This window comes from Chrysemys picta, chromosome 7 (genome assembly GCF_011386835.1).
Source record: "Chrysemys picta bellii isolate R12L10 chromosome 7, ASM1138683v2, whole genome shotgun sequence".
Lineage (NCBI taxonomy): Eukaryota > Metazoa > Chordata > Testudines > Emydidae > Chrysemys > Chrysemys picta.
The window spans coordinates 43,327,046-43,398,907 of NC_088797.1; the positions used below are offsets into that span (position 1 = coordinate 43,327,046).

Genomic DNA, 71,862 nt, shown 5'->3' on the forward strand with positions numbered 1-71,862 from the left:
CGATTGACCAGTAGCTGTCTAGCGTTGCAAGCTTCCACAGGACTATCGCCACTCGCTTCTCAACTGTGAGGGCTGCTCTCATCTTGGTATTCTTGCGCTTCAGGGCAGGGGAAAGCAAGTCACAAAGTTCCAAGAAAATGCCCTTACGCATGCGAAAGTTTCGCAGCCACTGGTAATTGTCCCACACCTGCAACACTATGCGGTCCCACCAGTCTGCGCTTGTTTCCTGGGCCCAGAATCGGCGTTCCACGGCTATAACCTGCCCCATTAACAGCATGATCTCCAAAGCATCGGGGCCCGCGGTTTGATAGAATTCCATGTCCCTGTCCTCATCACTCTCGCCGCCGCGCTGCCGTAGCCTACTCCTCGCCGCCTGGTTTTGCAGGTTCTGGTCCAGCATAAACTGCACGATAACGCATGAGGTGTTTACAATGTTCATGACTGCTGTCTTGAGCTGAACGGGCTCCATGCTTGCCGTGGTATGGCATCTGCACTGTTCACCAAGGAAAAAGGTGTGAAACAGTTGTCTGCCGTTGCTTCCCTGGAGAAGGGGGAGGATGTACCCAAAACCACCCACGACAATGTTTTTGGCCCCATCAGGCATTGGGATCTCAACCCAGAATTCCAATGGGCGGAGGAGACTGCGGGAACTATGGGATAGCTATGGGATAGCTACTCACAGTGCAACGCTCCGGAAATCGACGCTAGCCCCAGTACATGGACGCACACCGCCGAATTAACGTGCTTAGTGTGGCCGCATACATTCGACTTTATACAATCTGTTTCCAAAATTCGAATTATATAAATTCGGATTAATCCCGTAGTGTAGACATACCCTTAATGTGCTTAGTGGGGACATACACAATCGACTGTATAAAATCAATTTATAAAAATTGACTTCTATAAAATTGACTTAATTTCATAGTATAGATATACCCTTAGGTTGGTTAAGCTGACAAAGCCTTCTTCAGATCATAGTTCCAATTCAGTATCTTGTCCTAGATTAAATGCTTGATACTGTCTGTTAATGATATTTGAGGCTAAGTCATTGATATCGATTGTATTGGTAAGTAAAGAAGCCTACTCTCCCAAGTTTTCATGAATAAAAGGGAGTTACAAACATGAAGACTTTTGTGCTGCATTTGATCAGCTGTTGTTGTTCCACTGTTCTAGCAAGGCCTGTTCAAGCAGGCTTATTTTAACTGTTGCTGAGACATAGGCATGCAACAGCAACCGTGAGGATGCTAAAGGTCTAAAGTTGTTGATTTTAAATATCACTGTGCCACATACTGCTTTGTGGACTGAACAGTATTCCCTGTTTGCTGCCTTAAGGAGGGCTTGCCATCTAGTGGCTCAGATGCATTAAATCAAAAAAGGGAGCAGGTGGCTGAGATGATTCCAACTAAAACCAGTTGAAGTTACTAATTTCTCTTTCACTAGCTTCTACAGCTTCATATTTATAAGGTGACAAATCAAACTCCCAAGCAAGTCAGCAGCAGCTGTCACTTACTGTTGCTCACAGCACATGTCTGAAAAAGACCAGACAATGGCCCCCAATTAGCACACATTTCTCTCCCTCCTAATTCTAGGCCTCCACTTCATTTACATATGCAAAGAAAAGTGAAGGGCATGTAAATCCTTATTACTCTATTTGTAGATGCTTCTTGTTTGACATTTATTAAGTGCTCTTTTCTTACCCGTTGTGATATACTAGATAATTTGTGGTTTTGTCCATAATGGAAAAGTTCAGATGCATAATTCTCCACCATTGCAGCAAAAGCAGAGGTGGTAGTGTATCCTAGGTGCTTTTATTGCTGTCATCTATAGTATAGCTTCCACCAATCGAGATCTGATGAGTCTGACACGTCTTGACACTTCCGAATGTACTTTCCTTCTAGGACTTGGTTGGAGAGCAGTGGAAGGGGAGAATAGGGCAAAGGGAGACAGCGTGTCTTAGGGGCTCAGAAGACTTATCATAACATAGAAGATTAGAGTTGGCAGAGACCTCATGAGGTCATCTAGTCCAGTCCCCTGTTCACAGTAGGACCAACCCCAACTAAATCATCTGTATTTAGACTTGGATTCTCCTCTAAAGAGAACAACCCAGTAAGGTCCCAAATACTGGCTAATTGCTCAGGAGAAAAGGGGTAACACTGTAGTAGTTTTTAAGGCAATCTTCATGTAGGTTGAATACAGATCTCCAGAAATCAAAGGACATAATTCAAAGCATTAATCAACCCTTCTGTCTCCTCTCATATTGTAGAAGAATAGTACATTACATAACTGTCATTTATTTCACATAATTATCTCATTAGCAGCACCCTGAAAACCCTAATAAGGATCAGAATCATATGCCAGACATCATAGCAATTACTCCTTGATCCTACTATATGTTTAATCAAATTAGGGGCCAATTGTAACTTTAGTAAGAGCTTGATTTACTAGACAATATTAAGATTACTATAAGTTTAAGAGCCACCTGAGAACAGGCAAAGTTGTGAATTGCAAAGTAACTTTTGAACATATCCCTGCTTACAGTAGGGAATGCAAGTCTAGACTATAGAAAATTGGACCATGCAGATAGAGTTTAGGAATTTTTTTAGTTAATAACATACATCACATTTCTTATCCCAGTAATTAATATGCTTTTGAGTTTACACCACAGTCTTTCAAAAACACTCTTCACAAATCTCTGCTGAAAGCCAGGTATCCAAAGGCAACTGATAAATGACAGCAAACTGTATTGGGGTGGTCACAAGGGCATATATGAATCCTTTAGTCTACATAGGTTAAGATTTTACCAGATTTTTGCTTTAAATATTAGCATAAATATATTGATAATGTTGCTCTTCCCTGGCCAAGTACACCTCAAATTCAGCTGTTTAGTTTTCATCCTTATTTGTATTAAATTTATATTTTCTTCTAGCAGTCATCTATGCTTTTAACCAGCCCTGGATCTGACTCATTTCCCTCTGGAACTGTCACTGACTGCATAAAACTTGCTCCTTCCTCACATTAAGTTAATTTTATTAAACGATATCATGCTCAAGAACGATAGGCCATATTTGTCTACCATAATGCCTAACTAACCGTTATGAGAGTGTTAAATGTTCAGCACTGTAGGAGTTATTTCAATATACACTTAAAAAAAAAAAAGGCTTCAGGGCTCTATTTTCATTGCCATGTGCTTGATGTGTGTGAAAAATACCAGAAAATAAGCATGCATGTGCATATGCAGTCTGTTACCCACAAAATTAGATGCAAATATACATCTGTCTATTTCAGCTCTGCAAAGACACTGAATCATAGAATCATGGGACTGGAAGGGACCTCTGGAGGTCATCTAGTCCAGTCCCCTGCTCTCATGGCAGGACTAAGTATTGTCAAGACCAGTGGTCTCCAACCTTTTTACACCCAAGATCATTTTTTGAATTTAAAGGCAACCCAGGATCTACCCTGCCCCTTCCCTGAGGCCCCGCCCCTCCCCCCAAGCCATGCCCCACTCACTCCATCCCACCCCCATCACTCGCTCTCCCACACCCTCGCTCACTTTCACAGGGCTGGGGTAGGAGGTTGGGATTCGGGTGGGGGTATGGGCTCTGGGCTGGGAGGTTTGCAGTGTGGGAGGGGGCTCTGGGCTGAGCCTGGGGCAGGGGGTTGGGATGCAGGAGGAGGTGCAGGGTGTGGGCTATGGGAGGGAGTTTGGATGCAGGAGGGGGCTCTGGACTGGGGCAAAGTGTTGGGGTGCAGGAAGGGGTACAGGGAGGTGGTTTGGGGTGCTGGCTCTGAGAGGGGGCTCAGGGCTGGGGGTTGGGGTGTGGCCTCCTGCTGGGCAGCACTTACCTCCAGCGGCTCCTGGTTGGTGGTGCAGTGTGGCTGCCACTAAGGCAGGCTCCCTACCTACCCCGGCCCCACGCTGCTCCCGGAAGGGGCCAACGTGCCCCTGCGGCCCCTGTGTGTGTGTGTGGGTGGCTCCACGCACTGTCCCTCTCTGCAAGTACCACCCCCAAAGCTCCAATTGGCCACAGCTCCCTGTTCCCAGCCAATGGGAGCTGTGGGGGTGGTGCTTGCAGGCAGAAGCAGCATGCGGAGGGAGACTGCTGCTCCCCAGCCCCTGGGGCCACGGGGCCATGCTGGCTACTTCTGGGAGCGGTGTAGGGCTGGGGTAGGCAGGGAGCCTGTCTTACCGGCAGCCCCGCTGTGCTACTGGAGATCTCGATCGACTGGTCGATGACCACTGTTCTAGACCATTTCTGACAGGTGTTCGTCTAATCTGCTCTTAAAAATCTCCAATGATGGAGATTCCACAACTTCCCTAGGCAATTTATTCCAGTGCTTAACTTTGCTTCAATGTAAGCCCATTGCTTCTTGTCCTATCCTCAGAGGTTAAGAAGAACAATTCTTCTCCCTCCTCCTTGTAACAACCTTTTATGTACTTGAAAACTGTTACCATGTCCCCTCTCAGTCATCTATTTTCCAGACTAAACAAACCAAATTTTTTCAATCTTCCCACATAGGTCATATTTTCTAGACCTTTAATAATTTTTGTTGCTCTTCTCTGGACTTCTCCAATTTGTCCACATCTTTCCTGAAATGTGGTGCCCAGAACTGGACACAATACTCCACCTGAGGCCTAGTCAGTGCAGAGTAGAGCAGAAGAATTACTTCTCGTGTCCTGCTTACAACTCTCCTGCTAATACATTCCAGAATTATGTTCGCTCTTTTTGCAACAGTGTTACACTGTTGACTCATATTTAGCTTGTGGTCCACTATGATCTCCAGATCCCTGTCCACAGTACTCCTTCCGAAGCATTCATTTCCCATTTTGTATGTGTGCAATGGATTGTTCCTTCCTAAATGGAATACTTTGCAGGTGTACTTATTGAATTTCATCCTAATTACTTCAGACCATTTCTCCGGTTTGTCCAGATCATTTTCAATTTTAATCCTATCCTCCAAAGCTCACCGTCCCAGCTTGGTATCATCTGCAAACTTTATAAGTGTACTATCTATACCATTACCTAAATCATTGATGAAGATATTGAACAGAACCAGGCCTAGAACTGATCCCTGCAGGACCCCACTGGTTGTGCCCTTCCAGCATGACTGTGAACCACTGATAACTACTCTCTGGGAATGGTTTTCCAACCAGTTTTGCACCCACCTTATAGTAGCTCCTTCTAGGTTGCATTTCCCTAGTTTGTTTATGAGTAGGTCATGCGAGACAGTATCAGAAGCTTTACTAAAGTCAAGATATACCACGTCTACTGCTTAGAATCGTAGAGTATCAGGGGGTAGCCGTGTTAGTCTGTATCTACAAAAACAACAAGGAGTCTGGTGGCACCTTAAAGACTAACAGATTTATTTGGGCATAAGCTTTCGTGAGTAAAAACCTCCGAAGAAGTGAGGTTTTTACTCACGAAAGCTTATGCCCAAATAAATCTGTTAGTCTTTAAGGTGCCACCAGACTCCTTGTTGTTTTTGTAGAATCGTAGAATATCAGGGTTGGAAAGGACCTCAGGAGGTCATCTAGTCCAACCCCCTGCTCAAAGCAGGACCAATTCCCAACTAAATCATCCCAGCCAGGACTTTGTCAAGCCGGGCCTTAAAAACCTCCAAGGAAGGAGACTCCACCACCTCCCTAGGTAACACATTCCAGTGTTTCACCACCCTCCTAGTGAAATAGTTTTTCCTAATATCCAACCTGGACCTCCCCCACTGCAACTTGAGACCATTGCTCCTTGTTCTGTCATCTGCCACCACTGAGAACAGCCGAGCTCCATCCCCTTTGGAACCCCCCCTCAGGTAGTTGAAAGCAGCTATCAAATCCCCCCTCATTTTTCTCTTCTGGAGACTAAACAGTCCCAGTTCCCTCAGCCTCTCCTCATAAGTCATGTGCTCCAGACCCCTAATCATTTTTGTTGCCCTCCGCCAGACTCTTTCCAATTTTTCCACATCCTTCTTGTAGTGTGGGGCCCAACCCTGTCAAAGAAAGCTATCAGGTTGGTTTGACAATTTGTTTTTGACACATCCATGCTGTTACTTCTCACCTTATTATCTTCTAGATTTTGCAAATTGATTGCTTAATTATTTGCTCCATTATCTTTCCAGGTACAGAAGTTAAGCTGACTGGTCTGTAATTTCCTGGGTTGTCTTTATTTCCCTTTTATAGATTGGCACTATATTTGCCCTTTTCCAGTCTTTGGGAATGTCTCCCATCTTCCATGACTTTTCAAAGATAATGGCTAATGGCTCAGATATCTCCTCAGTCAGCTCCTTGAGTATTCTAGGATGCATTTCATCAGGCCCTGGTGACTTGAAGACATCTAATTTGTCTAAGTATCAGAGGGGTAGCCGTGTTAGTCTGGATCTGTAAAAGCAGCAAAGAGTCCTGTGGCACCCATAGATTAAGACATATTGGAGCATGAGCTATCGAGGGTGAACACGCACTTCGTCGGATGTATTCACCCACGATAGCTCATGCTCCAGTACGTCTGTTGCTAATTTGTCTAAGTAATTTTTAACCTGTTCTTTCCCTATTTTAGCTTTTGATCCTACCTCATTTTCACTGGCATTCACTATGTTAGACGTCCAACCACCACCAATCTTCTTGGTGAAAACCAAAACAAAGAAGTGATTAAGCACCTCTGCCATTTCCACATTTTCTGTTATTTCCCCCCACTTTGAGTAATGGGCCTACCCTGTCCTTGGTCTTCCTCTTGCTTCTCATGTATTTGTAGAATGTTTTCTTGTTACCATTTATGTCTCATTTTGTGCCTTGACCTTTCTAATTTTGTCCCTACATACTTGTGTTATTTGTTTATATTCATCGTTTGTAATTTGACCTAGTTTCCACTTTTTGTAGGACTCTTGATTTTTAGATTATTGAAGATTTCCTGGGTAAGCCAGGGTGGTCTCTTGCCATACTTCCTATCTTTCCTCTGCAGTTGGATAGTTTGCTCTTGTGCCCTTAATAATGTCTCTTTTTGAAAAACTGCCAACTGTCTTCAATTGTTTTTCCCCTTAGACTTGCTTCCCATGGGATCTTACCTACCAACTTCCTGAGTTTGCTAAAGTCTCCCTTCTTGAAATCCATTGTCTTTATTTTGCTTTTCTCCCTCCTACCATTCCTTAAAATCATGAACTTTACCATTTCATGATCACTTTCACCCAAGCTGCCTTCCACTTTCAAATTCTCAACCAGTTCCTCCCTATTTGTCAAAATCAAATCTAGAACAGCTTCCCCCCTAGTAGCTTTCTCCATCTTCTGAAATAAAAAATTGTCTCCAATACATTCCAAGAACTTGTTGGATAATCTGTGCCTTGCTGTGTTATTTTCCCAACAGATGTATGAGTAGCTGAAGTCCCGCATCACCACCAAGTCCTGGGCTTTGGTTGATTTTGTTAGTTATTTAAAAAAGCCTCATTCACCTCTTCTTCCTGGTTAGGTGGGCTGTAGTAGACCCCTACCATGATATCACACTTGTTTTTTACCCCTTTTATCCTTACTCAGAGACTTTCAACAAGTCTGTCTCCTATTTCCATCTCAACCTCAGTCCAAGTGTATACATTTTTAATATATTCCAGTCATGTGTATTATCCCACCAAGTCTCTGTGATGCCAATTATGTCATAGTTGTATTTATTTACTAGCATTTCAAATTCTTCCTGCTTATTCCTCATACTTCTCACATTATGATACAGACATCTAAGATACGGATTTATTTCCCTCCCTTCCCCAGTTAGGTCTTGTCTCTCCTTTATCCCTGCTATAATAGCCCATGCTCCACCCAAATTCTGACGCTTGTCCCAGGTCTCCATGTTTTTGACTTACCTGTGGGCTTTGGTCACCTGCCCTCTTCAAACCTAGTTTAAAACCCTCCTCACTGGGTTAGCCAGTCTGTATCCAAATATGCTCTTCCCCTTCCTCAATAGGTGGACCTCATCTCTGCCTAGCAGTTCTTCTTCCTGGAACAGCATCCCACTGTCAAGGAAGACAAAACCCTCCTGGCGACACCATCCTCACAGCCAGACATTCACCTCCAGGATTCATCTGTCTCTGCCTGGGCCCCTACCCTTGACCGGAAGGATCGAAGAGAACACCACCTGCGCCCCCAACTCCTTCACCCTTACTCCCAGAGTCACTTCGGATCTGCTGAGGGTCATACTTTGCAGTATCATCACTGCCCACGTGGATGAGTAGTATGGGGAAGTAGTGAGAGGGCCGGATTATCCTCAACAATCCCTCCGTAATGTCTCAAATATGGGCCCCTGGCAGGAAGCATACCTCCTGGGATGCCATGTCAGGCGACAGATAAGTACCTCTGTCCCCCCTCAGAAGACAGTCATGAACAACCTCTACCCTACATTTCCTCCTGGGAGTGGTGGCTGCTATCCTCCCAGCCTTGGGGGTACATGGCTTCTCCTCCTCCACTTCTGGGGGTGATTTCGCATCGCTTGTTGCCAGGGCAGCATATCGGTTTTCCATCACCATGGTAGGTGGGTTGTTAGTTGGGATAGAGCACTGCCTGCTGCCAGAAGTAACCAGCAGCCAGTGTTCTCCCTATGAGAGACCCATATCCTACTCCCCCCAGTGTGACAGCAGTCCTCTGTAGCTGGATAGCTTCCTCAGCCTTGGATGTCTCCATATGAATACTCTGGAGGAATTCCTCATGGGCACAGATGCTTCTCAACCTAGCCACCTCTTCCTGTAGCTCTCCCACCTGCTTTCCTGAGAGATTCCACCAGCAGGCACCTTTCACACTGGATGGTCCCCCCAGCCTGGCTTTCTGTGAGTGGGAAATGCAGACCACAGTCTCTGAAAATCCACACCAGGATCTGGGTAGAGGCATCTATGGTTAGGTTGTCTGTCTGGATACAGGCACAGGTGGAGGAGACAGGAGCAGTGTTAGCACTGGTGACGAGGCCCTTTCTAACCATAAAAAGAAGAACAGGAGGACTTGTGGCACCTTAGAGACTAACAAATTTATTAGAGCATAAGCTTTCGTGGACTATAGCCCACTTCTTCGGATGCATATAGAATGGAACATATATTGAGGAGATATATATACACACATACAGAGAGCATAAACAGGTGGGAGTTGTCTGCCTCTCAGAGGTGGTAAGACAACTCCCACCTGTTTATGCTCTCTGTATGTGTGTATATATATCTCCTCAATATATGTTCCATTCTATATGCATCCGAAGAAGTGGGCTATAGTCCACGAAAGCTTATGCTCTAATAAATTTGTTAGTCTCTAAGGTGCCACAAGTCCTCCTGTTCTTCTTTTTGCGGATACAGACTAACACGGCTGCTACTCTGAAACCTTTCTAACCATAGTGATTATATTACATCTCCCTCTCCCAAACTCCCTCCCAAACTCCCCCATTTGCTAGCTCCCCTTGGTTGCTTAGCTTCTGGCATTTAAGGCTTTCTCTCCTAGGTCAGCCCTACCCTCTCGTTAATCACACAGGGGGAGGGTGATCATAAGGCTGATTCAGGCTGATCAAAGATGATCAAGGATGATTCAGGGAACAAAGCTCAAACAGTCCCCAGACACACAATCCCAATTGATTCTGTAACTGAAATAACCTGAAAGAGAAAGAAAAACACAAACAGCCAATCAAACTCACTCATCCCAAGATTAGTACTGGCAGCTTGTTCATTCAGCAGGGGGGATCTCCTTCTCCCCTTCTCAAACTCCCCTGTTTGCTAGCTCCCTTTCAGGCTACAATCATTGTTACCTATTAATAATCTTCATAGGAAGTCTTACAATGTACCAAGTCTACAGGGGTTCTTCAAAGTCTTCTCAATTAGAGTTTGAATAATTCTTTTTTCTCTCAGCTGCAGACATGCACACAGTTCTTAACTAACACAACAACTTAAATCGCAGTAAAAATTATTTCCTGAGTCAGACCTCAGAATTACCCTGTTTACATACAGCTGCTCAGCTTTCATATTCTGTCTGCTGTGTTCCCAGAATGCTCATGCTTAAAAGACTAAGACCCAAAACAGGAATGCTGGATGGTACCTGCCCTTAAAGGGTCAGCATGCTCTTACCAAACTGACTTGCCAATTATTCTGTCTTTTGTGGGGAACAGATACATGAGCTCCAGCCAGTCAGAAAAAACATGAAGAAAGCAGAGTGTGGAGGCAGAGCACATATACAGATGATCCTTTATTCTATGAAGCATTTGAAGTATCTTATGCTCATGACATTTGGCACAATGACACTTGTGGGGAGGGTTAGAATATATAAAATAACTGATTAAAAAGCTGGGGAAATATTGCTTATTTAAAGATATTTGAGTACCGCTACATTTGACATATGTTTGTCCCTCCATAATCCATAAAGTTAACACAGCATAGATGCAACTAGTCTGTAAATAAATATATAATGAATTGTTAGATAAATGTATATTAAATAATGGTAGAGAATTAGATATTATATATTTAATAGTTATAAGAAAATATAAAAGGGATTTTTCTGCTTTCTGTGTGTCGTGTTGACACAGCTCTCAAAACTCTGCTAAAACAGTTTCAAAAGTTGTAAAAAACCAGAAAGCTGTCTTATCTACAGTTGATTCTTGGTCTGTGTAGATAATGGAGTAAAACCAGACAAATGTGTGACTTACTAGCCAGATGCAGCTCTCCCTAGTAAAACCGATTAGGGAGTATGGACACTGACTGGACAGGACTAACCAACCAGCAACTCCAAGGCCAAAAGAAGCAAATAAGTAAGAATAAGACAACTGTTGTAAAAGACAATGGAACACATGAAAGTAATGAAATGACAACTAGAATGAGTAAGGAGGAGGGTAGCAGTGGTTACAAAGGATAGATAAGGAGGTACCAATAGAGTTTTAGCAAGCTAAGTAAAAATGTATTAGAGCTATTATGATGTGTGTTTGAAATTATATTTGGAATATAATGATTATAGATAAGGTAGTTTTAATAATTTGTGCTTGCATGATATTATGAGACAAGGTATAAAGGATGTGTGTTTATAAAAGGGAGGGTAGAGCAATGCAGGACACCCACCAGATCAGACCAGCATGGACCTGATGAAGACAAAAACAGCCTACCTGCACTCCAGGACTTGGTAACTGATTGTTATTCTGTCTCGCGCTGTCTGTTTCACTTATGCTTTATGCTTGATTATGGCATAAAATTTTCGTATTAAAGCTTTAAACTAGTGAAACTTAGTAATTGGTGTGGACTGCTTTTCACTCCACAAACCTTTCATAGGCTTAGGGGCTATACATGTGTATCTGTTTGAAATGGAATCCTAAATACTGTTAAAGATTTTGCTGCTGCCCCTGTGCAATGTTAGAGCACAACATAGTGACGTGCCAGTGTACGGGCGGACACAATCCAGTTAATGTGACAGGAACATGCTATTGGAATACTAGCACTGCAAAGGGAGCATATTCAGTACATGCTTACTGCAGTGATAACAATGAGCCAGAGTCTGGTCTTGCCACGTTCTTATCACATAGCAAAACCCAACTCTTCATGTAAAGATATTCTTGTAGAAAATAACCAAAGCACTCAGATACTGCAATGATGGGTGTAAACAAAATAATTTAATAGGAATGAGTCTGCTCAGAGCGGTTAGAATGAGAGGTAACATGAACATAAAGCTTAGAAATTATGCACACAGGTACATTAAAAATGTAGACACAAATGGCAATATAGGAAGTGCATTTTATGCTAGGAACCCAAGAGAAAACCACCCCAAAGGTTAACTATATCATCTTTGGTGTCATCTTAACAGAAGTAATTCATATAATTTACTGCAAATAACGTCTCTTCAGCAACTTTACAGAAACAGGAGAGTCACAAACAGTATTGATTTGCACGTGGCCATACACATCTCAAATGTCCATCATTTTGAGGAACATGATTTATTTTACTCTCAAAGTTCCCTATGTTCCATACAAATTTCTGTATCTTCAGTTTTGTTGATGAAAATAATTTACATAATAAATAAACACAAAGAGCTATTTACACTAAAGGAATGCACTCCAAGTAATTAATTTTCCTGCATGAATGATTTGTGTGTTCCTCATTTTTTGGATCTTTACGTCACACTGCATTCCACATTTGGGCCTTAGCAGGTGTTGAGTTATAACTATGGCTGTTTGTTGCTTTGGTGAAGTACACAAAAGTTATCTATTTTGACATTATGGGTATCTAAAAACTAAGTGTCTGAGTGAAAGTGACTCAAAAGTCTACACTGGAAACCAGCCTGAGTGATACAGTGACATATTGGTGGTCTGAACTCTTGGATAGTTGCCAGGTGCACCTCTTAACAGAGATAGCTGCATGAAGAAATGTTAGAAATAGTTATCAGTGAGAATGTCTCTCATCAAACAGCCAAATTCTTCACTTCAGGACAGAATCAAAGTACATCTCTAATCTACCCAAAGGGAGAGAAGTGTGTGTGAAAGGTGTCTCCATGCTGCCTTTAAGAGTTGGTGTTTGGGGAGCTGTCTTTCCTTGTCCCATATAAGGGTAGAGTTTGGGGGAGCTGTGTGCCTGTGAAGGATGTCACTCCTGGTCCATTAGAAGGACTGGAAGAGCGCTGGTGGTGTTTGCCTTGACTCCATAGGGGTTGGGGGACGTATATGAATGTTTTCCTTTCCCCCTAAGAGCTCGGGCAAGAGTTCGGTGTGAGTTAGCATCTCTCTTTGAGTGTTGGGAGGTATTTTTACTTGTTCCCTACAAGGGTCATGGGTAAGGGTTGACCCCTTCTCCCGCCTAATGCAGGGGGGCAGTTGTGTGGCTCCCATTTTCCCTTCTCGGGCGGGAGCTTGTCTGCCTGTCCCCTGTAAGGGTGTGGGTGCGGAGGAGGTATGTCTCCTTGTCAGGGTTTGGGCTGGAACGGGGAAGTGGCTCAGCGCCTCGCCTCGCCTCGCCTCGCCTCGGGGTGGGGGAGGCGCTGCGCTCCGGCGGCCTGAGGAAGCGGCCCGGCAGCCAGAGCCCCACGCTCCGCCCCTGCTGACGAGATCGATGCGCGACAATGCGGCACCGCCACCGACTTCCCGATTCTCTGCAGTCCGAGACCGACGCCGGTCTGGGAGCGAGATGGAGCCGGAGTGGAGGCTGAGAGCGGCTCCCACGCGTGGCAGCCGGGGGTCCGGGTGCTGAGCCCCGCCGGCGTGCGGAGATAGCACGTCTCCCCCTGGTGCGTCGGGGGCGCGAGCCATGGGCTCCCAGGATGTGCTGAGCGAGACCACCCGGCTGGCCTCCTCCAGCGCCCTGCTGCAGGTACCCCCCCCCCCCCGCTCCTCTGGTGGGCGTCCCCCACGCCCGCGGGGTCCGGTCCCCCTTCCAGAACAGGCAGACGCGGCTCTTGGCGAGTGAGGCGGCTCCCGATCCCCGCCTTATCGTGAAAGGAGGGAATCTCCTCTCCGGTGTGAGAGCGAACTCCTCCGGGTGTAGGATACCGCTCCGCGTAGTAATGTGCTACCGGTAGCACTTATCGATACGCGTAGATTGTAAGACATTGCTATTGTATTAAACTGCTACCTGATGTAGCAAATGCCTACAGATAACAGGGTCTTGCACTATAGTGTATGTGAAATTGCTAGGTGTAGGAATGTGCTATCTGTAGCAGTTAGCGATATGTATAGATTGTAAGAAACAGCTTTTTAAAAAAATGCTACCTTATTTGTACATCTTGAAAACTGTAATCATGTTTCAGTCTTCCCTCATAGGTCATGTTTTCTATGGACCTTAAATTTTCACAGACTTTATAAGTGTACTCTCTATGCTATTATCTCAATCATTAAGATTTTGAATAGAAACATCTCCAGAACTGATCCCTGGAGAACCCCACTTGTTATGTCCATCTTATTTATCGTTCTGTCCATCTAGGTTTCCTTTCCATAGTTTATGAGAAGGTCATGGGAGACAGTATCAAAAGCCTTACTAGGCTTGTTACACTGTTAAAGAAAGTTGGCAGGGCCGGCTTCAGGCACCAGCGAAGGAAGCAGGTGCTTGGGGCGGCCAATGGAAAGGGGCGGCACGTCTGGGTCTTTGGTGGCAATTTGGCGGCGGGAAGAGGAAGAGAGGGAGTGGAGGACCCGCTGCCGAATTGCCGCCGAAGAATGAAGTGGCACAATTGAGCTGCCGCCGAAGTGCGGCCGATCAGCTTTATTTTTTTTTTCCTTCTTCTTTTTTTCCGCTTCGCTGCCTGGGGGGGCAAAAAAGCTGGAGCCGGCCCTGCAGGTTGGTTTTACATGTGAGACTGCTTGAAATACCCTTTTAGCAAAGTAGGACATGTAGCTGCTGCAGGTAGCAGGGTCCTACAGATAGCATTTTCACACACAGACGTGTATGAAACTGCAAACTATAGGGATGTGCTACCTGTAACACTGCAATGTGATGAAGCTAATTCCTACAGACAGCAGTTTCTCACACCATTGGTATGTGAGACTATCTGTAGGAATTAGCTACATCAGATGGCCTTAGTGAATTCTTACCATTAGAAGCTCCTAAGCGCTGTGAAGGGCCATACCTGTTAGCCTTGTGGTGTTCTGAACAAGAATTATTAGCTATAATGCTAACAGAAAGTGAGATGGGTTGGGTACGAGCTAAAGATATGACAGTTTTAACTCCTCTGCTGACAAAACATGAAAATAACCTTTTCCTTACATATGTTTCTGGATGGTACACAGCTGTGGCAGGCTCAATTAGGGCCCAGCTGGCCCTGATAAGAGGGCTATGGTCCAGAAGCTGGAGAAGTCTGACTCTAGCCCTGGAGTGAGTGGGAAGGGAAGCAAGGTACTTGAAGTGGAGCAGTGCTGGGGAAGGGCAAGGAGAACTGGGGTGCTCCAGCCTGTTAAACCCCCAGGCTGCAGGCCTTGATGAAGGCCTATGAAAAGGTACTGGGGCTGCAGGCGGCAGCCCGGGGATAGGCAAAGGTAGCAGGTCTTAACCCCTTGCCAATGATGAGTGGCCATGACAGACAGCAGTCTGCCCCAGTGAGCAGGTGCTAGATCAGGGGTCTCAAACTCAAATGACCATGAGGGCCACATGAGGACTAGTACATTGGCCCGAGGGCTGCATTACTGACACCTTCTCCCCCCGCCGCCCTCGGCCTTGCCCCCACTCCACCCCTTCCATGACGCCCCGCCTCTTCCCACCCCTTCCCTGCCCTCATTCCAACCCCTTCCCGAAATCCCCACCCCAACTCTGCCCCCTCCCTGTCCCCAGGGAGTGCAGGAGGGGTGTGGGGTGTGGTGGGGGCTCAGGGCAGGGAGTTGGGGTGTGGGGTGCAGGAAGGGTGAGGAGTACAGCAAGGGGTCAGGGTGCAGGGTGCGGCAGGGGGTTGGGTTGCAAGAGGAGTGTGGGGTGCGGCAGGAGGCTCAGGGTAGTGGGTTGGGGTGTAGGGTGCAGCAGGGGGCTCAGGGCAGGGGTCAGGGTGCAGGAGCGGTGCAGGGTACGGTAAGGGGTTGGGGTGCGGCATGGGGCTCAGGGCAGTGGGTTGGGATGCAGGAGGGGTTCAGGGATCAGGATCTGGCCCGGCGCATACCGGGGGCAGGGCAGGATCCCTGTCTGCCCTGCCCCCGCAGAGGCTGGAACCATGGGGAAGGAGGGGCTGTGTGTTTCTGTTGCTTGAGGCACCGCCGCCAGCAGCTCCCATTGGCCGCGGTTCCCCATTCCCAGCCAGTTGGAGCTGCTGGGGGCGCTGCCTGAAGCAACAGCCACACATAGCCCCTCGCCGTCCCCCCCCCCCCCAATGTTCCAGCCTCTTCCCGGAGCTGCGCAGGGCAGGCACGCAGGAAGCATGCCCTGCTCCTGATGCACGTCCGGCCGGAGCCACTCTGGTAAACACTGGGGGAGGGCGGGGGGGCTGCGAGGGGCTTGCGGGCCGCAGAAAATGACCCGCGTGTTTGAGACCCCTGTGCTAGATGATGACTGGCAGTACCCACTGAGGCAAGGTGGGTTTAGAGGATTGAGGGTTCCCCTGGGAGGGGAAATACAGAATAAGGGGTTACTGTGGGGGCAGCACCTCAAGGTAAAGGGCACTCGGGTCCGGCAGGGACATGGATGCCAGCGGCAAGCGAGACACTGGCCAGTAGGAGGCGCTCTGTACACTGGAGAGCTACTTCCCGAGATGACCAGCAGAAGGCACTGTGCTGGTGAGTCTTGACCTCGCTACAGCGCCATTGGATTACAGGAGCTTTTGTGGCAAGTACCACCAGTAGAGCAATGTTTGTGTAATATAATATCATAAGCATATTTTCATAAAGAATGTAGAGTATAATATCACACCCCACATGTATGTTTGCTGCTCTGCAAATAGTAAAGGAGCATGCACCTTTGGGTCTAAATGCTCATGACAATAATGCAGAGCCATGCAAGCTCCATGATTCTGTGTGAGATGGCAGACAGTGAGGAGGGCCAGGCAGGTTAGTGGGTTTAGAAAAAAAGGTGTAATCATTATGTATACATTTATGTATGGGATACTTATAAAATTAGTGGATGGTTAACAATGCATTATAAGAAGTTGGATCCCATGGCCACAACCACCCCGTCTGACCTGTTTGATACCCAGCATATACTGCCAAACCAAAGCTTCCCAAAATACAGTGGGTGGATAGTGGGATATCTATTCATGGTGCATCTCACTCTGAATCTATACAAGTGCTTCTGGTGAGTACCCTGACTGCTGAGGCAAGGAGTCCAGGAGGCATGCACACAAGTGACATAGTAATGGTAGTGACTCTATGGTGACATAACTTGAGTTAACCCAAACTTAAAGTGTACATATGGCCTTAGGTATATTAAATGTTTGGGAGTATGAGGGTAGACTAAGATTCATTCAGGTGTTTAGGCTCAAGGCATTGGAACTGGCCTTACTGCACCATACAGGCTCAGGAACAAAGAGGCACAAAAAAAAGGTATCATTTATTTATTAAAATTTCTTGACTCAAGGGTGTATAACTCCATGATTTTAGAATTCTTGTGATTGTAAAGGTATCTTGGGGTTGTAGATGTGTGTTCGTTATGTTTTGAAAGGAAAAACTAATGAACGGGTTGAACAAAGAATTAGATCAGTCCCTCAGGATAAGTAGATTGGCTATTAACCAAGATAATCAGGCCCATGCTCTGCATGTCCCTAAAACATTCTTTGACTGCCACATATTGGGAGTGGACAATGGGATGGTTCAATGGGTCGTTGCCTGGTCTTGATCATTCCCTTAGAAGTACCTGGCATTGGCCACTGTCACAAGACAGGATACTAGATTAGGCGGACTATTGGTTTGACCACCAATATTTACCCCATTGGTGGATTGACTCAAAACAAAGTTTTGACAATAGGCCAGAAATTCAGAGTGGAAGTCAGATGATCCAACAGAATAAACATCTGCTCTACAAATGAGAAGAAAAAATTAGAATTAAAAATTCAGGGAATTCAGGGAATCCCAGCAGCAGATAAGACAACTTGACTCGGAGACTTTATGCATTCAGATACAGTGATAAGGGATTCTTTGTTTCTGAGGGGATATATGTAAAATATTTCACTGAATTAAGTTTGAGATTATCTATACTGGCAAGTTAAAATGCTCTAACTTGCTAGCTCAGGGGTGTGGAAAAATCACAACCTCCTCTCCCCCCCCCCCCCCCCCGAGCGCAGCAAGTTTGAGCGCTTTAAAGCGCTAGTGTGGACAGGCTCGGCTCCCCGTGCTTGGAGCTAATTCCCTCATCGAGGTGGATTACCAGGAGCACTGGCACCTGTGACATCCCTTTGAACTTTGTAGTGTAGACATAGCCTCAGTAGGTTAGATCAGACAAAGAGGAGATGCATTGACTAGGCATTGGGATGCCTGTGCCTTTAAGAACCCAGCCCTGGGAAGCCGATGCTGAGAGGTGCTGTCTGTGAAAGGGGGAAATAAAAAAGCCCCTTTGCCCCCCCCCCCCCATTTTGGCAAACACTGGTGTCTCAGTCCCACTGGGGTAACTGCTACCTCCTCTGCCCCTGCCTGTGCTGGGTTTTGCCCTCTGCCAGCGCCTCACTCCTGGGCTTAACTCCACCTTCTCCCCCCCCCCATCCCTGATTTTCCCTTTAGCCCCTCTCCTAATCCTGCCTCCAGCTGCTTGACCCCTCTGACCAGTCAATTTCTGCCCCCCTGCTCCGATTCACCCCCTTTGCCACTTTTTAACCCTTGTAAATAGCAGTCAGCAGATTTTTACGGCTAATAAGGGCAGGGTGAAGGGCAGTGGCTTCAGCATCTGTTACTGAGCATGCTCAGTTCGTGTGACCATACAAAAAAGCCACTTTGTTCAAATAAAAAAGCCTCTCGTCCCCCCGCAACAAACTATTTTGGCAAACACTGGTGTCTCAGTCCCACTGGGGTAAGTGCTACCCCCTCTAACCCTGCCTGTGCTGATCATTCTGACGCCCTCTGGCAGTGCCTCACTCCTGGGCTTAACTCTGCCCCCCCATCCCTGATTTTCCCTTTAGCCCCTCTACTAATGCTGCCTCCAGCTGCTTGACCCCTCTGACCAGTCAATTTCCACCCCCTGCTCAGACCCTGGCCACCCCCCTGCTCTGATTCACCCCCTTTGCCACTTTTTAACCCCTGTCAAAAGCAGTTCGCAGAATCTTATGGGTATAAGGGCAGGGTGAAGGGTAGTGGCTTCAGCAGATGAACTGAGCATGCTCAGTACACCGTAAGTAACACATTACTACGCAGCACAATATTGGTGGCTCACGCTCCTGTGTGTTGCCATAGCGTATCGTGACAATGGACGGAGCACGGAGACCAGCTAGGTTAAGTTGTCCTCTCCTATTTCCATCCCTTTCTCTGGCTCAGTTATTTTCGTAACTGAGGTTTGTCTTCAGACACTTGAGTTTTGCAGGTTCTCTCGTGTCATTTGTGCCTGGCTTCCTGCTGTGATCGCTGCCTGCTGTTTTGTGTTCCTACTTGTTTCTGGGTCTGCTACAGATGAAAACAAAGCTATTCTGCAAACAGTGTCAAGGCTTGTACCTTGTCCCATAATAGGTTACTGGTGAGAGAACATAATTAAGCAACATAAGACAAAAGCTAAATAGATAGCATCATGGTCACTGCTCAGGAGTCAGGACAACCACAGACCTGCTGTGACATCTTATGCAATCCACTTCATCTGTGAAGCAGAGAAAATGCTTTCTTCCTTGGTTAGTAAGTTTGTGCTTACAGTATATTTTAGGGGGAACAAAGAGTCCTGTGGCACCTTATAGACTAACAGACGTATTGGAGCATAAGCTTTTGTGAGTGAAAACCCACTTCGTCAGATGTATGACATTGCACCTCCATGTAGTTCTTCCCTATGAGTAATTTTTCCTTTCTAGACTAACAATGCATTTAGCATGTGAGTTGTTTCCAATGTATATTATTTCTAGATAAATTGATGCTGTATGGGTGGTTCTCAACCTTTGCAGACTACTCTATGCCTTTCAGGAGTCTGAGGCCCAAGCCCCGCCACCCAGTGCTGATGCATGTAATTTAGCTTTGCAAGGCCTCCTGTGGCATAAGGCCCTGGGCAGTTGTCCTGCTTGCCACCCTCTAACACTGACCCTGGACTTGTGGTGCCTCTAAACCCGTCCCGTGATCCCACTGGGAGGCGTAACCCCTATGTTGAGAAACAGTGATGTAGATGAGTTGACGTGCCATACCCTGGTTGAGAACTACTGATTTAGATAGCAAATAATAAAAATGATTGTCCATGGGCTTAATCCTGTGAGATACTGGACACCTCATGTGAGCTGAGCACATATCCTCATCAACTTCAGTAGGAGCTGAAAGAATTCAGTACCTTTCAGAAAGTGCTTGGCCCTGCACAGAATCTGGTCCCTTGTTAAGATTGATATTGGCCCATTTTTGAAAGTAACTAATGCAACTTATTCTGTGTGTTTTCTTCACAGATATTGTTTCGGGTGATTACTTTTGGCTTAAATGCATTTACTCTCCGCTATGTATCAAAAGAAATGATTGGCCTTGTGAATGTAAGGTAATGAATAGAATTGAAGGTGAATGATTCCAATATAGAAGTTTGTCACGTTGTTCCTTGTCTAAATACAAATGAAGTACCTGGGCTTTCCCTAATGCAAGATTTTTAAAAAGTGGGTGCATGGTAGCATAATGAAGATGCTGGTGTTAGTACATTTTAAAGGCTTGAAGTAAGATTATATGCCTTGTATTTAAAAACAAATTCTTACCCATTTTGCTAGTAACATTTCAGAAAAAAAAAATCTTAACAAAGTACTTCTTGGTATTTTGTGCTGTTTGCTTGTTGGATTTCTCTAAATCTGAGCAAGGAAAGTATATCAGTCCGTTTCACTTTCTGCCTCATGGACTAGCAGGATGACTAAGTGCATTGTTTAGAGCTGTTTCCAGTGGCATTAGAAACATTTCTGTCTGAATTTTGAACTGTACAATGGTATGCCTTGTGGAAGCAGAGAAAAGAACTGACTGAAGGGAACTGCAATGCATGACGGTTGTTAGCAAGAGTCAGGCTTCGTTAGTAAGAGACAGTCTTTGTTAGCAAGAGTCAAGCTAGCTGTGACCCTGATAATCCTGATAACGCGAGATTTGTAGAAGCGAGGATTGTGTGAGACGGGTGAGAAAGAGCTGTGTAAGAAGTCATTGTGACCTCAGTATAGATAAGGTGTAGAAGACCTTGTGTAGATAAGGTATAGAAACTAATTGTATGTAGGCAAGAGTCAAAACAAGTGAGGAAATGAGATATCAAGATGGCCTATGTATAAACAAAATGCTGCTGTCCCTCATTATTTCTGTAATGAAAGGTATAAATGCTTGCTGTAATTAGTTACCAGAGAGAGACCTGCTTTGCTCTCTCCTCAGCACATGTGAGAGTTAATAAAGCTCTGACTTGCTGTACCTAAACAAAATAGTGAGAACTCAGTTTTTCTCCGACAGCCTGTAATCTTGTGATAAGAGTAGCTTTATAATCAGTTTTGAAGTTATGAATGAGTAACTGTCTAGTAGGTTCTTAATATTCAATATTGAACATACAGGTACCTCGTGTTGGCTCTGGCAAATCTTAAGCAAATTGGGTAGAGTATTCCCTTTCCTCCCAACTTCCCTGGGACTTGCTTAAACCTTACCTGGTAAAGGTTGGAGCAGCCATTTGAAAAACACTGCTGTACTCTTATTCCTCTCCTGCCCTTCAGGAGAACTGTATGTTAACAATGTACCACATGAGGAAAAAAAATACAATTTGCCTATATCTGTATTAAACCTTATATCATGACACCACATCTTCCCCCACTGGGGGCAAGTTGGTCAACCCTCTATTATGCACGATTTTTATTATAAGATCATCAATTAGAAATAAGTTTTTGCTCCATGGTATTTAAACTATGTTTATAGGTAAAGTACCTTTGTCAGTTTAGTTTTTAAACGTCAGTTTAGCCGCTGTAGTGCTGTACATGAAGACAAGCCCTCAAATGAATCACTTTATCTTTTTATCCCCTTTCTTTAGGCTAACATTGCTTTATTCTACAGTTGTTTTCTTAGCCAGAGAGGCGTTCCGTAGGGCTTGTTTGAGTGGCAGCACAAAGCGAAATTGGACCAAAACTATTAATCTTTTGTGGCTACCGTAAGTTTCCTTTTGAGATTCTTATGTATTCCAGTCTGTTTATAAAAGCATTCATTGCCAGATGTCTGAGCACATATAAAGATGAAAATATGTATTTACCTAACTAGACTACTGTTCCAGGATGTAGCACATTATGATCTCCTCAGTTGCAGCCTGAAGACAAAGACTCAAGGCATTAGATTAAATGGGATTAATGATACTTACCTCCCTCTTTAAAAGTGTTTTGAGATCTACTGATGAAAAGTGCTGTATGAGAGTTGAGTTAAGTATTATTGTTTATACTGTGCTCTTAGTATCCATGCCCTTGGCCTCTTTTGGAGCTATACTAGGGAAGTAAATTCTATAGTCAAGATACACACAAGGGAAAATTTGATTATTTAGGAACATGTACTTCAAAAGTATTAGAACTAAATTCCTTAGAGGTTCTTATACATCATTAATCACCATAGTACCTGAACGCCTTCTCATAGCGCCTTAAGCTTTGTGACTAGCATCTGTCGTGTGTGTGTTTGCTTATCTTCTCCCCATGGGGAGAAGTAAAACCGAAAATGAAAGTTTTAATTTATGTGGAGGATCCAAGTTTGGATCTAGAGCTTGATCCCAAATCTCTTTGGGGTTTGGAGCACTGCGAAAGCATTGTGGTTGGTCCCTGAGGGCTCGGCTATCTTTGGTTACTTTAGAGGCTAATTAAGTACTAGAATTGTCTGCTCCTGGAGGAAGCAGAGTACAACTTTTGCTTAGAAGTAATAGTTGGCCCATTACAGGACCCTGGAGTGGAAGTGCGAATAGGAGAATGAGAAATCAGAGAAACACATTGTCCTTCCCTCACCCACAAAACTGCCACATTTAGATAAGATCAGATGTGTGCTTATGTTTTCAAATGTGGAAGAAGCAAAACTAGGTGCCTAGCCAAAATGTCTAGCAGCCAAAATGTAGCGTGTTATTTTCTTATTACTTATCTTCTTCAGGTTTGTCTATGCAAACATTTAGTTCATGGCAAGCTGGGGTGTGACTCTAGCCCATTACTAGCCTGCTGTGCACAAAGTATCCATGTGAACCTTGCTGATGTGCACTGACAGTTTCTTAGTGTACTTTATGTGCCCTGCTTTGAAACGAGAGTAGATCAAAGCACTAAGGAACCGTTAGTGTGTGTCAGCTGGGTCCACATGAACACTTAGTGTGCCCCAGCTTGTTGTGAACTAAGTGTTCCTGTAGACAAGGCATTAATTTTATTATTGTTTAACTTACATTGTGTGGTAGTAGCTGAAACCAGCCAGTCAGGGCCCTGTTGTACGAAGTGATGTAAAAATATTGTTACTGTCCATATTGCTTAAATTGAATTACAAATAGTTATTTCAGATATGGTAAAGCAGATAAATAAAAAGGCCTATTTGTATTAAATAAATAGTGTTGTCATCCATAATTGAAATTGTGCTAGTAATGATAATTTGCTATGGCTGTAATTATTAATGCTAAATCTCCAAGAGAAAGCAGTTTTTCCTACCTATTTGTGTGTTCCAGGGGCTTTTGCTATGGCTTAGTTTCCAGTCTGGGTTATCATAGGGTAAGATAAATTGTACAGTAATTCCTATTTCTATACTGTTACTTTATTAGCAGCATAATGCAGTAGTCATTAGTATATTGTAACTTATTAAAAGATTTAGTATGTCTTTCTATAGTCTTACTGAAGACTGGCTTTTTCAGAAAGAAGGGTCTGTCTTACAGCCATGCAAGTGGTCCCCTAGAGGTGAGGAGGCTGTCTGCAGCCTCTTACGTGGTGCACTTGAGGAGGCACTGAGTGGGGTAGGCCTATAAAAAGAAGTCAAGGGAGTTTGTTAGCGATCTTTTTAAAACAACAGCAACAATGGGCAGGGTTGAGGGTTTTTTTGGAGCAGTGGGTGGTAATGGTTTGAACTTTTTCTATTTGAATGTTTAACATAAGCACTACAAAGAAATTAAATATGAATACTTGTATCCTGTAGTATCAATTCAAATATTTTAATTGTGTATATAGCAAAGTGAAAACTGCACGTTTCCCTCCTCTTTTGCTTGCAATATGTGATCACTTAATTTAATTTGTTTTTTTGCCATTTAGACAAACGTCTCTATAACTCAGAAAAACAATTTATTTGACCTTTCCTTTCTTTCTTTCTTTAAAGAGTTCCTTTGGGGGTGTGTTGGTCACTGTTCCTGGGCTGGATCTGGCTACGGTTACTTGAAGTTCCTGATCCTAACTCAGTTCCCTACTATAAGATTGGAGTAGTTGCATTTGGTCTTTCTGCAGTGGTTGAACTTCTAGGAGAACCATTCTGGGTTTTGGCACAAGCACATTTGTTTATTAGGCTTAAGGTTAGTAAAATGAGCACTATATGCATATACTGGATAATGGTGGAGAAAGTCTTGATTGAAGTAGTCAAAGATGACTGGGGTATTTAACCGCATAACTCTGAATGAAGTTAGACTAGTGTGATGAGATACCTAATATTTAACAAATGTATTTAAATATACATATATAATTGAATATGCAGTTTGTGTACACTTCAGGTCTTTTGTCTGATGCAGTTGGCAGTGAATCTGTGTTCTTTTCCCCCTCCTCCCCATAGGTAATTGCTGAAAGTCTTTCAATAATCTCCAAATGCATTTTGACAGTTATTTTAGTAGTGCTGTATCCACAATGGGGACTTTACATTTTTTCTTTGGCCCAGGTAAGTTTTCTCTGTGTTCTGTACTGTATATTTGTGACTCACCAAACTTCTAATTGCTGCTGCCTCTTGGATTTAGCCAATTAACTAATTCTGAAAGTAAGAGGAAGATGCTTCTGCAATATTGTACAGAATACTGTTCTTGTATATTGGTGTCCACTACACACTTAGCATTGTGACTGACCCAGATTAGTGCTAACAGAAACATGCACCATGTTTTATGTATGCATGCACGTTCTCCAAATATGGACACTTATTATTCTCTTCTTATTTCTAATTCACTTATACATGCTAATGATCTTTTTCTTTTTGATCTTGTTACTTTGAATTCCTACTGTTTGCAGCAGGAAATGACTATGTGTGTACCAGTTCAACAAATATGTTTTGATTTCCCCCCCTTTATTGTGGTAAAGATCAGATGATTTTGTGTATGAGAAATAAGATCTTGAGTTCTTAAGCAAAGAATTTCAACAATAAATATGACCAAATAGATCAATGTTTATTTGTAACAACTTTAATAACTGGCATTTAATATTTGAGAATTTATTCCAAACTAAGAGAGCCTTTGTGCAGACTAAATACTTCTGTTGTTTTTCTGTGGTGTGGTAGTGCTTAAAGGCCTGAGCCCTATTGTACTAGGCACTGTAGGAACATAACAGACCTGCCCCCAAGACTCAGACTGATTTATAGTCATAGCAGTTGTATGGATGGTGAAATAATATATGGACTGAATCAGGATTTGAAAGATAGCTGTTCCTCTGTTAAATACATGCTTGAACACCTTACTTTAGGCATAACAAACTGAATCAATTACATTTGTAACCCTTTCCAGTTTAGTGTCTAATCCTGCAAAACTCTACTTCACAGTAAGAATTTGTAAGATCAGGCCCTTAGATTGCAAATACCCTGCCTTTAATTTTTCTGCAAAATGTAGTGCATACCTGTGGTGTTATAATATTAATGCTGTCTGTCACTGCTATCAATCCTTCCATTTAGGTCCCCCTTTTACAGAGATTACTATAATTTGGCTGCAAATTTCAACTGTTTCGAATCGTTTATAAACCTCTTCTCCATATATAAGTGCTTGTGGCACAGATCAATACAATAAAATAGTCTATGAATTAATTAAAGCTTTATAATTAGATATCTACTAACTAGGACAAATGAATTGGACAACACAAGAGGAAAACAGTGCAGTGAAAGACTTATGTGGTCTCAGAGCTTTGGCTCCAAACATCTACGCTACACTTTTTAGCCCTTCAGTCTGAGCCCTGTGAGCCTGAATCAATTGACCTGGGCCAGCTGCAGCCATGCTGCAAATCTTTTATTGCAGTGCAAATATAACCAATTTTAGGGTGGAGTGACACAGATCGGGGCTAGTGATGTTAAAATGTGCTGTTTTAAAAAAAAAAATGGGATTTTTGTGTGTTAAGGTGACTAGTGATAGTAGTAATTTTGGTTTAGAACATTTGTTTGTAAACTATTACTATTTGACATTTCAGAATAATTGTGAGGTATCCAATTATTATTTAGCTGAATCCTAGTATGTAGTTTTAAATCCGTAGTTTATATTATGTTTCATATATTTATTTTTTTTCCAGCTTTTATACACCAGTATTCTGGTGTTGTGCTATGTAATGTATTTCATGAAGTTTTTGGGTTCTCCTGAAGCAACAAAGAAATCTTTTCCACTTTCTAGAATGACAGATCTGTTACCCAACTTGACTGAAGACCAGGTAAATTGCAGAGCTTAAAGTTTTTAATATTGTAGTCTTCCATGAATAAGGGAATTTCAAAGTTGGTTTTGCTGAATAAGGAGAAACTACTTGAGTAATACCCATCTTAAGTGTGAGTTTGCAGGATGTAGCCTCCTTGCAGAGGATACAGTTGAGTAAGAACATACAAGTTGGGTAAATTATTCTTGTAATGGTTCTCTTTGCATTAATAAAGCTTTTATTACTATTTAAAACATGGCCACCACCTCATTCTGGTCAACACTCTGGTTCCCCCAAACTTCTCAAGCACTCTTTTTATTGAAGTGAGAAATAAGATCCGTTATTAACTAGCTAATTTCTTCGATGCAGGATTGTTTCACTGAAATATATTTTCTAGTGTTTTTGCATAGACCTTTAAGAATGTAGCTGCATGTAATAATGAATAGAATGAGCATTTGTGATTGAATTCCAAGCTGGTTAGTTTCTCTCCTAATGGAATGATAATCTCACTGTTGTGCTGGGAGTTTTCTACCCAATGTTTTTGGAAAATACTGAACTCTGAAATATTCAGAATCCCTATTCAGCAAAACATGTTCCATTCTCTTCGTAGATAGGGCTCTGAGGAAAATTGTGATTTAATGGATTGGGCAAAATTAGCCCAATACCCGAATTTTTCCATCAGTGGGGAGATCGAAGTGGGCACCTGTGCGCACTGGTCTGGGGCTCAGTGTGGCGTGTAGCATGTGGCAGTGTCATATTGGAGCAGCAATTTCAAGTGGTGGCTGTCTTGCCTCTCATAAAACTGGCTGCTGAGTCCACTCCCGAACTGCTGCACTGCTGCAGACTTCTTCCACGCTCTCTTCCTGTCTGCTGCTCGGTGTCCACCTGCCTGCCAAGCTGGCTTGCCTGCTGCAGGCTCAGTAGCTGTTTTTATGTGAGTGGCACTGCTGTTCTTTAGTGCACATGCGCAGCTGCGGCCTCAGCAGGGAGGCAGAAGTTGCACCAGCTGCTGTGTCTCTCTGCCTCCCCCCCGAACTGCTGTCCAAAATGATGATGCTGTCCATTACTAGCCACACCGAGTATGAGACCCGTATGCACAGATGCCTGCTTCTATCTTCCTGCTGTCAGAAAAATTGCAACAATTTAGAGGGTGGACTCAGCGGTTGGGGTGTGCTCCTGTCTCCCCAGTGAGGCTGCAGGTGCTCATATTCCAAGTGGTGGTGGCAGCACTGCTTGCATAAAAGCAGCAGCTGAGTCTGAAGCAGATGAGCCAACTTGGCAGGCACTAAGCAGGAGAAAGGAAGAGAAGGAGGAAAAAGTCTGCAGCTGCCAGAGTAAGTTGCAGTGGTTGGGGGGGTTTTGGCATCCGGTTTTATGCAAAAGGGTGAAGTAGTGACCTTTTGCTGACTGCACTTTGTGCATATCCTGTGAGAAATTTTGTAGAAAGCCTTATTTGCTTTAAGCCCTGCATATGTATTCAAGATGTCAATGGAATGTAAAATAACACCCATTAACTTTTAGCCTAAAATGGTACTACCAGTAAATCTGAGCAGTAGTATGAGCTATAGACATTAACTAAACCGTTCATGTCAGTCACGATTATTACAAACCATTTCATGCTGCTTCACCTGATGAGCTCTAAGGCACAGCTAAATCTGTTATTACGAATAAAAAGTGCCTGCAAACAATATAGAACGCTGTTCGCAGTGTTACTGTAGCTGTGTTGGTCCCAGGATATTGGAGAGACAAGGTGGATGAGGTAATATCTTTTATTGGACTGTAGAGGAGCGGACTCACCCCTGCGGCGCCTCCTGCTGCTCGTCTCTGGGAATTAGCTCATTTCACCGTTGGAGCGCCCCCTGCAGGCTGGTGGTCCACCTGTCCTCCGGCCTCCCGGACCCCGGTGCCCTTTTATCTGGGGTGCTGCCCCCTGGCAGTACACCCCTCAGTACTAGGGTCTCCCCTCCCCGGGGAACCCTCACCCACTATCCCTACCTCGCCTCAGAATAAGCCCACTGCCAGTCACCAACTAGCCCCCGCTCCCTGGAGTGGCTGATACTGCAGTCTGCCCATCATAGGCAAGGTTGGATTTGGACCTACTGCCTTGGCCTATCCCTGGGCTGCCCTCTGCAACCCCCAGTATCTCTTGGCCTCCTCCTAGGCCGCAGCCTGGGGCTTTCCAGGCTGGAGCTCCCCAACTCCTCAGCCTGTCCCCAGCCCTGCTCCACTCAGGTACTCTGTCTCTAGCTCGCTGCAACCAGACCCTTCTCCCTCTGAAGGCAGAGAGAGACTGCTTGGCTTCTGGATCACAGCCTTTTTATATAGGGCCAGCTGAGGCCTGATTGGGGTGTGGCCCAGCTGCAGCTGCTTCCTAATCAGCCCCGTTTAGCAGCTCCCAGCCACAACCTTCCCCCAGGGCTCTTTAAGCCCTTCAGGGCCGGAGCGGGGTAAGCACCCTGCTACATGGACCAATTTCTGTTCAGCTCTGGGCTGAAGAAGAGCTCTGTGTAAGCTCAAAAGCTTGGCTCTTTCACCAAGAGAAGTTGGTCCAGTAAAAGAGATGACTTCACCCACTGTATCTCTCTAATCTAGAGTATTAACAGAAATAGTGTTACTCATCTCAAGAATTAAATAAACCACTATTTTAAAAAATGCATTCACAGTTAAGCAAAAGGGAATCAAAGCAGGGTTTGTCTGCTCTGTCAACACAAGACCTCAGAGTGGGAATCTTTGCTCCAACTTGCCCTTTGGCTGTGATTTAGTTAATCAGGGATGATTTGGCCACGAATCTCAGTATATTAAACCTTTCATTGTTCACAATTACTGCACTAGGCACCCCCTTCTTAACTAGAGAGACATTTAAATGTTAATAGTTCGCTTCCTAGGGCTTGGAGCACTTGCATGCAGTTCCAATTAGATGTAGACCTTATTCTCTCCTTCTCCTAAATATGGGAAGCATGAGCATCAGATTGCTTTCTCCATGCTTATTAATGCTTCTACAGGAGCACTGTGTTCTCCCTTCTTTCAGCCTTTCCCAGTTGTATCCAAGATAGAACTTTATTGAGAACAACTTACTCCAGGGGTGGACAAACTACAGCCTGTGGGCCGGATTCGGCCTGCCAGCTGTCTTAAGCTGGCCCTTGAGCTCCTGCTGGGGAGTGGGGTCTGGGGCTTGCCCCGCTCTGATGCTCCAGACGGGAGCAAGGTCAGGGGTCGCTCTAAGCAGCTCCCAGAAGCTGTGGCATGGCCCCCCTCCGGTGCTCCAATGGGAGCTGCAGGGGCGGTGCCTGCGGACGGGGCAGCGTGCAGAGCCGCCTGGCTGCGCCTCCATGTAGGAGCTGGAGAAGGGACATGCCGCTGCTTCCAGGAGCCTCTTGAGGTAAGCGCTGCCTGGAGCCTGCACTCCTGAGCCTCTCCCTACGCCCCATCCCCCTGCCCCAGCCCTGATCCCCCTCCCATCCTCCAAACCCCTCGATCCCACCCTGGAGCACCCTCCTGCACCCCAAACCCCTCATCCCCATCTGGAGCCTGCACACCTGCCCCAGCCCTGATTCCTCCCCCCGAACCCTTTGGTCCTAGCCCAGAGCACCCTCCTACACTCCAAACTCCTCATCCCCAGCCTCACCCCAGAGCCCATACCCCCATACTCCATCACCGCCCAGCACCCCACTCCCTGCCCCAGTCCGCACCCTCAACCAGAGCTCTCACCTCCTCCCATACCCCAACCCCAATTTTGTGACCATTCATGGCCCGCCATACAATTTCTATTTCCAGATGTGTCCCTTGGGCCAAAAAGTTTGCCCACCCCGACTTACTCAGTCTACTCAGGGTTGGCATACAATTCAAGACTCAATAACAGAACAACATTCAATAACTGAACTTGAGACGGAAAGAAAACTGACCCTTCCTAATGTTTCAGCTGGCCTCATGGTAGAGGCTTAGCAGACTAAGTGATAACAGAAATCTTACTGCATATCAAGGAATCAGCTGCAATATACTTCTCCCTGGTCCCATCCTGTGCTGCGCAATGCTTCCTGGCAGGGCCGGCTCCAGGCACCAGCTGAGCAAGCTGGTGCTTGGGGCGGCAGATTGTTGGAGGTGGCATTCTACCCAATCCTATGGCGGCACGGCCACTTTTTTGTTGTTGTTGTTCTTGTTCCGCTCCGGCCGCCCTGTAGGGGGTGGTAGCGCGGAGAACCAGAGTGCCCTGCAGGGCAGTCCTCTTCCTTCCCTCCCCGCCCACCAGAGCGGAGCCCTCGTGGCAGGAGGCGGCGCAGCAGGAGGGGCTGCGTGGTAGTGCCCCTGCTGTAGCCCTGGCCGCCCCCTTCTCTCTCTCTCCCTCCCCCGCCTGCTCTCTTCCCCCTCAGCCCTGCTTCCTGGTAGAAACTTTCAGCTATTCTTGTTCTTTTTGTTTGTGTAGGGTGCAATGCAGTGGAGACTGATCGTAGTCTGTCACTTGTAGTGATAAGTCTGTGCTTGTATTCAAGAATATTTTACGTTCGTCATTAGTTGCAATAATAGAGACGGTTTTCCTGGTTAGTACAGGGGGTTAGAGTAGATGGAGTTGGCCTTGATGATAAGAGCAATGTATTCACAAATTATCTTGCAATTCTAATTCTCAAAATCAACTCCAATGGTTAAATCACAGTACGTATTTCTTTCTTGCAGACTGTGGTTGACTGGAAAGAGGCTAGGTTGACTTGGAGCTTCTTTAAACAATCTTTCTTGAAACAGATGTTGACAGAAGGTGAGTATTATGTGCCCTCTTCATGCCTGTCCATGGTTGGAAAGACCTTGGTATTGCTTGTTTGGCTGTCAATTCAATAGCAGGAAACCACAGATAACATTTGGTTGAAAAGAATCACAAAAGACTAGTAGTAGTGTGGTTGTGATACTGACACCCGCAATAGGAAAGGAGTTATCAGCATATTGGTGGCCCAGCCTTATTTTCTGTGCTTTTCCAGTAGAGCGGGCAGAACACTTTTGACTGCATGAAATTTGCAAGGGTAAGTGTGACTGAATATATCTCTGTACGTCTGCATCCCTATATACACCCTACACTATTGTGATAATGTTTCTGCAAGGTATGCCTTATGAGGTATTATTTAAAATGCATAATTTGCTGATCAATAATATGGCAAAATGCATATAGCAACATTATATGTGAAGTTATGAACATAAGCTGAAATCATGACTGAAGTATGTTTCCCAAATAATTTTGGGGAGTGGCTAAACCAGTTCCTCAGAGGCAAAGGGAAGCTGATGCCTCAGTCGGGTGTCAACAAGGCTGATGAGCCGTTACCTGCTAAGTGGCCTTGGCGAGGAAGGGGGTAAGGACAAAAATCTGCATCTTAGCAAAAAAGCATGGAGTTACTCTTCTTCAGTGGATTGCCCGTCACCTTGTTCCTATCTTGAAATGCTTCTCAGAGGAGAATAGGACTATAAAAGAAGGGGCAGAAGCTCCAAGACACCTTCCTCTCTCTCCCTGTCTCTCTGGCACCACACCTAAAAAGGCAAAAGAAAACAGCTGTTGGACTCTGGAAGGTGAGGGGTGTGGTGGTAGTGGTGGTCCTGACCTGAAGAGTTTGGTCAGTAATCTTGTTGGAAGCATGTGGTTAGAAAGTTTTGCTTTGCAACTAGGTTAGTTTCTTAAATAGAAGCAAGTAAGTATTTTATCTTCTTGTAATCATTTCTGACTTTTATGCCTCATTACTTCTTTGTAGTTAGTAAAATTGTTTTACTGTTTAATCTAATCCAGTGTGTTTAAGTTGGAGGGCCTGGGTAACTATTTAAGGTAATAAGATGGCACATTATTTCTTTAAAGGAATAATAGATTAAATATATTTGTACTGTTCAGGAGAGGGTGGGGCAATGCAGGATAGTCCTTTCTGGGGGAAGATCTGGGACTGGGGGCATGTTAGAGTCACCCTTCAGTATAACCAAGGCTGGTGAGAACCAGGGTGTAGCTGGCAGACTGCAGATATGCACAGACACTCAGTGTGTAGCTTGTCTGCTGGACGGCTGAGTGGCTCGGGGGGGGGGGTACTACAGCAAGGCATAGTAAGTAAGGCTACAATTTTTGTCATGGATATTTTTAGTAAAAGTCATGGGCAATAAACAAAAAATCACAGAAACCGTTAGCTGTCCCTGACTTTTACTAAAAAATCTCTGACAAAATGGGGAGGGAGGAGGGTCCAGCACCCTGCCCCCTCCCCGCTGCAGCAATTGGGAGCTGCAAGGACTCCATTGCCCGGTGGCTGGGAGGGGTCCCCTTGCTGCCCTGCAGGGTTGGGCGCTGTGGGGTGTGTGTGTGTGTGTGTGTGTGTGCGCGCAAATTTCCTTGCTGCCCGCAGTGACAGAGGAGCTGTGGGAGGCCCCCTGCCAGCGACGGAGGCTGGGGAGCCCTGAGGATGGGGCCCCCTGCCCCTGGGTGCCGAGCAGCCCTGGAGTCCCTCTGCCGCCGCCGGATGGAAGCTGTGTGCCCTCTCTCCACCCCCCACCTGCGGCCCCTGATCAGTTCCGGGGTTCCACTGCTGCCAGCGGCAGGAAGCTGCAGGGGGGACCCCTGATAGCAGCGGTGGCTGGGCAGCTCTGGGGTTGTTGCTGATGGCAGCAGCTGGGCAGTTGCGGGGAGTCCCACCACCTGCAGCTGCAAGAGGGTCCTCTGCTGCCCATGGAGGATGGGCTGCTGTGGGGTCTCCTGCTGCCAGCAGCACAGAGGTCGCTGGAAGTCACGGATTCCGTGTTTGCAGGACAGGGGTGACATGGCCCCCCCGCTAGCTTGGATTGTGCCCTGATATGTCATGGTAATTTTTTTTTTTTTTTTTTTTTTTTTTTTAAATGTATGTTATAGTAAAGCATGAGCACTCCACTGCGGTAGAGCCTCTGTGCCGTACTGGTTTAGCATATGAGGCTTTTGGCCTTGGAGACTTTTTCAGATTTGTTCTAACATTAATGAACGTGAGTTTGGCCATCAGTTGTAGTTGATATTTGCCCACTCCACATTTTGTCTTTTTTAAAAACAAACACACAAAAGATGCTTTATGTAAGAAAATAAACTCAACAAATCATGAAGATTGGCTGGTATGGAACAGAATCGATTTAAGGATTGTTTTCTCACACACTCTTAAATGTTGCATCTTAATAGTGTTCACAAATTAAGTATCTATATGAGATTTGAGGATGTGTATGCCACAATGTAAGCCCAGTGTTAGTAGAAGTCAAATTAGCAGACCCTGGGTTTGTTAACCTGGGGCTTACATATTCGTGTAGATGCTCAAACCTTAGGTTAACAAACGCTGCATTATACTGGCCCAAGTCCAACTATGCATATCCCAGATTTCCTAGTGCCCTCCGAACATGTGGCTTCTTTCTCCCTTCGTTCCTAGTGCAGTAAGGATAAACTTGACTGTCTAGAGTACAAAGAAAGTCAGCCTACGGGATTGTGGGATACTTTTGGCAGACTCCCAGAGCACAAGTCCATTTTGGCTGTGTCTACACTGCAAAGCAATGGGGCTTGAAGCCTGGGTCCTGGCTTGACTTAAGCTTGGACCTTCCACCCTGTGGGGTCTTGGGACCCTGAGTCTGAGCTCTAGTTTTAGCATGATTTGCGTGTGGATGAAAGGGGGGTTAGGCTTGAGCCTGAGTTTGAACCCTGGGTTTACATTGCAGTGTAGACATATCTTTAGGGTTTTCTGTTGCAGTAGAAATTTAAATATTGAGCAAGTCTGGAACATCATTTACATTGTCCCAGTTTAGGTCACTCTTTATTCCTCATTTCCTTGCCTTTTTCCTATTTAAAGTCTCCTTTGTATACAATAATATGTCCAGCATCTCCTGCACAGAGAAGAGGAAGTAAATTTTAAAAGATTAATGGATGGCTGGAAAATACAGATGCTGGTGATGCATACTAATTATTCTATGTTATGGTTAATCTGGAGCTTGAGAAAGCTGGGTCATGTTTGATCCATTTTGGAACTGTTCTGAAAGTTTTATATTAATTGCATTGCTGTTGATTTCTGGGATGTGTTTAAACAGGATGGATTTAATTCAAGAACAGTTAGGCGTCTTTATTGATCAGTGAGGACAAAATGTTTTTAAAGTGTCCACAGTTTTTGTTGTTTCTGTTTCTAGCTGTCCAACTCAATACTTTGGGCCTGACTTTCAGAGCTGCTTGCACCTTCAATTCCCATTGACTTCAATTCATGCCAGGCCTATGGTGTAATTAATAGATTTTTTTTACATTTTCTTTTGGCTTCCTCACAACATTGCTTGCTAGAAGTAGACGAATAAAAACTGGAAAAGGATATGGGTACTAACATTCATTGTTAATTGTTAATTTCTTTGTTTTGAATGTACAGGTGAAAGATACGTGATGACTTTTTTGAATGTGCTAAATTTTGGAGACCAGGGTAAGCATGATATATTACCAAGTGGTAACAAAGTTACTTGGCTTGTGCTTTTACATAAACTTTGAAATTAAGACACCACATTGAAATGGTATTTTGAAACTTCAGAGATGATCTCAAAGTCTTAATGACTTTGTACTGAAATGATGGGGAAGTGCAAGATGTAGACAGAAGATGTTGGTAGTTTATGATCAAAGGCTTTAATTTTATGTTTCTCTTGATGAAAATTTTCCCCATAGTAATTGAGAAGGCAAGAACATTGTACATTTTATAGTGCATCTTACTTAGCACTTTTGTTAAACTGTCTTTGCCTCCTTTTGAGGCTTCTGCTGCCTTCACTTCTCTCTTTGAATATGTGCATTTATTGCATTTGATTTTTTTTCTGCTTGGTATTCCAAGGCACCAGCAGCTGAAATTAAAAAAGAAAAAAAAAAAATCCACACTGTTGCATTAGTGTAACACTGTATTTTTCCTAGGGTTGGGAAACTAACTAGGACCATTATTTCATTCATAGGTCATGATCCTGAAAAGAGTTATGTATGTACTTAATACACTGTGAGTAGTCACATTGTAGTAATGAACAGTAGTTTTTGCAAGATTGGACCCTAGTCAACTTCTTATTGGGGGTAGAATTGTTAGAGTGCTGTAGAGTGTCATTCTGGTAGCTTATATAAAATTCTTCCATTTGAATGAAAACAAAAAAGGACCTTGCATTTGAAGATGGCTATTCCCTTTTTTTTGAGTTATTGAAGTCCTGATCTTGTACCCATTCAGTGAAACAACATTTGTTCTACGGTGTCTACTGATAGTATCTCAACGAGTTTTTCCTACAGTCATCCCCTGCTAATGTTAATATAATTTGAGGGGCATTACATATTTGCACATAAATTAAGTTTCACTCAAACTTGTCTTTCTGTCCAAAAATGAGATTTGTAATTCCAGCGGCTTACTGTTATCAATATGTTTAGGTCCAAAATCCTTATGGATAGGAATCCTGCTTCTTTTAAAAGTGTTCTTCTATATATTGTGAGACAAAGTGCTGTTTTATTTATGACCATTCACCAGAAATGCCAGCTCAAAAGGAGTTTGTGTGCACGTAACTTTTTAAGATCTAGAACTAGGAAGCTGAAAATAAAATATTTTATAAAATTTAATATATGATTTCTTTGTTTTTGTTTTGTTTAAGGTGTGTATGACATAGTGAATAACCTTGGTTCTCTGGTGGCTAGATTTATCTTTTTGCCAATAGAGGAGAGTTTTTACATTTTCTTTGCTAAGGTGCTGGAAAGAGGGACGGATGTAAAGCTACAGAAACAAGTAGGTTGAGTGTAATTCTAAATTAGTAAACATCTGCTATAGAACTGTGCTTTAAAATAAAGAACTAATCATAAAAATCTACTAGCTCCTAAAGGGAGTAAGTTTTTCCTTTAATATTTAGGGGAAGGGAAAGGGTGGGAAAGTCATTGCAAAAATGTGTTCCTCAAAGACTGTAGAAGTAAGAACACAGACATCCGCACAGGTCCATCAATGGCTATTATGGTCAGGAATGCCAACCCCATGCTCTAGGTGTTTCAGAAGCTGGCACTGGATGAAAGGGGATGGATCATTCAATTATAGCCCTGCTATGTTCATTCCCTTTTAAGCATCTGGCACTGGCCATTATGGGAAGATTGGATACTGGGATAGATGGACCATTGGTCTGGCCCAGAATGGCCACTCTTACATCCCTAAGGGTACGTCTATACCCAGCCGCTAGTTCGGCGGCTGCAATCGAACTTCTGGGTTCGACTTATCGCGTCTTGTCTGGACACGATAAGTCGAACCCGGAAGTGCTCGCCGTCGACTGCGGTACTCCAGCTCGGCGAGAGGAGTACCGCAGAGTCGACGGGGGAGCCTGCCTGCCGCGTGTGGACCGAGGTAAGATTGAACTAAGGTACTTCGAACTTCAGCTACGTTATTCATGTAGCTGAAGTTGCGTACCTTAGTTCGATTTGGGGGGTTAGTGTAGACCAAGCCTAAGTAAAAATGAATAAAGGGAACAAAACTCTATAATATGGTATTTCCCAGAATGTTAGTTTCAATGTTAATACACTGCGAAATAGTTTTACATAAACCTCACTCTACTCACTTGCGTGCACACACCATTCAGGTTGTCTTATTCTAGGTTAACTGACAGTAACGCTCCTAGTTACTTTGTGCAGTGCTTTGAAAATATATGGAACTCTATATAGTCATATTTCCACTTACTACGCTTAAAAAAATAGTGGTTTTTTTCCCCCCAGCTTTGAAAAGAGACTAATCAAATGAGACTGTAACTGAGCTATTTGAGATTATGAAGTGCATAGTAAAAACTGCCTTGTACTGCTTTTTCATGGTGGTAAATAACAATAGAACAAGGGAAGTGAATTATAGATGCAAGTCTATGTAAGGAATACTTCATAAAACATAAAGTTCAGCCTCTGGAGTTTACAAATAATATAATTAGATATTTTATTTTCAGTAGTACTTGTTGGTACACATGATAAAACAGGGTTAATAAAATCTCTTGCTTCAGGGCATTATTTGATTGGTGCATGGGATAACAAATGTATATTTTCTCATGTTCATATTGTATAATTGGCCAAGTGCCTTATAAATTTTCACATTTCTGTCACCTATCTAGTATAGGCCGATGCTACGGAAGGGACACTAAAGTTAACAGACTGTTCTGGTATGCAAATGCTGTCTTCCTGCACAGCAGTAAAAATCCTGCCTCTGCCACTCAATCACTGTGGCCTTAGGAAAATACTTTGCCCTTATCAGTTTACCACTATTTCAGTGAGACATAATGTAGTGTACAGAGCTTTGAACATATAAAACGCTAGGTAAATGACCGGTATGTTAAGATTGAAAGTGCATATGTTTGTACACAGAATGTATAAGGATAACTCAAAACTTAATGAATATTTTACCATCTCTCTAAAGCAGTAGAAAAATGCTGTTCTTTTTTTTTAAAGTAATTCTTTGTGAAAATGTCCATCAAAATAAACTGCAGAATTCTGTAGCTTCTGATTCATGTAGATCATGAAATTCTTTTCCCAGGATGATATTGCAATGGCTGCAGCAGTGTTGGAGTCACTGTTAAAACTCGTGCTTCTGGTAGGCCTGAGCATTACAGTTTTTGGCTACGCCTATTCTCAACTGGCTCTGGATATTTATGGAGGTTCAATGCTCAGTTCAGGATCAGGTAACTAATCACTTTTTGCCAGTTTTCGAAATCTTTCTGAACAGAAGATGCGATTTATTGAGTTATTTTACAAATCACACATGTTGTCAGTCGAGCAAAATTATCTGATAAGTAGAAAAGTACTTCTGTCTGCTTGTGCATGAGACACTGAAGTACTTAAAATCCCACGGAGTTTCTGTATTGCAGTCTACAGTATCATGCACTGACCTCACTTTGGATAATCCGCTGCATCCATTTGTTCAGTTATGCACATCTAATTTCAGAATTTAATGGCACTAGGGAACCAACTTGCCAGGTAGCTGTTGAGAACTGTTATGGAAGATACACAATGCTTCTAAGCAATGGTCTAATTACATTTGGCTCTAGACACATTTGAAGCTAATAATTTGTAGGGTTCTATTTTATTCTTTTTGCAGGGTAATCCTTTTGGGGGGGGGCGGCGTTCCATATGTTGCATTTTCAGACTTATGTAGCAATTAACTGGTATATTTATAATATCTTTACAAGAATGGTGTTACAGATGCATTTTATATACAATTTTGTGGGTGTGCAGTTCATCAGTGCAGCTGTAGATTTCCATTATAACCTATTGTTGTGGGGTTTGATCTCCTTCATTTCAAATCACATTTGACCGGGATTTAGAGCCAAAATCCTCCCTTGCGCATGTATATCCAGCTCCCAGGAAGGCCTGTAGGTTAGTTTGTCTATTTGAGTCCAGAATTTGGTTTTTAGTATTCAAGCTCTTTATATATAAGTACACCTCTACCCTGATATAACGCTGTCCTCGGGAGCCAAAAAATCTTACTGCGTTATAGGTGAAACCGTGTTATATTGAACTTGCTTTGATCCGCCGGAGTGCGCAGCCCCGTCCCCCTGGAGCGCTGCTTTACCGCATTATATCTGAATTCGTGTTATATCGGGTCGCGTTATACCTTGGTAGAGGTGTAGTTATCTTCAGTTTTAATCTGCTGGAGAGTTTAATTAGTGATCACATAATTTTTTTCAAGATTTCCTATTGTTGAAAGTTACTTTAAAAGATAGTGTGTGTTTGGTTATTCCATAATGCAGTATTACCAACCCCAAGAGATCAATAATCATAAGTCAGTCCTCTCCAGTCCCAATAAAAAATATATTGTGGGTTCTTTTTATTGGTTTTCAAGCTTCTGAATCTTTAGGGTCATGTTCTTAAACCTTTCTTTGTAATCATGAGGGCTACAAACTTACTTATTTTTAAACATGAAAAGCTGAGATGCTTGCTTAATTACATGATTCCAGGAGCCAACGGTTGAGGAAAACGCTAAGTATTATGAGACTCGTGATAAAAATGCCAGAGTTGTTAACAATACAAAGAGGGGTGCGTTTGTCGTGTGTGTGGCATTTTTTTTATTTTTATTTTTTTTAAGACTAGCAAAAACATTTGTTTGAAAACTGCTTCTGTACTGAGCATACCATTATTTGTAAATCTATAAAATTATGATGCAGGTCTGTGGCAATCATAATTATTATTCAAAGCAGTTAGATTATTCAAAACAGTAATCACTGTCTCAGTAGTAATCACTGGGGGTGATTTGGGTATAAAATTGATCCTTTGGTGGTTTAACACTGTCAGTGCAGCTTTACATGTTAAAGGGTAAAACATACAACTGGAAAATTAATTTCTATAGGCTGTTGGCCTCTCTTCCTAGCCTTGGACGAATTGACACTACTCCTAGAGACTGGTACAAGTCCTTTTTCTCCTAGCTTTCTTCTACCTAACACAAAATCAACACATCAATTGTCCCTGCCCCTAATCTGGGATCTGCTGCAGGGGCCTATGGATTCCCTACATGTTAGCAATCTATTGGCCACTATTGCTTGAGAGTCACCCCCCAGTGCCTGATATAGGTGCCAACCTGCTTCCTGTAACTTTCCTTCCCCCACACTACCCATGGGTTTACTGCCAGAGCCTCCTCACTCCTGGCAGGTCTCTTCCCAACTGAGATCCCTAGCTGATCTCTCTCAGTTGGGAGGTAGCTGATCTGTCAGTTGAGGCTGGGTGCAATTCCAATTAAAGGGCTAGCCATCCTGAGACATTTCACTTCAATATGGAGACACTGACAGTGCACAATGAGATATTAATATTCTGACTGACAAACACTTATGTCTTTAATACTGAAAAATTACAAGGAAAATGGAAAACCTTACAACACAATTTATTACATGGAATATATAGGAGCTTTATAGTGTGAAACGTTGTCTTTTGAATACCGTTAATTGAATAACAGGGAGAAAGTTGCAATTACCTTATTCAGTTTCAAGATAATTAATTTGAGAGACATTGTAGCTCCATGAAGACCCTTGTTACTTTTATCTTTAAGGAGGTTGGTCGGACACAGGCTTGTAACAATTGCTGTTGCTCCTGTTGTCCCTTAATCTGAAATTTGATAGTATGGTGCAAAATGCAGTCAAAGAGGAATGAGCAATAAATATAAGCACTTAAATATTATCACCTGTTCCTCAAGAACTTTGGGCTCTTGACAGATTAAGATGCATGTCTGGAAGCCCACATTGGTTTTTATGAAGAATTTTTAGCAATAAAGAAACATGACTTGCATCAGTTGTCAATACATCTGTTCTGAGTACATATTTTATTACTAATCCGCTTAGATTTTTATTAATTTCAGGAAAATGAAAATTCTGAAAGTGGGTGGTTGTTACAGAATAGCAGCAGTTAGCCCTCTTTATCAAGAGAGCATTTTCTATCCCCTTGCTAGCATCATTTGCTCTACATTTAGCGTCAGTTAAGGGGAAATGAAAAAGGGTGTTACTCACTGTGGGCCCAATCTATCAAACATTAACTGTACTTAAGGTATTAGCCTCTTCGCTTCAGGAGGACTATTCATGTGCATTAAGTCACTCTCAAGTATATTCACAGGATTGGGTCCTACGAAAGTGAATTCCTAAATGTGACACACTGGTATTTGTATCTACCCTGATTTTCCTTGAGTATCCGTTAGTTGTTTTAAATTATTTCATTTCCCTTTTTTCTTGCGTGCTTGTAGCCTGACTTTATGTGCATCTTCATAGAGTTGAAGACTTTCTCTTCACCTCAAAGAGATCTGCTGTACTGTGGCTGCTCAGGAAATTACTCCTCAGAACTGAGACAGAGGGAGAGTGCACAGTGTCATAACCCTGATCAATTAAGTCCGTTTTTGGGAGATGAGTTCATTTGTCAGCATTAATTTTTTGCTACCTGAACAAACTGAAATGTTAGCTGCCATTTTGTAATTTTCTCACCTTTACAAGTTCACACGAGAATCTTTTAAAAGGCATTAAACCAATTTCCAAAACTAGTGTAGAATTTTTAACTCATTTATAAATTACCTATGTCCCATTAAAAATATTAATGTAACTCCCAGTGTAGCACAGTTGCTATCTGTTTCTTATGACCGTATATCCTGGCTGGAGTATATATATATTCTCACTTGCTTCCAGCTCTTGAGGATTGACCTCAGACTTATTCCCCAAGTCCTCTACAATAGACAATGCTGGATTTAACAAGCTTTCGTCTTTATTAAAGAAATCTCAACTATTAAAATATCCTTTTGGCTATGGGGAAAAAAAGATCTGAGCTACAAGTGGTGTCCTTGGCTTTTTGTTTAGTCTACTCATTGTCTTATAGTGGTATTGATAGGAACATGCCTGTGTAATTTAGATTACAGATTGAATTTAAAAGTAGCTGTAATGGTAAAATCATCCTTGAAAACATTTGAAGGATTGATCTTTGAGTACCAGTAGATAAGAGAAGTATATACATGAGCCTTCATTATAGGAATATTGGTTCATTTATTGTTTTACTATTTTTTAGGTCCCAGTCTCCTGCGCTGCTATTCTTTATATGTCCTGCTTCTTGCTGTCAATGGAGTAACAGAATGTTTTACATTTGCTTCTATGTGCAAAGAGGAGGTAGACAGGTAGGCAAGAAGGCTTGTGGATCCATTAATAGCCCCTAAAGTGTTCCTGAAAAACAAATTTACTGCAGGTTGACTCTGTCGGTCTACAGTGCATCTGTACCTAGAGGGAGGGATATGCGGGGGGAGGAACACTTTGGAAATTCAGGTTCCTTTTTACATACTGTTGTTTCACCACTTAAGCTTCAGTTTTGAATTTCCCATCTTCAGTGCTAGTCCTAAAGTAGCGATACAGTCTCAACTAATATAAATATGGTCAAAATGTTCAGACTCTGGTTCCTAAGATTACACACCTAAATCCATATATAGGTGTTTGGGTAAGTGACTTTATTTACTCTTTGCAGCCAGCACCCACACCTCCCTTTGTGGTTAAAGGGTGTTCATTGCTCCTCAGCACTGCTGAAAAACAGGCTACTTATTTAGCAGTCTAAATATAGATTAAATGGATAATCTTGGGCACGTATAAGTTTTAACATTATATACACAGAATGCATATCTGGTCAAAGTATGAAATGGAAGAAAATGGGGGAAAAAAATCCTAAACCTTAGTTTCCATACGTGTGCACATTGAATAGTTTTAAAAATAACTTTCCATAATAGCAATATTTTTTATTGTAAAGTATACTGATTTAGTAATACATCTCATTTAAAAATTTCAGTTATAAAAATATTCCATCTCAGGTATTTTTCTGAATGAATGAAATTCCTGTCTATATAGTCTAATATTTCCTTGACTGTTTTAATTGCTAATTATTTCCTATTTTTCTGAAATCTGTGCTGATGTGTAGAAGAGGCTGCTTTTGTTGATAGGGAGAAGGGTTGATGCATAATGCTTATGACTACCAGCTTTGGTCACTGTTAAGTGGTGCTACAAACATTTTTTTGGTTCCAAACTTTTTCAAGGAGAGGGTTTGACTATAAAGAATTTGCCAATCTCAATTATAGATTTGACTCTCCTTTAAAGAAAAAAATATAAGTGTTAAATACTGTATTGTACAGCATGTGTTATTACCTTATTAATTTTAGGCAAGTGAACATAAATATTTGCCAGCACAGAAGATTGTGTATTCGGCAATATATCAATTAATTAGGTCCAGGAATTTTACAATACATCATAAAATAGCTGTCTTATTAAATAATGTACATAAGACTCATTAAACTTCAGGTCTTTTCAAATTTTTGACAAAGGACTCTTTCATGGAAAAACCTAGTCTGTCCCCATCCCCCCCGCCAAATTTCCCCAATTCTGTGGCATATTGGGTTTTTAAAAGTGAAATGGTTATCAATATAAGAGGACTGTCAAAATAGTGCAATAATATAAGAATATTAATGAGACTATTTTTGGATTGGCAAACATCCTGCCTTGAGGAAACAAGTTTGTATGTCATGTGACTTGACACAGAGACAATTTTCACATTATATTTTAAACATATATACTGTTTGGACCAAAGTCTTCATTACATTAAATTATCAGACTTTACAGGTTTGAATGTCTGAGCCACTGATCCATTTTAAATGTCAATTTAATTATAAGTTTAATTTTCCAACTGTTAACTTTTTATTTCACTTCATCAAAATAATCCCCAAAATTGAAACTTTAAAATTAGATTTTAAAGCTGACTTTTAACATGTTGGGATAATTGCCTGCTTTAGTGAGACTGTATGCCTATCGTGTCTTTTTGGCAATCTAGGCATCTTACTGAGATGTCAAATTTCAAACTGAATTTCACTCCTGAGCATCAAGAGCAGAGCAATAAAAATATGGCAGCATACACTGCATTTTAACCACAACCTTATGGCAGAATAATTGCTGTTACGATATAATAATTTTCTGTTGATTTGAAAAAGTGCTATATTAATTGCATCTCATTTTAAATTTGCAGTTTTTGTCAGATGTACAACATGCATTTTAAGCCTGTAGATTTGTGATCTGTGCTTAATTGGGAAATACAACAGCTGCAGAGTGCTCATCTACTGGAAGACAGCAGGACTTGTCATTATCAGCTGTACCAATGCTGCCTTTAAGTTATTCACTGTAGTCTTTTAGACTAGGGCTGTAATGTTGAATTAATCCCTATTTTCATGAATTAGTTATTTGTTCACATCTATTTTAGCTGTCATTATGGGTGTGACTTTGTGAACTAATGAACTTGTTGCAATTCAGGATGATCATGATCGAACTTCTATTTCTTTATAGTATCCATAGAAAAATATCCAGTTCATACAAGTGAAGTGAATTTTCATCTAAGTTTCTGTAGGGGCAAAATGGTTGGTATAGCTCTCTGCACACTGATTGCACATATACTTCATGTTGGAGTAACCACATATCCAGCAATCTGGGAGACTGTTCCAATGCATGCTAGCTTGCTGAAAATTAGCAGATGTTACACACCTGCAGAGAGTGGCGGGTGTGTGTAACATCACTACTGCACTTTAGTTCAAATTAAAATAGATTAATATTGCTTGCCAAAAAATGTTTTTATATAGACTATAGCCCTTTCCCAATACTGGCTATTTTAAAAAACGATGTAGTCTCAGAAATTAAGTAGGCTATAACTATCCACTTCATATATTAAGTTTTAATGACCATCTGGCTTTGTTTTTTTTTTAACCAGAATCTTGTTCTGTTCTGTTTATAAAGGCTAACACACTGCTGGCCTTGCTAAAACTAGCAACAGCCCTTTATTCAGCAGAGTGCAACAACTCCCTGTTACAAGACTTTTCCACTCTTGCTTTTCATACACAGAGATTTTTAGACTGAACCAGCTGACTTGCATGATCTTTTCAAAGTGCTGATTTGTAAGTGAAGTAAATTTTTTAATCAAGGTTTACAGAAATTTATGAATGTGCCTTCTTGTTTAAGAATTTTTAATATATCGTAGAAATCTTTAGATTTTGCAAGCTTAATTAGTCTGTCAAATCTGATAAGAGAAATCAGAAATGTATGGTTCACTGTTAAAAATAAAAATCTCACACTTAATGTGGCTCTTTGTTTTCCTCCACACCCTTCAATAAGCCTTCTTTATTAGCACATCTTAATTTGATCCCTACCCTACTGTTTATGTTCAAAATTAACCATAATTTGGTTTCTTCTTTTAGGGGAAAAATTGTGGGACTCTTGCTGACGTAGGTGATAATGGATAAATATTTTTATTGCATACATTGTTTAACTTGTTTCTCTTTTTTCCTTTAGGTTCAATTTTGTTATGCTGGCCTTGTCCTTCACATTCTTGTGCGTCTCTTATTTCTTGACTCAGTGGCAAGGCAGTGTAGGCTTTATCCTTGCAAACTGCTTCAATATGAGTATTCGAATAGCACACAGCATTCACTACATCGACAATTACTTCAAAGAGAGCTCTTACAGACCTTTGAAAGGGCTGCTACTCTCGCCATCACTAATTTTTGTTTATATTATTAGTGGAGTAGTCACTGTTTTTTCAGAGGTGAGTGTGTTTTTCAGATTTCACTATAATTCTTGTAAAAGTCTGCTCATATCAAGTAATTAGAAAATATAATTAGCTTTTTCATTATCAGAATCTCACTAAAGGGCATGCAAGTAGATTATGAGCATAGGCTAATAAAATGTTATTACAATTTTGCAAGGCTGATTATATTGTATATATGTATATGAGACAAAGGTGCATGATGATAAATGCAATTTATCACATGGGTATTACCATACATTGTGGAGTGAGTATGTGTATACAGAATATCTATCAATGCCACGTGGCCGGGGTCTGATAGATTAATGAATAATGCTATAGCTCAGTGGTTTGAGCATTGGCCTGCTAAACCCAGGGTTGTGAGTTCAATCCTTGAGGGGGCTATTTAGGGAACTGGGGTAAAAATCTGTCTGGGGATTGGTCTTGCTTTGAGCAGGGGGTTGGACTAGATAACCTCCTGAGGTTCCTTCCAACTCTGATATTCTATGATCTCTATGATCTATTTTTTACCATACCATCTGTTCTCTGCCTACTAATCAGTCTTCATGGATCTTGTTTCAATATCTCCAATCTCCCAAAAGCTTCAAACAGCAATCAATAAAAAAACAACTTGCCACAAAAATGTTCCCTCTTTTTCCCCCCCTGCTCCCTGGCATCCCCTCCCCAGTATGTGGCATTCCTCTCCCATTCACACCTACCTAGGGTAGAAGATGGGCATGGTTCAGTCCTGCACCTGCTGCAGATTTTCTGTGGTAACGATTACATGAATTAAGTCGAATATTCCATGGCTCTGAGGGGTAGAAACTAGAGATCGTATTGGAAAGGGAGATTCTTCTTCAAGTGCTTGCTCATGTCGATTCCATTCTAGGTGTGTGCTCGCCCATGTGCACAGTCATCAGAGATTTTTGCCGACCATAGGGTTGGCTGTGGTGCCCCCTTGAGTATCATGCTCATGCGTTGGTACATCAGGCACCGCCAGCCCTGCTCCCTCTCAGTTCTTTCTTACTGCCCATGACGGTTGGTCAGAGCACCTTATATTGCATAGTAAGAGCATTAGCGGTTCTTAACAGCCCATTGTTATTCCCTTTCTATATAGTTTGTAGGTATGTTTTTAAGTAAGTGTTAGTTTAGTGGTTAGAGTCCCAGCTGGAACTTTACCCTGGAGCTGCGTTTGTTGTGCAACAGGCCATTGCCTCTCAGTGTTCCTCACAGCAGCTGTTTGAAGTGCTTGGGGGAATCCCATATAAAGAATAAGTGCAGGATTTGCAAAAACTTTCATCCCAGAACCCAAAAGGAGAGGGACATCCACTTGAGAGCCCTCCTGATGGAGGCCGCTGCACCTGGCGTCAGAGTCCGCCTGACCGGATTTCGCTTGTAGCACCTCAGCATTGGTGTAGTGGCACTGCTGGCACTGGAATTCTCCCGGCACTGATCCTCCTCGCCAGTGCCCAAGAAGTGTCTGAAGAAAAAGGGCTCCCTGGCACTGTCCAAGGAGGGGAAGGGGGCTCTGGGCAAAGGACCTAGTTCAGGCCGTGTGCCCGCCCCAGAGCTACAGGGGAGTACTGCTACGGTCGGACCCCCTACCCCAGCCAAGGATCTGACTCCCAGGAGCGGTAGGGGATCCTGGCTTCTAGGGGACCATCATCATCTGAGAGAGCCCAAGTGGCTAAAGACCTGGTGGGCTTACCGGTATCATGAATGCTGTGCCAGGTGCTGGAAGTGACTAAGGCCCTACAGCCCAATGGCAAGCCAATCTTGGAACCTCCCCAAAGGGCAGGGGAGCACCATTGGTCCCCGGATCACAGACTTTGCCCCTGTCCCCATAACCTAGGACACCAGTCCTGCAACATAGGTCACCAGCTAGAAGGTCCAGGTTCCCGGTGCCGCGCTCTCCTTCCATGAGACACAGATCACTGGAACCGAGGCACAAGTCCCCACACTCCTGGTACCAGCCAGCCTCCTGCCTACAATCACCTTAGCACAGATCTCTATTGCCCAGGCTCAACCTGGCCCTTTGAAACACACTGGGCCCAGAGACAGGCATTTTGAAGGTGCGACCTAGGATGGCGCCCCAATCAAGTACCTGGATCCACTTCCCTGTTCTTTCCTCACCCGCCTGTGCCCCTTTCAGTTGACATGGTCACGAGTGGCATCTGACTGTTGGCTGCTCAACACAGTATCCTTGGGCTACACCCTACAGTTCTCGACTGCCCCTCCCCCCCCGCCCTGTCTCTCTTTAGGGACCCTTCTCACAAGCAACTCCTCGCTCAGCAGGTAGGAAAACCTCCTAATGCTGGGACCGGTGGAGGAGGTCCCTTGGGATATGAAGGGAAAAGGATTCTACTCCCGATATTTTCCTAATCCTGAAAGCAAAAGGGGGCCCAAGACTCATCCTGGACCTGCCTCACCTCAGCAAGCAGCAAGCATCTCAAGAAGTTGAAATTTTGCATGGCCTCTGTGGCCTCCATCATCCCTTCCCTGGATCCGGTACACCGCCCTGTACTTGAACAACATATTTCCATTTCCCCAGGACACAGACAGTTCCTCTGTTTTGTGTTGGGCCAGCACCATTTCCAATTCACGGCACTGCCCTTTGGTCTCTCATCAGCCCCAAGAGTATTTACAAAGTGCATGGCGCCAGTGGCCGCTTACCTTGGAGTCCGGGTGTTCAAATTTACCCATGCCTCGATGACTGGCTGATCAAGGGCCAGTCTTGGCATCAGGTGTGGCAGCACCTTGATCTGGTTTGCTCCACATGTCACGATCTAGGTCTATTGATAAATGAGAAAAAAAACAGATGTTAGTGCCAATGCAGTGCATAGAGTCCATAGGAGTGGTCCTTGACCCTACTTGGGCCGTGGAATCGAACAGAAAGTGTTCCTTTCCTTTCTTTTCATCCCCAAAACCTGATTCTGTGCTATGTCAGACCTAATCTCACATATGCAAGACCACCCACTCACCACTGCTCATATGTACTTGAGGCTGTTGGGCCTTGTGGTGGTCCGGCATGCACGGCTCCATCTCAGGCCCCTACAGGCGCGGCTGGCGTCGGTCTGTGTCCCCAACAGACACAACATAGATTGGGTAGTCAAGGTTCTGGACCGCATCCTGTTGTTGCTCACTTGGTGGTTGGACCCCCGCATCAGTGTTGGAGGCGAGTCCCCTTCGTGGCCCCATCAGTTACCCTGTTCTCTGATGCTTCGGATCTGGGGTGGGCATGCAAGGTCATTGGTCGAGTGCGATCGCTCCTTACACACAAATGTCAGGGAGCTCAAAGCAGTATGCTTGGCCTGTCAAGCTTTTCTGCCTCATATAAAAGGCAAGGTGATTCAGGTCCTGACTGGCAATACTGCTGCTATGTTCTATATCAACAAGCAAGGCGAAGCCTGGTCCTCAGCTCTTTGCCAAGAAGCCCTCAGGGTCTGGAACATCCATGTTCAGCCCGCCATTCATCGCGTGGCTGCACACCTCCCCGGGATGAGAAACTTTGGCAGATCACCTCAGCCGGACCCTCTTGTTTTGCCATGTGTTGTTGCTCCATCGGGAGATAGTCAGCATTATTTTCCAAAGGTGGGGGACTCCCCAGGTGGACTTGTTTTGCATCCAGGCACACTTTCTGTTCGTTTCAGGGGACCGACAAATGTTCCCTGTGATGTACGCCTTCCCTCCAGTGCCGTTAATCTAGAGTCCTCATGAAGATCAAGCAGGACAGATGGAAAGTGATCCTTATAGCGCCATCTTGGCCGTGCAAGCACTGGTTTGGCATGTTGCTGGACCTCTTGGTGGCTGCCCCGTTACAGCTACTGCTCCAGCTGGCCCTTTTGTCTCAGAACCATGGCAGGCTGTTACATCTGAACCTGATGGCGCTGCACCTGATGGCCTGGCTGCTGCATGGTTGAATGCAGATGAGCGGCTGTGCTCGGCCAGTGTCCAACAGGTCCTGCTACCAGAGCAACCTGCCTGGCCAAATGGAAATGGTTTACATGCTGTACTTCAGATAAACGTATTCCACCCGAGAGGGCCGCACTGCAGTTAATCCTGGATTACTTCCTGCATCTTAAATTCCAGGGTCTGTCTCTTTCATCTGTTAAGGTCCACTTGGCTGCTATTTTGGCCTTTCATCCTCCGCTCGAGAGCAGGTTGATTTTCGCCCATGACATGACTGCCAGGTTCCTCAAGGGCCCTCACATCAGTAGGGCCCCATTCCTCCGTGGGACCTAAATCTTGTGCTGTTGCAGATCACGGGAGCTCCCTCCTCTCCTGAAAGGTTGCTTTCTTGGTGATTTACATCTGCCCACAGGGTCTCCGAGATTAGGGCCCTTACCTCGGAGCCGCCTTACATGGTGTTTACAAGGACAAGGTCCAACTGCGACAGCGTCTGGCCTTCCAACGCAAGGTTGTTCTGTAGTTTCATATGACTCAGGACATATTCTTACCTGTCTTCTTCCCTAAACCTCATAAGTCGGAGGAGGAAGCACAGGTTGCACTTTCTGGACATCAGAAGGGAGCTAGCCTTCTACATGGAGAGGACCAAGCCTTTTCATAAGTCACCACCGTTATTTGTCACAGTTGCCAACAGGATGAAAGGTTGTCCAGTGTTGGCCCAGAGAATCTCATCTTGGATTACTGCCTGTTAAGATGCTGGCTTTGGTAGACCAGTATTGCAAGCTGTACCACCATGAACTCCAAGTCCACCTCCATAGATACTGATTATGAGTCCCTTAGAATGGAGTCAACATGAGCAAGCACTTGAAGAAAAAACTGTTACCTACCTTTCGTGTCTGGTGTTCTTCGAGCTGTGTTGCTCATGTCCATTCCATTACCCATCCTCCTGCCCCTCTGTTGGAGTTGTCGGCAAGAAGGAACTGAGAAGGCATAGGGCTGGCGGCGCCTGCTGTGCCAACGCATGAGCGTAGGACTCAAGGGGGTGCCACAGCCCTCCCTATGGCAAAAATCTCCGATGACTGTGCATGTGGGCACACACACACCTAGAATGGAATTGACATGAGCAACACATCTCGAAGAATAACAAAAAGTAGGTAACTGTTTTGTTGTTTTCCCAGATTTCCAATACGTTCGTCTTTTAAACATAGGTGGATATATGGTTGCAAAAATGAAGGAATGATGTGTAGCCTTAATCTCAATGCATCATAAGAAAATAGCTTTCCTAAGTATATCAGTTAACTTTGTGTGTACATAATGAATGATATATTACTGCATATAACTTCTACAATGATCAGGTATATACCAAATGCTTATTTATTTTCATAGAAATTGTATTATTAATATGGCCAATATTAGCTATAATATTTTGTAGGTTCAAATTACACTAGCCAAATCTATCTGATTGCTTTGCCTGAGACTGGCAGCCTGATGACCACCTCAGTAGTACCGCTATTGTGGTCAAGAGAAGTATTAGAGCCTACTTGTCATTGATGCAGAGCATCCACCTCTCTACCAGTAATCTTTCTACAACTGCTTGCTTACTTTGTTTTCTTTGTAGGTATTCTTGTGCTGTGATAAAGGCTGGCTGGCGAGGCTGATTCACATCACTGTGGGAGCTCTGTGCTTCACAGCAACACTTATCACTGTATTTTTCACAGAGACCAAGCTGATTAACTTTGTTAGAACGCAGTTCCTGTCACGATATACCAAGAAAGAAACTTAAAATGATCATGTACGGAATAATTGTTATGTATGTATGTATATGTTTGCTACAAAGGTATATTTTATATATAAAATATGCACAGGATAAGTTTTAATGGCACCTTGTAAGGTTTCTTTAAAAAAAAAAAAAAAAAAAAAACTCCCATAGAATATTTCTGAGACTGTGTAGCTGAAATGGAAATATTTGGCAACCAGATACTATTTCCATTTTCAAATCCTTTAAACTCATAACAGGTTCCAACACAAATTATACCAACCCTGAGCCAGGTAATTCTCCTTGTCATACTTATCAAAGCTTTTCCCTTCATAACAGTATTGCCTAACATGAAACAATTTGGAACGGAAAACTTCAGACATTTTATGTTCTAAACAAATAAATGGAATGCACAAACTTTTATATGGATGCAAGTGGATTGTACAAGAGTGCTTGTTTTTCTATATACCGTTTACTTACCATCTTAGTCAATATACCCAAAATATACTTCTTCCGTGTTCACTAAACTAGTGAACAATATTGTGTTTTGGAAGGAAGTTCTGCAAAGCGTAAGCCCTCTCTGTTCTTTCTCCTGGTGCAAGTCACAGCTGAAATTTCCCAAAGTCCAGAAGCTCAATAGAGTTAAATTTAAATCCTATAACTTTTATTTTATCTCTATTTTTAGTCAATTTATAAATACCAGTGCAAACAAAAAATTTAAATAAAAATATTCTCTCATAATTCACATGTGTAAAATATGTCCCAAATGTCTGGATGACCAAAATGGCGCGCGTGTGTGTGTGTGTGTGTGTGTGTGTGTGTGTGTGTGTATATATGTATATAATATAAAGCTTCATTGTTGGATGGGAAGCATCTTTTCACTTGCTCAAACTTTCTGAATAGTTTCCATGGACAGGCTCATGGGTTAACCTTAACCCATATGTGACTTTTTTGTTGTTGGAAACTGGAGGCTTTAGAATTAGATAAATACTAATGAAGCTTAAAAAAACAATTAGCTATACTTCTATGAACGGAGCTCTGAAACTTCAGATTTCATAAGTGGCAGGTTTTTAATGATCAACATTCATTTTGCTAAGTTTGGACAGACCAAGAAAGTCAAGTGATGAAAAATATGTGCTGGTGCATGTACAGTGTTCTTACTGAATTTTTAATTTAGTTGTCTGAGGCACTGTGGAGTTGTGTAAAATCCAGTACGATAATGTTATGAACTTAACTCAAAACTACAAAACACGAGCTCAGAACTGAGCTATAGAGTCCAAATTGTCAACTCCACTTCTAGAGAAAGATACGTGAAAATGTCATTAACTCTCAATTGTGCAAAAGCACACATTTTTGGCTAATTGTGCTTTGGAAGACTTGGCCAGGCTTGGGGCAGAGCAGGGGGATACACTTTGACATGCATGTTATTCCAGGTTAAAGTTAAAGCTGAGGCTGTCATAGTTTACACCCTGATGAAGCAAAGCATTATTAAGCACCATGCTTAAACATGTGCTTGAAGTTAAGTCCTTTGTTGAAATCCAGCCTCTGTTCAGCACATGCTTAAATGCTTTGAACTGGGGCCTAAATATCACAAGTACCTGGCCCTTGCTGTTGACCCTCCATCCCTTGAGGGTGATATGGTAGTTTTACAGTGTGGGTGAGAGGCAGTGGGAGTAGGCTTGCTGTGCTGCCAATAGGAAGAAGTCTAGGGAGTAATGTGTGGATTTCTTGGTCCTCCATTTAGTTGTTCCAAAATCCTTGAGGCTTCCCAATGATTCATTGGAATAGCAGAGGGTTTGAAGGCAATGGGCTTCATCCCAATCCCTCTTCAGGAAAGGAACTCCTTCAGACACTATCTCCAGCTGCACCAGTTTGAACTCTCAGGGTTTACTAAATTATTTTGCTTTCCTTTGGGGGTTTTTCTGTAAGAGGTGTGACAGACCCAGAGCAGTGGGGTACAGGAGTCTGGTAGAGGGCAAATATACTGGTCACTGGATGAGTAGTTTTCTGTTCCCTGAGTGACCAGAGCAGGGGCTGCACTCGAGTAATCAGGAACCTGCTAGAACCAGTTAAGGCAGGCAGGCTAATTAGGACACATGGAGCCAATTAAGAAGAAGCTGCTAGAATCAATTAAGGCAGGCTAATCAGGGCACCTGGGTTTTAAAAAGGAGCTCACTTCAGTTTGTGGTGTAAGTGTGAGGAGCTGGGAGCAAGAGGTGTAAGGAGCTGAGAGGGTGTGCTGCTGGAGGACTGAGGAGCACAAGCATTATCAGACATCAGGAGGAAGGTCCTGTGGTGAGAATAAGGAAGGTGTTTGGAGGAGGCCATGGGGACGTAGCCCAGAGAGTTGTAGCTGTCATGCAGCTGTTACAGGAGGCACTATAGACAGCTGCAGTCCATAGGGCCCTGGGCTGGAACCCGGAGTAGAGGGCGGGCCCGGGTTCCCCCCAAACCTCCCAGTTGACCTGGACTGTGGGTTCTTCCAGAGGGGAAGGTCTCTGGGCTGTTCCCCAACCCACATGGTGAATCTCTGAGGCAAGAAAATCCGCCAATAAGCGCAGGACCCGCCAAGATAGAGGAGCAACTTTGTCACAGAGGGCAGGATTTGGCTTGTAATATAGTAGCATATACCATAAAAAAACTTCAGCAAAATGTCATGGGTTTGAGAGAGAGAGACCTTTACAGGCCTAAAAATATGTTTTTGAAGATACTCGTGTGCATAGAGTCTTTCCTTGTGGTGATGTTGGTGTTTTTAATTCTTAGCTGGAAGGGGGTAGAAACCTGGAACTCTGCTGCTTCTGTCTGTCTGGGTACAAATTCTTCTGATTAAAATGAATGTAAGAGTTTCATTTAAACATTTTGTGTCCCTTTGAATAGGTTTGGCTTTTTGGGGGGGGGGGTTCCCCTCTATATTCTCTTACAACTTTTTTCCTGGCTTATTACTAATACATTGTGGTGTACTGGGCCTTGGATTGCAGAATGTCTAGACCTTTTCCATTTTGTTATATATTTGTAGAGTTTTATTACCTTTGGGTGTTACTTCATCTAAAAGCACAAGAGAGGAATCAGACTTCAGGATTCTATTCCAGGCACTGTCATTTTATTGTTGTATGACTTCACCATGTTTTCAGCATCCTACTCCGTAAACTAAACTAAACTACCTCATGGAGTACTGTGAAGTTTGAAAAGTGTTTATGTAAAGTGTTCTGAGTACCTTTGTTATAAGATACTTTAAGAGTATGAATACGTTTTTTACCCTAATCTTGCCTGCCTTCTCCAGTATGCCACAAAAGCTTTTCTTCACATCTGGCATTTTACCTTTGCTACTAACCATTTTCCCATTGATGAGATGAGGGTGGGAGACCGTAATGTTGTTCAGGAGAGATGATGTGCTATTTCTAACAATTTTGTCTAAAATAAGTGGTATACAGTTTGTAGTTGAAATTCTGAGTAATTTTCTTTAAAAGAATCATTGCTTTGATTTCCTACTGGACAGGCTTTGGAAGGGTCTCTTTTTAACAATTAAACATGTCTTGCCTCCCAGTTAAGTGGTTCAGGTCCTGACTGTAAATAATTACTGCAAGTTTAACCACTATAGAGACCAGATCAGAGGGTCTCTAATTTTGTGAATCAGCATTGGTCAGTTACTCTTGTCTTTTTATAATACGGTATCTATTTCATAGTTTTTCAAAAATTTAAAAAATTAGATCATCTGGTCCATACCCTGGCCAAAGAACATTTGATTTGCAACTCTTTAATTCTTTTTTCAGTCTTTTTAAATAACACTAATCTTCATAGGTTCTGATGTGGGAGAAAATATTGTGGTGTGTAGTTGGGGATAGGATAGAGTAGAATAGATTAATATTAATCAGCCAATTGCCTTCAGGAAAATATTAATGTGGTTCAATAAACTTGCTTAGTTACAGGCTTGGGATACATTCCTTTTTAAGTTAAAATTGTGAGAAAATTGTGAGAAACTGTGAAAGACTGAGAGAGAGGAAGTGTAGGCCTTTGAAGCTGCCTGCTTCAGTCCCTTGATTTTTGCAGGCTTTAACGTGAATGCTATTCATAGCTTTCCTGAATGAAGTAAATTATGAATTTTTGTTGCAAAAATAGTGACTAAAATTTCAACCAGGTGCTGGTCATGATTTTTTTTCAATTTTATTTATTTTTTCCCTAACAACCGCAACTTATTTTCAGTCTCCTCCTCCTCCCCTCCCCCCCCCCCCCCATTGTGGATCCCTGGTGCCTCAGATGCTCATAAAGCCTATGTCTTTTGGTTCCGTGACTTTAGAGCGGCTCAGATTATTTTGCAGAGATGCTGCAAAGACCTGAGGCTGAGCCTGGAGGAGGGTTAGTTTGCCTCTTTCTCTTCTGAAAATAGAATAATGATGTTGTGTGCTGATCTCCGATTGCACTGAGAGGAATGAAGTTGAAGCAGTTGTTGCATTCTAAGGGTGTAAAATAAGGATACTATGAAATTTTTTTTTTACTGTTTGTGTCTTTTTTGATAGTGCATATCCTAAAGAGCTTACAGTTTCTTATATGTATGTACAATACCTAACACAAAGAAGACCTGAATGTAGTTGAGATATCTAGGTGCTGTTATCCAGATGAATCCACGTTCACACATGAAGTCACTCCGCAGACCTGGAAACCTGCATAACTTTTCCCATTGAATTCAATGGGAAAATACATTTTGTAGTATTCCTGTGAGAAGCATGTTTGGCATATTGGCTCAATTTTCCCCTTTGCTTCTGCCGAACTTCATGGATTTGTAACTTGGACTTATTTTTAGTTATGAAAATATTAGAATTTTTTAAAAAATTGAATCCTTGCTTAATGTTTTTAGCAAGAGTCTTATGTAAAGTCATCTTGATTTATATAACTCATAATGAGTTTACATACTCTAAGGAATTTGAGGTTGCTGACATGTTTCAATTGGATTATACAGAAATCTATTATGTGTAGAGCCCAGTCCTGTTCCTGATGACTAAAGGAGCAGACTGGTTCCCAAATTTGAAACTCTGTTTTCTAGTGTTCTCTTCTGTATTTTACCCTTAGTAGGTTAGATCCTGCTTGTCTTGCTCCCAATGAAATCATGTATTGTGATGAAAGTGATCAAGACTTGTCCTTATATAAATAACATGTGAAAGCCCGAAACTGTTGGGTATTAGCCTTCTGAGCCAGTCAGATTCAGGCTAAATATTATTCCTATTGCTATGCACATAGTTAAATTGCCAGACTCTTTTCTTTCTGACATATGTATGCAGATGAATTAGTCCTTAATATTATAAATATCTCATTTGCTAATTAAATCTCAAGGATAGCAGGAAATATGTTGTTTACAAGAATGTGAAATTAAGGCGGAAAAATTCATAATATTGATTTGCATCATCAGTCAGTGCTCAATTACTTCAGTGCAATCAGTTCCACTACTTAGTATTCATTTTTAACTGAAAAATCATGGTATATCAGAGCCGTATAACGTTAATGGAATAAATGGATTCATTAATGAAGCGCTACCTCATTTTTGTACCTAATCAGCAATATTACAGAAGTCACATTAAGGCTTTTAATAATCTTCAAGATAAATGGACAGAAATTGTCTTTAAATTTTGTATCAAATGCTGCCCACTTTTTGAATCAGTTTCTTTTCTTACACAGTGCATTGTGTTGACATTTAAATTTCACGGAAATAGCTGCCATTAGTGCATAAATTGGCGTTCAGGGTGGGGAATAGGGCTGTGTGATCCAAAGAGATTCCTGCTGGCTGTTCGTACAGGGCTGCCAGGCACACTGCATTCTTTTTTTTTTTTTTAATTCCCCTAAATACCATTGATTAGACAATTACATCTATTTAGTGTTTGCTTTTCTTGACTGGACACCAAGTGCCTTTGTGAACACAATGTCCTATTTGTACAGTGTTAAGCACACTTGGTGATCAAATAATAAATGATAATAATTCAAGTACAGTAGGAATACCTAAAAAGTAATATAAAGCTGCGCTTGTCATGAAAAATGTATGTCCTGAAGGCAGGGCAGGTTCATAATATTTAATACATTTTTATACTGTGTGTTTTAAGTGATATTTTCTGGTAGGTATACATCCAAATTTATAATTTGGTATGGGGATTGATGAAAATGACACAAGGAGCTATGTATACAGATGAATGTTGTATCAAAAGAAGTAGTGCAACTACTTAACTTATAACATAAATATATGCAGTTAAGAACTGGTGATCAGTATTGAAATATCTTTTCAGGAAAGTAGGCTTTTGGTGTAGAATAGGTATAAATCACAAGGTATTTTAAATAATTTTTTTCTACAGATTGACTGTGTCTTGCAGAATGCATGTTGCAGTGTGAAAAAATAAAGCCACTTGTGTGAGAGTATTATCTGGTATGGGTCTTTGTGCTATTGCTCTTATTTTTGTACATTGTAAATAGAATATTAGCTAAAGCCCAATGGTGTTTGAACTGATCTTGGAACTGTCAGATTCAGTTCCATGTTGTTTCATCACATCTTTTCACATGGGTAGGAAGGGAGATAGTGGCACAGAGATAAAGTGACTCTCCCAGGATCATAAAGAAGGCCAGTAGCAGATTTTGGGACTAGACCTTCTGTCATAACTATAAAGGAAAGGGTAACAGCTCTCCTGTGTACAGCACTATAAAATCCCTCCTGGCCAGAAACTCCAAAATCCTTTTACCCGTAAAGGGTTAAGAAGCTCAGATAACCTGGCTGACACCTGACCCAAAGGACCAATAAGGGGACAAGATACTTTCAAATCTTGGCAGGGGAGGGGGAGGCTTTTGTTTGTGCTCTTTGTTTGGGAAGTTGTTCGCTCTTAGGACTAATAGGGACCAGACATCAATCCAGGTTCTCCAAATCTTTCTGAACAAGTCTCTCATATTTCAAACTTGTAAGTAAACAGCCAGGCAAGGCGTGTTAGTTTCTTTGTTTTCTCAACTTGTAAATGTACCTTTTGCTAGAGTGTTTATCTTTGTTTGCTGTACTTTGAACCTAAGGCTAGAGGCGGGTCCTCTGAGCTCTTTAAGTTTGATTACCCTGTAAAGTTATTTTCCATCCTGATTTTAGAGATGATTTTTACCTTTCTTTAATTAAAAACTTTCTTTTTAAGAACCTGATTGATTTTTCCTTGTTTTTAGATCCAAGGTGGTTGGATCTTGATCCACCAGGTGTTGGTGGGAGGAAGGAGGGGGAATGGTTAATTTCTCCTTGTTTTAAGATCCAAGGGGTTTGGATCTGTATTCACCAGGGAATTGGTGAAGAGTCTCTCAAAGCTACCCAGGGAAGGGAATTAGCTTTGGGAGTGGTGGCAGCGGACCAGATCTAAGCTGGTAGTTAAGCTTAGAAGTTTTCATGCAGGCCCCCACATTTGTACCCTAAAGTTCAAAGTGGGGAAGCAGCCTTGACACCTTCTCTCCCATGTCCTAGTCCAATGTCCTGTTCACTAGATCATGCTGCCGCTAATCTGGATAGTATTTGAACAGTTTGTTTCCAGATCATGATTCAAGGGATCATGAGACACATTGACCCTTCTGTTAAGGGTGTTGGTGTAATGACCACAGAATATTCAAGGAATCAGGTTCATTCTACACCTCAAAAGCTTATTCTTCTTGCCATTATCATTTACATTTCTGTGGACATCTACTGAGGGTATAAAGGGCAGGCATTGCTGGGCTAAGACGCACTTTCGTTCTGAACTGCTATAGACCTAGCAAAAGCTTTAATTCAGGTGCTTGGGGAGCATGGCCTAATACAATTTCAGGAATGTGATTTCTATAAATGTGAAATCCTTCACTATTTAAGACAGTATTCTTTAGATAATCCAGGAGCCATAGGAGATAAAGTTTAAGGTTTTGCTGAACTCAAGCTTCAGAAAGGTTGAATAAAATATATAATTCAAATGTCATTCATATACTCTGACATAAGTGGTTGTCAGTACCTTGTTTATACTGGCAGATGGTGCCAATGGAGTTACAGTAGCGATAAAGTTGTGATTTTTAATAAATGACTGAAGTAGTAACACTTCTTACAGTTGCATTGCTAAATATGAAGTCTACCCAGAAAAAGCTTGCTCACCAGTTGGGGAGTAGTAATGCAAACCACACACCTGTGCGCACTCACTTCCCTGCCTTTCTACTTTCCCTACACTCCATGTAGTCATTTAGACTTGTACAGCTGGTGTAAAAACCCTGCGGTTTCTGATTTTGGAAGTTGCATACCTACTTTGCATTCACTTCAAATTGGAATAATTTACTCTACCATGTACAAGGCAGACCCATTACTACCTCAGTCCCCTTTTTCTTTAGAAAGGTTCTTGTTCTGTTTCGTTGTAAGTTATTCTGTTGAGCAGACCCTGTACACTTGTTGCACTTTGCAGCTAGGAAAGGAAACATTGGAATGTGCAGAGTCTGGGCCCCTGGTGCTAGGGAAGGGTGCGGTCCAGAGAAGATAGGAAGAGCCTGAGGTAGCATGCAGCTCCATGGGGTCTCAGTGCCCCTACTCCCTGTGAAAGCCCTGGCATCCAGGCTGAACACTCTCTCTCTCTCTCTCTGCTGCTGCCCTGCCTACAGCCTCTGCTTCCAGGCTGCAGTGCTAGGACTCTGGCAAGGGCTCTTCATTTGGTGGGGATGTGGGGGCCCCAGCCCCTTACCTCCTGTGTGGGAAGTGGGTTCCTGGTCACAGGTAGGTTTTGTAGCAGGGCTGCAGCCAGGGAAGATGCGTTCCAGTGCTTCCTTGCACGAGTGCAGCCTTGAAAATCTGCCTGTGGCCAGGCCTTTCTTCCAAAAATAAGTTGCTATGAAGTATCCCGCCTCTTGCCAATATCGGAGTTCCATTAACATTAAAGTCAAGGGGACGGGTCATTTAGTGCTGCTGTTAAGTGAACATCAGGATTGCTAATTAAGTGGTATGCACTGTACCTATGATAGAAACCAGAAAACACCCTCCCCCCCCCCCCCCAAAAAAAGCTTATTTTAAATCATAATTAATCTTAAACCAGTCTCAGGAATCAGGCTCCTCCACAGCATCGTGAGTGGTAAACACGTGGGGTTGAGATACCGGGGGAGATCTATGGAGCTGAGTTGCAACGTGCAGCACTTCAGCCAGTGGTTGGTACAATGAGGCCTATGCCTAGGAAAGCAGTAGGGGGGGGCTGCCTTCCCAGCTTAACTACCATAGCTGGCATTGGAATTTTAAACCCTGCATTTCCCGCCTCCCGCCAGCAGAGGGAGTCGAGCTGCGGGCTTGGCTCCTCAGCGCCCGGCAGCGAGCTGCACGCTCTGCTCTTGGTCTCAGGAGAACAGTCCCAAGGAGCCGCGACCCCTCAGCCATGGCAGGGTAGGTGAGGCACGTGGGGGGGGGGGGGGGGGGGGGGGGGGGGGGGCCGCAGAGGGTGTGAGGGGGTGGAAGGGGGGGGCAAAGGGCAGTGGGGTGCAGAGAGGAGCTGGAGGGTGGTGGTGGAATGGCTGGAGGAGTGAAGGGCGGTGAGGTGCAGAGAGGAGCTGGGGGGTAAGGGTGGAATGGCTGGGGGGGGCTGAAGGGCAGTGGGGTGCACAGAGGAGCTGGGGGGTGGTGGTGGAATGGCTGGTGGGGGTCTGAAGGGCAGTGGGGTGCAGAGAGGAGCTGGGGGTGGGTGGTGAATGGCTGGTGGGGGGGGCTGAAGGGCGGTGGGGTGCAGAGAGGAGCTGGGGGTGGTGGAATGGCTGAGGGGTCTGAAGGGCAGTGGGGTGCAGAGAGGAGCTGGGGGGTGGAATGGCTGAGGGTCTGAAGGGCAGTGGGTGCAGAGAGGAGCTGGAGGGGATGGTGGAATGGCTGGTGGGGGGCTGAAGGGCGGTGGGGTGCAGAGAGGAGCTGGGGGGTGGTGGAATGGCTGAGGGGTCTGAAGGGCAGTGGGGTGCAGAGAGGAGCTGGGGGGGTGGAATGGTCTGAGGGGTCTGAAGGGCAGTGGGGTGCAGAGAGGAGCTGGGGGGTGGTGGAATGGCTGAGGGGTCTGAAGGGCAGTGGGGTGCAGAGAGGAGCTGGGGGGGTGGTGGTGGAATGGCTGGTGGGGGGCTGAAGGCGGTGGGTGCAGAGAGGAGCTGGAGGGGGATGGTGGAATGGCTGGGGGGGCTGAAGGGCGGGTGGGGTGCAGAGAGGAGCTGGAGGGGATGGTGGAATGGCTGGGGGGCTGAAGGGTGGTGGGGTGCAGAGAGGAACTGGAAGGTGGTGGGGGTGAGGTGGAATGGCTGGCGGGTGAGGGCAGCGAGGTGCAGAGAGGAGCTGGGGGGTAAGGTGGAATGGCTGGGGGGGGCTGAAGGGCAGTGGGGTGCAGAGAGGAGCTGGCGGGGTGAGGGTGGAATGGCTGGGGGGTCTGAAGGGCAGTGGGGTGCAGAGAGGAGCTGGGGGGTGGTGGAATGGCTGGTGGGGGGCTGAAGGGCGGTGGGGTGCAGAGAGGAGCTGGGGGGTGGTGGAATGGCTGAGGGGTCTGAAGGGCAGTGGGGTGCAGAGAGGAGCTGGGGGGTGGAATGGCTGAGGGGTCTGAAGGGCAGTGGGGTGCAGAGAGGAGCTGGGGGGGTGGAATGGCTGAGGGGTCTGAAGGGCAGTGGGGTGCAGAGAGGAGCTGGAGGGGGATGGTGGAATGGCTGGTGGGGGGGCTGAAGGGCGGTGGGGTGCAGAGAGGAGCTGGGGGTGGTGGAATGGCTGAGGGGTCTGAAGGGCAGTGGGGTGCAGAGAGGAGCTGGGGGGGTGGAATGGCTGAGGGGTCTGAAGGGCAGTGGGGGTGCAGAGAGGAGCTGGGGGGTGGTGGAATGGCTGAGGGGTCTGAAGGGCAGTGGGGTGCAGAGAGGAGCTGGGGGGTGGTGGTGGAATGGCTGGTGGGGGCTGAAGGGCGGTGGGTGCAGAGAGGAGCTGGAGGGGGGATGGTGGAATGGCTGGGGGGGCTGAAGGGCGGGTGGGGTGCAGAGAGGAGCTGGAGGGGGATGGTGGAATGGCTGGGGGGGCTGAAGGGTGGTGGGGTGCAGAGAGGAACTGAAGGTGGTGGGGGTGAGGTGGAATGGCTGGCGGGTGAAGGGCAGCGAGGGTGCAGAGAGGAGCTGGGGGTAAGGGTGGAATGGCTGGGGGGGCTGAAGGGCAGTGGGGTGGGGGTGCAGAGAGGAGCTGGGGGGTGAGGGTGGAATGGCTGGGGGGGCTGAAGGGCAGTGGGGTGCAGAGAGGAGCTGGGGTGGTGGAATGGCTGGCGGGCAGGTTGGGTGCAGAGAGGAGCTGGGGATAGTGGTGGGATGGTTGGGTGGGGCTGAAGGGCAGTAGGGTGCAGAGAGGAGATGGAGGGTGGTGGTGGGATGGTTGGGCGGGACTGAAGGGCAGTAGGGGTGCAGAGGAGCTGGAGGGTGGTGGTGGAATGACTGGTGGGGCTGAAGGGTAGTGGGGTGCAGAGAGAAGCTGGAGGGTGGTGGTGGGGGGGGCATGGCTGGGGGACTGAAGGGTGGTGGGATGCAGAGGAGCTAGAGGCCCCTAGGAGGGCAGTGCAGTGCAGAGCAGAGGAGGCTTGAGAGCAGTGAGTTGTTCGGATTTAAGTGCAGGTGGTAGGAATGGGGAGACATGGGTGGGAAGCAGAGGCCTCAAGAGTGGGACAGAAAATGTAAAAGGGGAAGTGAAACCCAATTGGAAAGAGATGGGAGCAGATCTGATGAGCTCTTTTCCCAGAGTGAAGGGAGATGGCCCCAAGAGAGACAAGGTTACAGATATAGGGATGGGGGAAGATATTGAGAGCTCTGGGACAGGAAGGAGGGCGGGTTGTGAAGGGAGCAGGCCCAGAGGAGGATGCTGTGAGGGAAGGGATCTCAGGAAAGAGAGTGGCAAATTTGGAGGGCGAAAGATCGAACCCCAAGGAGAGAGGGTCCAACAAAGCAGGGGAAGTGGGAGTCAGAGGAAATAACTTTGGGTGAGTAGAGGGAGAGATTCAGGAATGGAAGAGAGTGGGGCAGTGAGGGATGGAGCAAGGTTAGGAAGACTACAAGGAGGAGGGTAGATATTAACTGGAGGAGAGAGAGAGAAGGAAAGAAGAAAGGTAAGTGAAGAGAGCTAAGCAAAACCTGAGGCAGGCAGAGTTGATTACTTGTATTTTATGGAAAACTAAGGGCCAAAACACTTACAAAAAATGCATACCCACCTAATTTAATTTTAAATATCACTGGACAACAGGGGGCATGATTCTTTAAGATGGGTGTGGAAGGGCAGAGGGGAAAGCTGGTAGAACTTGGTTGTGATGGAAGGCAGGCAGGAGCCTAGTGTCCCTATGTTCAAGCTGTGTTGTCTTTGAATTTTGTCCATGTTGATTCTGTATTTGTGAATATGTACAGGTCTGTCTCATCTTACGCGGGGGTTCCGTTCTGCGGTTAGCGCGTTAAGCAAAAACCGCGTATAGTCAAAATTACATTGAGTTCAATGGCGGGCGGAATCGCCGGCACTACAGGTACAGTATTAACATTTTGTTTTTGTTTTTGTTTTTGCCGACCGCGTAAAGCTGAAATTGCGTATGTTAAATGCACGTAAGATGCAACAGATCTGTTTACATTTCTGTAACTGCATTTGGAGATTGTGTGTATAATATATATGTACACACACAACTTTGCATCTACATCTGATGTGAGCTACATGCTGGTGCTTGGGAGATGTTGGCTATGTTGGATTCACATGTGCACTTGTGTCATGAATGGAACCTAGCTTGCCATGTGCTGGCTATCCTCATACTATAGTGGAGTCAAATACTAGATGGGCTTTTATACTTTTTTTAGCATCAACTTTTTGTTTTGAAAGGTTATATTCTTCTAAAATGCAGGAAATTGCCTGAGGTGTTGCAATTCTTTTTTTCTGAAGGAGGGCTCTACATTTTCCTAGCATTTCCCCTCATGGTTCATCCTTTCAATCATGAAGGCTCTCTCTTCGCTCCTTCTCCCCTATCCCCTCTTCCCAGCCAGCCAGATAGCTACCTTCCTTCTTGGCTTGTTCTGCATTTAGAAAAGGACTCCCCCTCCCCCCCCCCCCCCCCCCAAAAAAAAAAAAAAGCATTCCTCTTTGTTCCTCTCTCCTGCCTAAGTTTCCTCTGTTTCTCTGAGTGTTTTCACTGCAAACAAAGGTGTGTTCTTAACTTGGGCTAGCTAAAATAGCAGAGAAGACATAGCAACTCCGCTTTTAACTTGGGTCAGCCCCTTGAGTTAAACCCTATAGGTGACCTGGGGTTGAACTTGAGCTACTAAGCTGGTCAAGCACATGCTTTCCCAGAGCTCCAATCCACCCCCCTTGCAGACAGAGAATTTGGAGAAAACTGGCTTCACGTAGGATGAAGTTACTCTTGTTCTCTCCAGGTGAGATCTGTGCAGGTGGTGATAGTCTTTATCCATCAACCTCTTCTTAGATAGACAAGCAAGCACCACTCCCGTTCTCTTTAGCACAATGAATGTGAGGCAGAACACAGTAAAAGACCGTCATAAGACAAGGATACAGACTGTTAATAAAATCAAATAGTAATTCATAAGTTTTACATAGATTCTTGAAATCATCACACCATCTTTCTTTGTCTTATTTATTTGTATCTGGGGTGCAATGATGGCCTTTGGGAATGTATTAAAAATTGTGAGTAAGGCAGAGTTGAACAAAGCAAGTATGACAAGTACTGATTGCACAGTGACAAAAGGCAAATTTACGCTTGAGTGCATCTCCCCTTTCTATTGCAACATGCTCCTTGGGTCAAGTGTAAAGTTGCTCTGCCTCTGTTATGTGGACAAAGTGATTTTAATAACCAATTTTTTCCAGAATAATGTCATCCCACAAAATTGATAACATTAATCTACTGACAGATGGGGACAGGAACTAAAGCGGCGTGACACATGGAACAATTCACTTCTACTCACTTAATGTCAGGCGGTGACCTGGCTAAACCAACGTTTTAGTGGATATTTTAGTTTATGTAACTAGTTCTTCACTAAGTTTTCTGTACTGGTGAATTTCTTTCCTCCCACCTCCATCTTTCATGAGTTTAGTTAGATGGTGACGTAGGAGATGCTGGCAAGTCACTTGATGGATTTCTTTGCTGATTCTCAATTATTGCTGAAGTCGTTCTGTTTCCACCCCATGCTGGACCTTAACACTGTTCATATTTTCCTCCAAGTCCCTTTGTTCTGTGATCCAGGGGGTGAACCTAAGAGGAGTTTCTTTGTGCTCTGGGTCTGTAGGATGCCATCCTGCACCTTCCCATTCATCCTCTAGCTAATTGGATTATTTGTTTGGTAGTTCATGGCCAAGCTTTCAGTTTGCCATAGCCTCTTGCATTTTTGCTAAGGTGACAGTGGTTCTAGCTCCCATTTTTCAGAAGGGGGTAGCCTGTTTATCCATTATAGATAAAATAAAAGCCAAGTCAATTACTTTTTTTAAAGGTAATTTACCCATTGCTGGTGTAAACTCCAGCTCATGATTTGTATGACATATTTGTATTTCTCTTCTGATCTCGTGCTGAAATATGAACTCTAAAAATGATACAACTTAAAGCCACTAGGTGCTAAGCAAACACACTTTCCCAAAAGCAAGTTGATTCAGTCACCTGGATTGAAATACGATGCTTAACTGTTAGCCTAATAATTTTGAACAATTTTATACATTACTTCAGCTGGTTGTTTAGATTTTCCTGCAGCTGTGAATTAGGTGGAAAAATAGTGCAGCTGAATATAATCTTGCTTTGTCAGTAGAGCACTCACTGCTGGCAGGGTGTCCAGTGTGGAAAAGTAAAGAGGTCATGACTCCACATCTGTTTTGTGGAGAACATAGTTATTAGCACTAGTAATACAGAGAACGCTGGAGTGGAAAAAAATAACTCCAGAGCTGAGTTGCTAGTAATCATACCTTTTAGAGTTGTTCCATAGATTGCACTGGCTAGATTCCTCCTAGCCAAACACTCTAGGAAACAAGTTTTGGACAAAATGCTCAAACATGAGGTGGAGTTATTTCTGTTACAGAGTCTATTACTCCACCCTGAGGTTTTTCCCCTTTACTCTACCACTTTTTTGTCCCTCTCTGGTGGCTAGCTGAGGCTTTTCTTCAGGCCTGGTGCTAGACTACAGCTCTTTAGTTTGTATAGCTTTCTGCCATCTCTTACTGATATTTGCTGAAAGGTTAAATAACCTTGTTTAATGTAATAGTGTACTATCACCTGGCACTAACCGAAATAATAACGACACGCTATATATGCTGGTTAGGACAGGGACTATCTTCACTATGTGTAAACCACAATGTCTCATTTGGGCCTGTAGGCACTACTGTATGTAATAGAAAACCTTCTGCTGTTTTTAATTTTTTCAAAACCTGCTTTTACATTCTAAGCATCTAATTTGTAACCAAAAATACTCAGCATTTTTATATTGCCTTGTATGTTTGAAGCATTGATGGTCACAATTTAAGCACCCTTTTCATTCCTAAACCCTGTCAACTCCTCCTTACCCTTCCAAATTACCCCCCAAGCAGGGGTTTGACCCTGTAGGGTCCATGAAGTCTACTAGAGATTTTGCAGTTGCTATTAATTTCATGTGGAAGGATCTCAATACTATGGTGATGGGTGGCAGTATAAGATAGTGTACAGAAAATGAATCCTCTCAATCCTACTGCCAGGTAAGTAGCTGTTCTTCTTCGAGTAGTGTTCCTGTGGGTGCTCCACTTCAGGTGTCGGTGCGTCCCTGCGCTGCAGATTGGAGATTTTCACTAGCAGTGCTCAGTCGGGGCGTGCGTGCGCAGTGTCGTCTCGTGGCACCGTTGGCGCCTCATGTGGCGCACGCACGACCTGATCCATTCAGTTCCTTCTCAACCATCCTCAGCTGCAGACAGAGTTCAGTGGCAGTGCTGCCTCTTTATTTTTCTCTAGAGAAATAATTAGATTAGTTATGATGTTGTACTCCATATGTTTTATGGAAATATGTTTATAAGTGTGAATGTGATGTAACTGGAATATGCGTCATGCAAAAGGTCTCTTGTAAGGTATCATTACAAAGCTTATGATCTGCTGAGTGTGTTCATCCTATTTGTTTGCATGTATTATTTCTATGTCTGGAGTTAGGAGAATAAGATATAAACTTGTATTACTGATGTAAACATGTTAAGTGGAAGCCATTAAGGGTGCTTCAGAATCAATGAACTGTGAATGGGTTTGTTTATCTGCAAGCCTTCCTGTGCAAGTGTCTCCCAGCTACTAGGTAATGAAGAAGAAGGTCTTACAGTGACATGTGATCATGTCACCTGAACTGGAATCCATCTTAAACTTGGTGCTTTTCCATTTAGAAGGAGAGGTGGGGATCCAGAGAAATAAAAGATTCCTGCTATAAAAGGGGGTGGGACAGAACAAGGTGGGTTGCCAGACATGAGAAATCACCTAGTTATCACCTGAGCTGGAACTGACAAGGATTGTACCAGGGGAAAGGATTGGACCCAGACTAAGAAGGAGTCTAGTCTGTGAAAGAAGCTTATTGGAACATCTCTGAGGGTGAGCTTTACCTGTAATCAGTTACTTAAATGTATTAGGCTTAGACTTGCGTGTTTTGTTTTATTTTGCTTGGTAACTTACTTTGTTCTGTCTGTTATTACTTGAAACCATTTAAATCCTACTTTTATAGTTACTAATAAACAAAAGTGATTTTATTAAATCCAGAGTAAGTGATTAATACCTGAGGGAGCAAACAGCTGATCATATCTCTCTATCAGGTTATAGAGGGTGGATAATTTGTGAGTTTACCCGGTATAACTTTTATACAGAGTAAAATGGATTTATTTGGGGTGTGGATCCCATTGGCGTCTGGGTGCTGGAGACAGTTAAGTCTGCAGCTTTGGGGGCATGGGTCTGTGTTGCAGCAGGCTAGCATGTCTGGCTCAACAAGACAGGGTTCTGGAGTCCCAAGCCATCAGAGAAAATGGGCTCAGAGATAGTTTCAGTGCATCATGTGACAGTCCCAAGGGGGGTCTCTGTGACCGAACCCGTCACAGTTGTAATTTAGTAAGTCTCATTTTTTTGTAGTTAGATATTGTTTCTCCCCCCCCCAATAAAAATTCTCCCCCTCCCCCCCAATCGGGAAACTTTTATTAACCGTGATGCCTGGCTTGCCTGGGTTTAAATGCCACGACTCTTGTCGTGAGGCAATGCCAGTCTATGATAGCCACTTGTCGTTTGGGGGAGATGCATATCCCTCAAAAATACGCCCATTGTAGTAACCTGAAAGTCAGGGCACAGCATGATAGAGATTTCCGCCTCAAGATGATTTTTAAGGAGAAGTCCCTTTTAGCCTACCCCTCAGGGACCACAATCAACACCAGCATGCATGTTCTATATCAGTCGTCAAGGAGGGGCTTGCTCCCATTCACTCTGCATTGAGGTCCTGAAATTGTGGAACTGGTGCATTCACCACAACATAACCATCTCAGCATCTTACCTCCTGGGGTGACAGAATACAATGGCGGACACGCTAAGCAGACATTTCTCTGAGGAGCTCAAATGGGAAATACATGATAGAGTCCTCCAGTTGATTATTCCAGAATGGGGCTATCCATCTGTAGACCTGTTTGCATCAGCAACAAGCCACAAGTGCTCACTTTTCTTTTCCAGGGCAGGACTTGCACCCAAGTCACTAGGGGATGCCTTCCTCATTTCGTGGGACACATCACTCCTGTATGGATTCCCATCAATACCTCTAATCTTGCGAGTCATACACAAGATATGGACCGACAAGGTCCATATCATGCTGATTTGTTCCAACATGGCCCAGACAGACTTGGTTCCCTTATCTGTTGCACCTGGCAGTGTGTGCTTCCCAAGCTCTTTCCTTGCAGGTGGATCTCCTCTTACAGAATGGCGGCCGAACTCTCCACCGAATCCGGAGAAACTCCACCTCAAAGCATGGCTCCTACGTGATTCCAACATGAATTAGCCTGTTCGGAACGAGTGAAACGTATTATTAAATAGCAGGCGATCCATCACTCACAATATCTACCTCCAAAAATGGAAGAGATTCTCACGATGGTGTCAACAAAAACAGATAAATGCAGTCATGGCGCCTCTACCGGCCATACTGGATTACTTACTGAAACTCAAAGAATCAGGCTTAACTATAAGCTCAATCAAAGTACACCTAGTGGCTGTTACAGCCTTTCACCACAAGGTGAAGGGAACATCAGTCTTCGCTCACCCAATCACTAGACCCTTCCTTACTGGTGTACAAAACATGTACCTGGAAGTTTGATAACCCACACCCCCATGGGACTTGAACTTTGTACTCAAATGCCTCCCCAGAGCACCTTTTGAATCTTTAGCAACCTGTTCCTTCATTCATATATCTATGAAAGTGCCGTTTTTGGTAGCAATTACCTCTGCTAAACAGGTCAGCGAAATCAGGGCACTGATGGCCGAGACTCCTTACACCGTGTTTGCTAAAGATAAGGTCACATTGTGGCCACACCCAAAATTTTTGCCTAAAGTATCAACATCCTTCCATTTAAGCCAATCCATAGACCTTCCCACCTTTTACCCAAAACCACATGGGAACTCACAAGAGGCCATCCTACATTCCCTTGATGTCAGATGTGCCATAACATTTTATTTAGACTGAACGAAATCCTTCTGAAAATCTCCAAGACTATTTATTTCCACAACAGAACATTCCAAGGGATGTGCAGTATCAACCCAGAGACTATCTAAATTAGGGGTTCTCAAACTGGGGGTTGGGACCCCTCAGGGGGTCGCAAGGTTATTACATGGCGGGTTGAGAGCTGTCAGCCCCCACCCCAGACCCTGCTTTGCATCCAGCATTTGTAATGGTGTAAAATATATTAAAAAGTGTTTTTAATTTATGGGGGGGGGGTCACACTCAGAGGCTTGCTATGTGAAAGGGGTCACCAGTACAAAAGTTTGAGAATCACTGATCTAAATGGATTTCTACTTGTAGCCAACTCTATCGACTGCATAACAAGGAAACCCCATCAGGGATCTGATTCCACTCTACGCCTGCCATTGCTACATCTATAGCCTTCCTGAACAATGTCCCTTTGATAGACACATGCAGCGCTGCCACATGGGCCTCAGAGCACACCTTTGCAAAACACTATGCTATCACTCAGTCCTCTATGTCACATGATGTATTAGGCCTTACCATGCTCTCTGCAACAACACGCACGACTCCAAAGCCCCTACCATCCAGTGGGGCACTGCTCTACACATGCCTGAAGTGGAGTACCCCCAGGGACACTACTCAAAGAAGAGGAGGAAGTTACTCATCTTGTGCAGTAACGAGGGTTTTTCGAGGTTTGTCCCTGTGGGTGCTCCAATACCCACCCTCCTCCCCTTTACTTCGGAGTTTGTGCATCGAGCTCTGCCATAGAGAAGGAACTGAACGGGTCGGGTTGTGCGTGCACTACGTGAGGTGCAAACGGCACAATGAGATGACTGCTGTGCATGTGTGCCCTGACCAAGCACTGCTACTGAAAGTCTCCAATCTGTGGCGCAGGGATGCGCCAACACCAGAAGTGGAGAATCCACAGCAACGCACATCTCAAAGACCTGTTATTACTGCACAAGGTGAGTAACTTCCTCTTATCCCCATTTACAGGTGAAGATAAACTGGGACAGAAAAGTGCTATGACTTAGTCAAAGTCATGTGATAAATTGATGGCAGGGCCATTATTAGGGCTTGGAACTTCTTGATTCCCAAACCTGTACTCATTCCTGCTCCTCCTCACATTGCCTTTTAATATACGTACATACTCTGCCACTTGTTAGGCCTTATCTGATCTGAATAGTTAGACTAGGTATTAAGCTGTATGTTCCAGTGCAGCACAATGGTTTCCCAAAAATGATTGTTACTCTGTAATCATAATAATCTCTGCTACCCCTTGCATAGTAATCCTTAAGGTAAACAGGGCTCTGTAAAGGACTCTGTCCTGTGCATCCTAACTTTTGCCTTTGCTTTTTGAGAACCACACCCTTATTCACCTTGCTAAATGGACAGAAGACTTCAGTGTTTTTTTTTGTTTTGTTTTGTTTTTTCGTAGCAATCCTCTAGGTAGGGCTTAAAGACTTTGGTGTTTGCCTCCAGAGACAAAACCAGAGTGAAATTTACCTCTCAAATCAATAGTGTTTGAATAATTAATAAATTAATTAATTATTTCTGCTTTGTTGGTATATCACGAGGAGCAGCTATTACACAGAAGCACTATATTCTGGAATCTCTGAGAATAAGTATATGGATACACGACAGACAATTCTGGATCTCTATTTGGAGAGCTGAAAAGTTTAACACAAAGTGGCTTAACGTGCAGTGACGGATTGCAGTATTTATAACATTACTATAATGGCAGGCGTCTAAAAGTCTCACACAGATATTCTAAGGAGAGTTGGTTAACATATTTGTTCACCATTTCAAATACATAAACAATAGCAAGTTATGAATAAAATATAAGAAGCTTGCTAACTTAAGTACTATAAATTTCACACAAACAATAACTTCTAAAGAATTAAAGACATTAAGTAACTACAAAAGCATTCATTCCTTAAATGAAATATAAAATGCCATGGTCTGACTTTAATAAAAATTTCTAAAATTGATTAGCTAATGTTAACAGTATTTAAAATGATCTGAATATGCATACACTGAAAAAACATTCATTTAAAAAGATGTAAATTATGTAGCAAACAACTAAGGCCCGGATCCTGCAAATATCACACAGGTGAGTCATTTTATACAGGTGAGTTGTCTGATAGAGCAGGGAAGTTTTGAGGATTGTGCCCTGGGACATCACAGTCAGGACAAACATCCTGTGACAAACTTAAATTTAAGTGAAGGACAGAGAGATTTGATGTCTATTATAACAGGAATTAAAGTATTTTTACATGGTTTAAGCAATTTTTATTTTATGCTTTAGTGGTAAAAATTGTGTCTGAATGCTGTGTGGTTTTTTTAATGTATTTAGTTTGTTTATATTAAAAAATATTAACTGACTGTTTTTGTTAGTAGCATGGGGGAATCTGTCTCCCTTGCAGGATCTAAGGTTTTTTGCAGGTGGGAGAAAGCAAGAAACAATGCAGGGGCGTGTGGGAGTAGGTATTGTGGAGCGGGACGGGAGTGGAA

The 71,862-nt window shown here is 43.7% G+C and overlaps 1 protein-coding gene and 1 long non-coding RNA gene across 4 annotated transcripts in view; both read left to right on the forward strand.

Annotated features, from left to right (window-relative positions):
* The first annotated feature begins 13,004 nt into the window (after window positions 1-13,004).
* On the forward strand, window positions 13,005-51,431 carry RFT1 (RFT1 homolog). 3 transcript variants are annotated; one of them, XM_005309323.5, is made up of 13 exons: window positions 13,005-13,272; window positions 19,922-20,007; window positions 21,502-21,618; window positions 23,778-23,967; window positions 24,222-24,323; window positions 25,922-26,056; window positions 30,704-30,782; window positions 34,396-34,446; window positions 35,630-35,760; window positions 37,525-37,669; window positions 41,517-41,622; window positions 44,813-45,062; window positions 50,566-51,431. In XM_005309323.5, the coding sequence occupies exons 1-13, from the start codon at window positions 13,210-13,212 to the stop codon at window positions 50,728-50,730; spliced, it is 1,620 nt and encodes a 539-aa protein (XP_005309380.2). In that variant the 5' UTR covers window positions 13,005-13,209; the 3' UTR covers window positions 50,731-51,431. The 3 variants fall into 3 exon arrangements, with proteins under 3 accessions (XP_005309380.2, XP_042717665.2, XP_042717664.2); XM_042861731.2 differs by having other exon boundaries at window positions 13,017-13,502; XM_042861730.2 differs by lacking the exon at window positions 13,005-13,272 and adding an exon at window positions 19,014-19,174.
* Window positions 51,432-59,976: 8,545 nt separating this feature from the next.
* LOC135972633 (uncharacterized) overlaps window positions 59,977-71,862 on the forward strand; it is a 16,460-nt gene continuing 4,574 nt past the window's right edge. The window contains exons 1-2 of the long non-coding RNA XR_010589115.1: window positions 59,977-60,073; window positions 63,073-63,185. This is a non-coding gene — a long non-coding RNA (uncharacterized LOC135972633). The remainder of the gene's footprint in view (window positions 60,074-63,072; window positions 63,186-71,862) is intronic.

Bases quoted from the DNA above. Each gene is read 5' to 3' on its own strand.
- RFT1 (XM_005309323.5), top strand. From the start codon at position 13,210: ATGGGCTCCCAGGATGTGCTGAGCGAGACCACCCGGCTGGCCTCCTCC. The intron at 24,324-25,921 runs GTAAGTTTTCTC...TTTTTTTTCCAG, and splicing joins ACATTTTTTCTTTGGCCCAG to CTTTTATACACCAGTATTCT. The intron at 35,761-37,524 runs GTAGGTTGAGTG...TTCTTTTCCCAG, and splicing joins ATGTAAAGCTACAGAAACAA to GATGATATTGCAATGGCTGC.